The sequence below is a fragment of the Bombina bombina genome, chromosome 8 (assembly GCF_027579735.1).
Source record: "Bombina bombina isolate aBomBom1 chromosome 8, aBomBom1.pri, whole genome shotgun sequence".
Lineage (NCBI taxonomy): Eukaryota > Metazoa > Chordata > Amphibia > Anura > Bombinatoridae > Bombina > Bombina bombina.
The window spans coordinates 15,407,823-15,479,911 of NC_069506.1; the positions used below are offsets into that span (position 1 = coordinate 15,407,823).

Here is a 72,089-nt window from a genome sequence, read left to right on the forward strand (position 1 = left end):
CCCCTATTGCGAACTCAGAAGCGTCAACTTCCAGGATGAATTGCTTTTCTAAATCCGGGTATTGGAGAATGGGTGCTGTAGTGAATTTATTTTTTAAAAGATCAAATACCTGTTGAGTATGGCTTGTCCACCTGAAAGGATGATTCAATTTAGTAAGCTCAGTAAGAGGTTTGGTAATAGCAGCAAATCCAGGAATGAATTTCCTATAATAATTTGAGAAGCCAAGGAAACGTTGAACATCTTTCTTACATTGAGGAGTTGGCCAGTTATGAATAGCCTGAACCTTGTCATCTTGCATCTTGATTCCATCAGGAGAGATGTTATAACCCAGGAAAGAGATATTATTTGATTCAAATATACATTTTTCTAGTTTAGCGTATAGGTTATTTTTTCGTAACCTAGTGAGAACCTCTCTAACATGTATTCTATGTTGATCTAGATTTTGTGAGTAAACTAGAATATCGTCCAAATAGACAACAACATATACATCCAAAATATCTCTGAAAAGATCATTGATTAAGGATTGGAATGTTGCTGATGCATTGCACAGACCGAATGGCATCACTGTATATTCGAATAGCCCATATCTAGTCCGAAAAGCAGTGAGCCATTCGTCGCCAGCTCTCATTCGTATAAGATTATAGGCACCTCGAAGATCCAATTTCGTGAAAATTGAGGCCCCCCGTAATCTTTCAATTAATTCAGGGATCAAAGGTAGGGGATACCCGTTTTTTCTGGTACGCCTGTTCAATTCCCTGTAATCGATAATTGGTCTTAACGTGCCATCTTTATTGGTGACAAAAAATATGCCTGCACCTGCAGGAGAGGTACTAGGTCTTATAAAACCTTTTCTGAGGTTCTCATCGATATAATTTTTAAGGTGTTCTAATTCTGGTTTTGAAAGGGGGTAGATATGTCCGTAGGGAATTGAAACTCCTGGGAGTAAATCAATGGGACAATCATAATCCCTATGAGGGGGCAAACATTCAGCTTCTTTTTTATTAAAAACATCTGAGAAGTCTGCATATTGTTTAGGTAAAATATTATCCTCAACCTGTAGCAGAATTATATCTGATGATGTCTTACTATTTTTAGTGAGATGAGGGAAAGATAAACTGAGGTCATTCCAGTTTATAGTTGGTTTGTGTTTACAAAACCAATTTATACCAAGGATTATATTAAACATTGGTGAAGATATGACATCAAAAGTGAGTGTTTCTGTGATGTGTGTGTAAGATGTTACCTGTAATGGTGTAGTCTGGTGTGTGACAGGACCTGATTTTAAAAAAGAGCCATCAATGACCTTCACAGAGACCGGAGTTCTCTTACACACCAGAGGTATTTTATTCTGTTTCACAAAAGAAAAATCAACAAAATTTCTACATGAGCCGGTGTCCAGGATAGCTTCAGTTGTTATCCTGATTTGATCCCACTGTAAAATAATAGGGATAGTTAGATATGAGGGTTTAATGGTTTTCATCAGCAGGGATTCAGAGATGTTAGGCAACCTACCCTTCTTTACTTCTTTACCTGGGCAGTCCTTTACTTCATGTGTGGGGCAGGCACAATACATGCACAGACTATGCAACTTCCTCCTAGTCTTTCCCTGAGAGGAGAGGGGACCCTTCATAAAGCCTATGTCCATAGGTTGCGGCGATTCCTTAGTTTGATAAACGGGAGTGGAGAGAAAGCTTCTTGTACCGCTAGCCTTTTCAGAGCGGCGTTCCCTAAGCCGTCTATCTATGTTAATAGTGAGGGAAAATAAATCTTCCAATGAATCTGGAATACCTGTGCGCGAGAGTTCATCCTTTATATCCTCAGACAACCCTAAACGATATTGAGTTTTAAGTGAGACCTCATTCCATCCGGAATCACGGGCAGAAATTTTAAATTGTGTGATGTAAGACTCCACAGGGTTCTTTCTTTGTTTTAAAGATCTAAGTATGTTTTCAGCTGTGACCTGTTTGAAAGGGTCATCATATAATGCTGACATTTGATCAAAGAACTCATCGAGGGATCCCAGTATTGCATCATCATTTTCAAAAAAAGAGTCAGCCCAAGCCCTAGGCTCCCCCCTCAAATATGATATCACAGTGAGCACTCTTGACCTTTCAGTGGGATAAGTGCGTGGCTTCAATTGAAAAAGCAACATGCAGGAGTTTTTAAATTCTCTGAATCTTGAACGGTCACCAGAGAATTTTTCTGGGGGGGGAGACCATGGGTTCAGGGATAGAATCTGCACTTGCAGGTTTAGGTGCCAGAGTCTCTCTTAAGCAGGCCTTTAAAGCCTGATTTTCCACTTGTAATTCATGGAAAGAACCTGATAGAGCTTCTAATCTGTCTGACAGGACTTGAACTTTATCACTTAAAAGATCTTGTTCCATAATTGCTGTTGAGTAAATATGTTTGGTATAGGATAATTCTGTGTACACAAACACTAAATCCTTTCTTCCTTATGGCTGGTTAATTCTGTAATAGTAGCAATTTGAACAAGCCTTTAATTTTGTGTTGTATCTCAGAAACAGCAATTGCCTCAAAAATAGGTTTGTAACATAAAAGAAGCTTGATGAATTAGTTGTTAATGCTTCATATAATGTTTTAATATTTGCCCAATAAGTGTCAGTTTATTGACTTCATAAACTGTACAATACTATCAGGGCAATTGTAAACGCAAACAGCTCAAATTAAGCAATAACGTAAATTATTGTATTCCTTGATTAGGCAGGTATAGTTCATCAAGTTATGTGAAAATAACGAATAATATTGGATTAAATAGTTCTGACCTGAGAACCCAGGAGTTAGATACTTGTGTCCGTTTGTTATGAACAGCAGCGTGGTACACTCAGGGAGAGCGGTTGTTGGCTGCAGCTGATGACGTCACCGCTACTCACTGTGCTGTGTCTGAAGCGGCTTGCAAATCCTGTTACCTTGTACCAGCTTCAGGATGAGATGTCGAGTCAGTTTGATTTCCTTGCAATAGGTGAAATCTTCCAGTAATGGATTAAAGTAGTAGAGCTGCTAAATGTAGGGATGAAAATAAGAGATGTTATCAGTAACTTTTAGGAACTCTTTAAATAGAAATTAGAGAGGCTGTTGGAGAGTGTGGAAAACTCTCAGAGACACGCTTGAACTGTGAATCCTTTCTCAATTAACCAGCAATGAGTGCTGGGGGAAGTGCTTGATATAGGAAGCACTTAAAGGGACAGACCATTAGTAAGCAGTAACCCTGACACTTATCTTTGAGAAGGGGCTCGGTTGCCTTCTCCTTGTTTCTCTGGGGGGCATTGTCTGCGTTTTGCGTTTGTTGGGTCTCAACTGTTGTATTGTGGGATTGGTTATAGATGTTTTTGTAGTGCTATAGTTGATCCTAAAAAAGATGGCGAACCGGATGAGGTAGATGGTATAGCATTAATACTGGAATCTAACGCTTGTGTTTGAGATCTTGTATATGTCCTTGGTTGAGTAGTATTGTCAGAGGGGATACTCTCTATGGAGATATCTGACTCTGATATTTCAATATCACTGTCATTGAATTGAATTAGGTTCTGGGGTTTATTGGTATTGTGTCGCCTTGTGTTGTACTTTTTTTGCCACTTATATACATTCTTATTCAGGTAATCCCCCAGATCCCTTTGATCCCTTTTTGCTTTTTGTTTTGTATTACTTCATTCTCCAACGTATCTAATTCCGCTTGATACTGTTTGTAAAGGCTATTACATTTTTCTAGATTCTCAAATGCTTTTAAATTATCATTATGATTTTGTATGGATACCGCCAATAAGGCTATCTCATCTTGATCTGACTCTATTAGTATCTGTATTAGAGTCAGTGAGCATGTAGTTAATGCTTTTTCCCATCTATCAATGTGTTCCTGTTTTTTAAGATCATATGGAGGGAACATCTTAATACGCAACCCCCTGGGTATCATACAATCTTTTTGATATCTCAGCCATTTCCTGCCACCCGGCGTACCCCCTCTGAGGAAGCGTTAGAGAAACGCAGCATCAGGGGTCCTCTTATTTTAATTTGCTCTCCTTGTGCAACTTATCTAATCTAGAACTGGCACAGTATAATATCATCAGAGTACTTGTAGAAATTTTCTGTGCCATTTTACCGCCCGATCACGGGAGTTCAAGCCTCTCTATGGGGATCCAGCAGTAGTAGTATATCTGTATGTTTGTCTTGTTGCTAAGGCACTATACAGTATATATATATATATATATATATATATATATATATATATATATATATATATATTGTGTCTCTTTTACTGTGTTATATGGTACTTCTCTTTGTAATTAATGTTGGTTGCGATATGCAACAAATAGCATAATATATTTCTATGTACCATTTAAATTTGTTCTAAACTGGAGACTCATCTGTTTACGACGACGCAGCACTGTTGGTTATTGGTGAAGCTGTGAGCTGACTGTTGGTTGCGTTAAGCAACATAGAACTGCTGTAAGCGTTGCTACAAATAGGCATTATAAATACTGAGTATTGGGCTGAGACAAGATGAATAATATCATCGTGGTAGTATCGTAACAGCTTAGTCTAAACTTGAGATTTGCCCTGTACCTGACACACTTAATCTGGTTAACTCTTAGAAGGAAAGTAACAACTTTGATTTTTACATTAGTTACGGTGATACAGCCAAAACCCCACTAGCAAGACATCTCCTCTTACTCTTATTACATGTTTCAACTTAGTAGTGTTACATGCACTAGAGTAGAGGGATACTAGAGTAGAGGTATACTATTTGTATACTAGTAATGATATCACCAATGGCTATATACACACTTACTTAATAAATGCCTGCTTTTTGAGACAACGTTTTAAGTGATATGTTAGACTAATATATATATATTACAGTTTCAGTACAAAAAAATTTGTTTCATAATTCACTGACTCCTGTCTCACCGTATTATTTGTATTACTACTAGCAGCACAGCTGTTATTCCCCATTATAGAACCTACTATTGATCTGTATACATACCCACATTTACGTCCTGGGGATTTTCAACCTGCTAAATCAAAATCCTTATTGTGGAATCTCGGGTCGCACCACAGTACTCTCTGTCTTTACAGGACCTCAGTATCAGTCTTATACATTTGAATAAAAATATACTGACCCCTCATATATTGTCAAAATAGATCCAGGGTGACTATCATACCAAGCCCTTTAGGCCAATCCTTATAAATCAGCCAATCCTGAACGTATATATGCTTATGTCATAGAGGGATAAGTCAGTTATCACGATCACCACTGATATTTGAATAGCCTCCAAGTGTCGCTCTTTACACACGCAGTATTATTCTGCACATAGGAGAAGTGTTTTTAATTCATTTTTTTGTGAGTCGGCAGCAAGATACTTATTCACACCTGCTGTCTTTTAAATTAATAGAGAATAAAAGTTACTTTTTATTATTATTTTCCTTACTATGATATCCATAATGTAATTAGTGCATAGAAGCATTCTTTTTTGGACATTTCCACCTCTTGTAGGTTATGTCCTTATAACTGTTCCTGTAAACTGTAAACCTTCTGCTTGTCCCGACAAAACAAATGCTGCAAATCAAATAGCCAGTTTAGGTAGTTTGCAGCGTTTTGAAACACTGGCTCTGCCCTCAGAGTCTGGTCTGGGGCTGCAGCTCATTTTTACTAAGAAGGGAGGAACCCTAAGAGCATCGGTTTATAAAGTTGTGCAGCAAAAAAAACAAAGAATTAAACTAAAAGATGAGGACGATGAGATGTTTATTTGCCTATTAAATGACGTTTAATTCTGAGACCTAAGTGTTACCGCTTTACTCTGCTCCGTTACAGCTAGCAGAAGGGAAGAGTATACAGTGAGATCAGCCCACATTTATCCATTCCTGCCCCTTTAAACAAAGGCTTCTTTTTTCTGCAAGTTTTATTTTAAAGGGACATTAAACACGTCCTGAAGTTGTATAAACATTGTGCTCAGTCCTAAGCTTCCTGGAGATCCCAAAAAGTAAAATCTGTATCCTACGGTTTCAAAACGCTGCAAACTGCCTAAACTGGCTATTTGATTTGCAGCATTTGTTTTTTAACTCCCACGGGTGTGGGATAAGCAGAAGATTTACACAAATGTAAGCGGCACTTAAAGGGCAGTCTACTTGAAAATGTTTATTGTTAAAAAGATAGATAATCCCTTTATTACCCATTCCCCAGTTTTGCACAACCAACACTGCTATATTAATACACTTTTTACCTCTGTGATTACCTTGTATCTAAGCCTCTGCAGACTGCTCCTTATCTCAGTTATATTAATATATTTACCTCTGTGATTACCTTGTATCTAAGCCTCTGCAGACTGCCCCCTTATCTCACTTTTTACCTCTGTGATTACCTTGTATCTAACCCTCTGCAGACTGCCCCCTTATCTCACTTTTTACCTCTGTGATTACCTTGTATCTAAAACCATACCATAATGAGGAAGCAAAAGCGGACGGCTGAAATTCAGTGAAATAAAAGTCCTTTATTTGAAGAAATCTTTAAAAACAAGTGGTCAAAAAGCAGAAAGTGCATGTTCAGAGCGCACACATAAGCACCAAGGGATAGGCTTGCTTACGCGTTTCGGCTGTAAGCCGTAATCATAGCATAGGTGAGCCTACTCCAGGTGCAATTTATACACATATTAATTACAGTGACGTCAGTAAAACCAAAGGGAGTTTAAAACAAAGTCACTCCTCTTAAAGTGCTAACTAGATTTAGAAGTGCTTGTTACTGGCCACAGTCCTGTACAAGATATATACTACTACATGTCAATAATATAAATCAGGTTTAAAGAATAGTACAAGGGCAGACCATAGCAAATAGGGGTATATATATATACATAGTACATACGTGATGATAAAGAATCGTGAGCCGCTAAGTTATACTACTACATGTGTTCCCATGGATATCTTAATATCCTACATGTATTCCAATGGATCAAACATCATGATACCTTAATAACGAAAAGTGTATGCTCATATATAAAACACCAAATGTAGTTAGTAATGTAGTATTATAGTTAAATGGAATATCAATGTACATGTATGTATGCTCATACATACAACACCAAATGTTGTTAGTAATGTGGTATTATAGTTAAATGGAATATCAATGTACATGTATGTATGAGCATATTACAGTGTAAACACAGACATCATGGCACATGTTAATATTCGTGGTAATATCAATCTTATGTTGTGATTTTAGGGTTTAAGGTGCTGTGGGTCCCCTCATCTTGGACAGTGTAAACCCTACTCCCAATAATTGATAAGATCAAATTCGGAGTTAAGTCCATAGGGGACTCTAGTCCCTAATTTGAAGATCCACAGCATCTCCCTTTTCCCCAACATCACATCCCTATCTCCTCCTCTCTTGGGGTATGGGATCATGTCAATGGGTTGCCAGGAGAAGCAGGTAAGGTCTTGATTGTGTACTACTGCAAAATGGTTCACCAAAGGGGTAGTAGCCTTGCCAACACGTATAGTGGAAAGATGTTCCCTCATTCGTGATCTAACATCCCTGGTTGTGAGTCCTACATATTGCTTACCGCATCGAGTGCAAGTGATGCAGTACACAATATATGTAGATGTACAATTGAGACAGAAATTGATGTCATATACCTTCCCTGTAACAGAGGACCTAAAGGTATCCGATATAGTCAAATAGTCACATGCACCACATCTGGAGCTGCCACATCTGTAGGAGCCTTTGCTTGTGAGCCATGAGCTAGCCTGGGATGGTGATTTCTTAAGGACTGTGGGTGACAATATATTGCCTAATGTGCGGTTCCTCCGATAGGAGCATCTCACACCTTCCTGTACACATCCTAATAATCTCTCATCTGCTATAAGCATTTTAAAATGATGTTTCACAATTTTACATACATCTGCATACTGTGAACTGTAATCAGTTACAAAAGTGACACCTTTGTGTGTCTCTACAGTTTTGGATCTATTTTGTAATAGGTCCGATCTATGTATTTTGGAAACATCATTAAAGGCCCTGTTCACAGTTTTACGTTGGTAACCTCTCTGCAAGAGGCGCTTGTGAACTTCCTTCATTTGAGCTCGGCCCTCCAAATCATCAGTGCAGTTTCTTTTTGCCCTGATGAGCTGACCTTTGGCAATAGCGTATGGAACATGTTTGGGGTGGCAACTACTTGCATGTAACAAGGAGTTGCCGGAGATTGGTTTCCTATACAGGCTAGCATGAGATATCGATCCGTGACGTACAGACGTTAGCGTGCAGACAACACGCCTCCCGACCTGGTTTAGGAGCCAATCGAAGTCACCGCTGCTACACAGCCTGGTCCTGTGGATTTCTATAAGACAGAGGTACGGAGTGTCCGGAACTTGTAGTAAGTTTATGCGGACTCTTGCTAGGTGGTGAGACACCTTTTCTGCTGTCAAGAGTTACTACTGTTTACCTTTCTGAGAAATGGGATATTACATATGTATGGTCGGTCCCTATTAATATCCTATCCACTGTAAGGGAAGCAACCCCTCTCTCCAGTGCGCACTATAGGGTATACATATACCCATAGTCCGAGAGCCAGGACTTTACTTACTCATTCATCTTTAGTGTGGAATCCACCCACTCTCTCTTTGCTGTTTTTTTTTACCTTGTATCTAACCCTCTGCAGACTGCCCCTTATCTCAGTTATATTAATATACTTTTTACCTCTGTGATTACCCTGTATCTAAGCCTCTGCAGACTGCCCCTTATCTCAGTTATATTAATATACTTTTTACCTCTGTGATTACCTTGTATCTAACCCTCTGCAGACTGCCCCTTATCTCAGTTATATTAATATACTTTTTACCTCTGATTACCTTGTATCTAAGCCTCTGCAGACTGCCCCTTATCTCAGTTATATTAATATACTTTTTACCTCTGATTACCTTGTATCTAAGCCTCTGCAGACTGCTCCTTATCTCAGTTATATTAATATACTTGTTACCTCTGTGATTACCTTGTATCTAACTCTCTGCAGACTGCCCCTTATCTCAGTTATATTAATATACGTTTTACCTCTGTGATTACCTTGTATCTAAGCCTCTGCAGACTGCCCCCTTCTCACTTTTTACCTATGTGATTACCTTGTATCTAACCCTCTGCAGACTGCCCCTTATCTCAGTTATATTAATATACTTTTTACCTCTGTGATTACCCTGTATCTAAGACTCTGCAGACTGCTCCCTTATCTCAGTTATATTAATATACTTTTACCTCTGTGATTACCTTGTATCTAAGCCTCTGCAGACTGCCCCCTTATCTCACTTTTTACCTCTGTGATTACCTTGTATCTAACCCTCTGCAGACTGCCCCTTATCTCAGTTATATTAATATACTTTTTACCTCTGTGATTACCTTGTATCTAAGCCTCTGCAGACTGCTCCTTATCTCAGTTATATTAATATACTTTTTACCTCTGATTACCTTGTATCTAACCCTCTGCAGACTGCCCCCTTAGCTCACTTTTTACCTCTGTGATTACCTTGTATCTAACCCTCTGCAGACTGCCCCTTATCTCAGTTATATTAATATACTTTTTACCTCTGTGATTACCTTGTATCTAAGCCTCTGCAGATTGCTCCTTATCTCAGTTATATTAATATACTTTTTACCTCTGTGATTACCTTGTATCTAAGCCTCTGCAGACTGCCCCCTTAGCTCACTTTTTACCTCTGTGATTACCTTGTATCTAACCCTCTGCAGACTGCCCCTTATCTCAGTTATATTAATATACTTTTTACCTCTGTGATTACCTTATATCTAAGCCTCTGCAGATTGCTCTTTATCTCAGTTATATTAATATATTTTTTACCTCTGTGATTACCTTGTATCTAAGCCTCTGCAGACTGCCCCCTCATCTCACTTTTTACCTCTGTGATTACCTTGTATCTAACCCTCTGCAGACTGCCCCTTATCTCAGTTATATTAATATACTTTTTACCTCTGTGATTACCTTGTATCTAAGCCTCTGCAGACTGCTCCTTATCTCAGTTATATTAATATACTTTTTACCTCTGATTACCTTGTATCTAACCCTCTGCAGACTGCTCCTTATCTCAGTTATATTAATATACTTTTTACCTCTGTGATTACCTTGTATCTAAGCCTCTGCAGACTGCTCCTTATCTCAGTTATATTAATATACTTTTTACCTCTGATTACCTTGTATCTAACCCTCTGCAGACTGCCCCTTATCTCAGTTATATTAATATACTGTTTACCTCTGTGATTACCTTGTATCTAAGCCTCTGCAGATTGCTCTTTATCTCAGTTATATTAATATATTTTTTACCTCTGTGATTACCTTGTATCTAAGCCTCTGCAGACTGCCCCCCTATCCCAGTTCTTTGAAAGGCTTGCATTTTAGCCAATCAGTGCCAACTCGTAAATAACTCCACAGGAGTAAGCACAGTGTTATCTTCATGACACACTTGAACTAGCGCTGTCTTACTGTGAAAAAAACCTGTCAAAATGCACTGAGGTTAGAGGCGGCCTTCAAGGGCTTAGACATGAGCATATGAGCCTACCTAGATTTATCTTTCAATAAATAATACCAAGAAAACAAAACAAACCTGATAATAAAAGTAAATTGGAATGGTATTTAAAATTGCATGCCCTATCTGAATCATGAAAGTTTAATTTTGAATAGACTGTCCCTTTAAGGCTCCAGTCATCAAGCTACGGATGCAGCCCTGGAGTGCCTTTGGTGCAGACTCGCTTAAGTGAGCTTGCAGTTTAAAACACACCAGACTAGTCCAAATGAGGTATTTGAGAGCCATGCAAGATCAGTGAGGGGGGGGGGGGTCTTAGAAACCTATCCATTCACACATTAATAAATGGAACCCTTAGTGTCCTTTTAAGTCTAACCAGTTTGTCTTACTGCTTCATGAACAGCAAATCCAGTATGTGATCTGTAAAATACGCTTTTAATGTCTCCTCTTTGTATTCAATTCTAGTCCTTAGGGCACACTAACAGGACAGATTTTCAGGATTACCTTAAGTGAGGGCAGGTTTGTAACCATGGCTACTGATCAGATACCCTAAAAATCTGTTAATAAGATGGAGGTGCAGTCTTTCACAAGTTGCTTCCCAAACCTTGTTCTCCCACCTCAGGTCAGAAAAAGCCCAACAGTAGTGCAATATAGCTTAGCAAACAGCCTGCACTAAAAAGGACCATAACTCACAGGGATACTTTAATTCAAGAAATTAACATTTTATTCAGAAAACACCGGAATCATTGATGAAAGTAATTTCCAGCTTTAGTAAAATCCAATAAAAAGCTGAAAGCATGAATAAATGAAGTAAGCCTGTGAGTATGCCAAGCTATATTGCACTATTATTGTGCTTTTATTCTGAGGTTTTCTGCTATGACCTGAGGTGGGAGAAAGAGGTTAAGTAAGTTCCTGATTGTGCAGATGATGGAGGAGTAACCAGGGCTGGCAGCATCTTTAAATATAACGGAAGTCATTGTGATTGTTATTTTTCTCTATTTTCACTAATAATTTGGCTTATCCTAAAAATGTGGTCTGTTAGTGTGCCCAAAGGACTGGAATTGAGAAACACGGCTTTATAACAGCGTTTCTCTTATTCGCTTAGAAATAGCTGTCAAAAGTAAATGTGTAGGATCCAGATGCAGCACACCATTAAAAAACAAATCCAGTTGCTTACAAATTTACCCATTTCTCTTTGTATCATTTGTGGACACTTGCCCCTTTTCTTTGAGAGCATACAGAGGTAGGCTTATAGGTGTCTTGAACACTGTATGACAGCAATGTTTATAACTATGTTATACAAATAGTGCTTGAGTCACACGCACGCTAAAACTGGTGCCGTTATACAGTGAAACACAAACCAATGGCGTGACCGTGGTGCAACATTAGCCCCATAGGATCAGGTCACTAACTGCTCAATATGTGATGCACCAAGATGATTCTAGTTTATTTTGTTACTGCAAAATTATAAAGAAATGTCACTAAAAGACAAATTCAAATCTGTAAAGTAGTGAACAAAATGTTATCCAGACGACAAAGCTTTGTTGTGAAAATAAACAAGATGGAGTTGAAAAAATAATTAATGTGTTCTCATTTATCTATTGTATAAACATGTAGTGTACAATAAAGAGAACACTGGCATTCAATCAGTACAAAAAGTATTTTATTTCAGTAGAGCGTCATAGTCTATGTACCACACTAGTTTTCCAGAAGTAGGATTCACACCTGTGACTGGCCACTTCGTTGGATTCTTTTTTGCTCTGCTAATGAGCGTTATGATGTCATGTTTTCCTTTCCCTAGTACCAGAACAGAAACGCGTTTCGCCTTGTTAATGAGTGCGAGACTGAAGCTCATTCTCTGTCGCAGCTCTGAGGGGCTCTCTGTTAGGACTATAAGTTTATCTCCTGTAATCCCCTCTTTACTGCCAGGGAATACAGAAGCTGTATGACCATCTGTGCCCAAACCAAGAAGAATCAGATCAAAGCTGGCATTAAGTACATGAGCAGATATATCTTGGGCATACGTTTCTGAACCCAGATCTTCCTCTGCGCAGAGTCTCTGGTTCTTGCTAACTGGCATAGGATGAATATTTATGTATGGTAGTCTCACATGTTGCAGGAGATGTTTCTCTAAGCTCCCAAAGTTGGAGTCTGGGTCTGAAAATGGCACACATCGCTCATCTACCAGCCACAAATGGGTATGTTTCCAGGGGAATCCATGGTGGTACCTGGATAGCCTCTGGAACAAAGCCACAGGGCTTGAACCACCTGACAGTGCCAGGTGGAAAGTACCAGAGCGCTTCACTGCTTCCTTAGCTGCCTCCTGTATATCATTAGCAAGTTTCTGTATTAGTTGATCAGCCCAATCAGACACCATAGTGCTATTAAGGAACTTTGAACTAAGAGTAGCAAAATTATCCACCTTCTGCCCCACATTTACCATCTCTAGGTGCTGATCTGAAACAAAGTGTAAACCACCATCCTGTATGACAAAATCCAGCAACTGACCATTCTCTGAACCTCCTGGGTACAATCTAGGTGACTGGCCTTCCAAAATATCCAGAAGTGGAGTCCAGAAACTCCAGGAAGCCAAAAGGTTCTTGGTTGTGACAAAAGATTCCTTCCTTCCCCAGTAGATGTTGGATATAAGAACGGCGTAAGCATCTCTCTCGTGAATAGGACTGTATACATAGAAATCAGAAAGAGGTTGCCCAAATATATGTATTGGTGGCAGCTCGGAAACTTCCTTCCATTTACTGCTTGCTGGCATGCTGGGCTTGAAAAGGCCCCTACTGACTAGGATAGCTGGAAACCCCAGCTCGCCATGACCAATGTGGAAAATAATCTGTTTTGGCGCACACAGGCTTTTCTCAGGCTCTCTGTTCAACTCTTTCTGCACACAGAAGGTGCGGTCTTTAAAGACAACACGCACATATCCCGTCCTCTCATCCAGAGCTTTGCCTGATGCTAAGATGAACGGGATCCCATCCCATCTCACGTTTTCCACATGAACCAGCACACCTGGAACAGATGCAAACATAGCTTTAATATGTATGTATGTATGTATATATATATATATATATATATATATATATATATATATTATCAACATCATGTTTACAAGAAACAAACAGATATTTGTCTGTACTTTACATAAATATATTTTTTTATTTACATTTTAGTTCCTAAGCATCGTGTCTGTGGCCCACTGCAACCCATAACCCATGTGCCTGTGCAAAGCTTCTATGCCCAGTTGTAAGAGCATTAAACAACAATGCGCGAGACCCCAGTCATGAACACTTGAGTTGTGTGTATGTGTATGTGTGTGTGTAACAAGTGCAGCTGACTGTCATATGCAGTATGAAGACACATACACGCTCCTAAGCCTAACTCCTGAAGACAAGTGCACCCACTTGAGCTTAAACTCAGTATGGAGACACATGCATGCTCCTAGGCCTAATGCAGAATGAAGATACGTGCACACTCCTGACCCTAATTCAGTATGCTTTCAAGAAAAGTCGCACACATACGTCTAAGAACAGACTGCAGCTGCTACTGAACAAATTACCTGCAAAGGTGTGAGTGTTTGTGAAGAAATGTGCCGGCTTTTCCAGCTCCTCCCTCACTTGCGTCAAGTAATCCTGATATTGGCCAACAACGGCGCTGCCGTGCTCGAGGCTGTCCAGAGAGCCCAAGAGCTCCAGCTTCTCTCGCACAACTTCATCTGAGTTACTGAGGTTTAGGGGCACCTCCATAGCAACACAAGTCAGGATCTCTGTCAGGTGGTTCTGGATGACATCACGAATGACGCCATATTCCTCATAGAAACTAGTGCGGCCTGAGAAATAAAAGGGCGAGGATTTAATACTAAAGGTACGTGAAAAGTATTTTACCTTCCCTATTTAAGGATATAAAAGCAGCAATTCTAGGTTAAATTAGTTTACGCAGAACATATACATCAGTGCACAGCTGATACTGCAGTTTACACATTGATTGGCTAACACGGACAGTTCCCACCGCAGGATTGATGGAGAGGAACACATTTTCACAAATTTAAAATGGATAGTAAAGTCCAAATTAAACTTTCATGATTCAGATAGGGAATGTAATTTTAAACAACTTTTTAAATTTACTTTTATCATCAAACTTGCTTTGTTCTTTTGGTATTCTTAGTTGAAAGCTAAACTTAAGTAGGCTCATATGCTAATTTCTAAGCCTTTGAAGGCTGCCTATTATCTGAACGTATTTGACAGTTTTTCACAGCTAGAGGGCGTTAGTTCATGTGTGCCATATAAATAACACTGTGCTCCTGCACGTGGAGTTATTTAAGAGTCAGCACTAATTGCCTGAAATGCAAGTCTGAAAAAATATCTGAGCTAAGGGGCAGTCAGCAGAGGTTTAGATACAAGATAATCACAGAGGTAAAAAGTATATTAATATAACTGAGATAAGGAGCAGTCTGCAGAGGCTTAGATACAGGGTAATCACAGAGGTAAAAAGTATATTAATATAAATGAGATAAGGGGCAGTCTGCAGAGGCTTAGATACAAGATAATCACAGAGGTAAAAAGTATATTAATATAACTGAGATAAGGAGCAGTCTGCAGAGGCTTAGATACAAGGTAATCACAGAGGTAAAAAGTATATTAATATAACTGAGATAAGGGGCAGTCTACAGAGGCTTAGATACAAGGTAATCACAGAGGTAAAAAGTATATTAATATAACTGAGATAAGGAGCAGTCTGCAGAGGCTTAGATACAAGGTAATCACAGAGGTAAAAAGTATATTAATATAACTGAGATAAGGAGCAGTCTGCAGAGGCTTAGATACAAGGTAATCACAGAGGTAAAAAGTATATTAATATAACTGTTGGTTATGCAAAACTGGGGGATGGGTAATAAAGGGATTACCTATCTTTTAAACAATAACATTTTTGGTGTTTACTGTCCCTTTATTTAAAGCAGAAACAGCCATTTTTAAAACAAATTAATTTTCCTTTTGTGACACAAAACAACATTACATAATGATTTATTTCTCCTGTTAAAGACCTTGATTTTGTTGTACAATTGACTGGAACATAGATTGTGTACTTAAATCTGCCTGACTCCGCTTCATATACTACGCAGTGACTGCTTACAGCAGTGCGCACCACCTAAACTGACCACAACCAGGAGAGAGAAGACATCAGACATGGAGCTGGCTCAGGCAGTTTGCAACACTTTGCAGCAGACATTACTTTGCTTTCTGGCTTCTCTATAAAGCACAAAACAAAGTATTTTATAGTGAAAGGAAGGAAACTGCAATACAGTCGCACACTGGTTATTTGCTTAGGTTTCATTTTAAATAAGAAACAGTAAAATGGGTTAGAGACAACTTCCCAATTTACTTTTATTAGCAATTTTGCTTAAAGGGACATTCCGCTCAAAATTTAAATGCACATAGATGAATCACATATTTTAATATAAATGTATTGGCAAAAATGCTTCTAGTGAAATGTATCACTGTTTTAGTGTTAACAATTTTCTTTGCAGGTGCACGTGAATCATAGCTAGATATTCTCAGTGCACCAGCATTTTAAATAGTGCAGCTGCTAAGAGCGCCAGTGGGGCTTGTATCATGTCAGCTAATAACAAATTGAGTCATTACCAGATGGTACAAGCACCGTAAGCTCTCTAAACAAGTGCTGTGTTTAAAATGCTGGTGCACGGTGCATACTTAAATACACTTCTAAAACAGCTATAGCTTTTATTAGAAGCATTTTTGCTAATAAATGTAAATTACGAAACTGCTTCTATGCAAAACTGAAATGCAACCATGGGGATTCCATTTTTGGCTAGAATGTCCTTTTAATTCTCTGGGTTTCCTTTGTTAAAGAATAAACCTAGGTGAGTGTGCACGTGTCTAGCAATTTAGCAGCACTGTTTGCAACAATGTAATTAAATAGTTACAAACACTACTGCCACAGACTGCTAAAGACGCGTGCACACTCCTGAGCTTATATCAACCTACGTGAGTTTACTCTTCAACAAAGGATACAAAAAGAACAAAACAAAATTGATAATAGAAAAATATTTTGAAAGCTGTTTACAACTGAATGATCTGTCTGAATCATGAACATTTCATCTCGACTTAACCGTCCCTGACATGAAACCCAATTTGTTTTTCTTTCATGATTCAGACAGAGCATACCCAGCGCTACGGAATTTGGCGGCGCTATACAAATAAATAATAATAATAATAATAATAATAATAATATCATTTGATATAACTTTCCAGTTTACTCCTATAATCTAATTAGTTTTGTCTTTTTGAATCTTTTGTCGAAAAGTATACCTAGGTAGGCTCAGAAGTTGCTGACCTTTTCCATGACAGAACATTGTCCATTGGTGCTAACACTGTTGCCATATCGTGCTCAAGTTGTGCACGCTCCTGAGCCTACCTTATGGAAAGGAGCTAAGTTTCAACAACGAAAAAGGGTCATTGGATTGTGGAAATAAAACTGTGCACTCAATAAGAAACGTTTCATTTTCACTGCTGTCCCTTAGAGGCAGAGAATTTGAATCTGAAAATCTGAGCATTGCAAATGTCTCATAAATAGCAACAATTTAGGGCCTGATTACAAGTGGAGCTCTAAAATATTGCTTTAGAGGAAGCAATATTAGCGCTCCGCTGAGTAATACCAGCCCCGCTAATGTGCGCTGGCATTACAAGTTACGTGACCTTGCATTCGCATTACTAGGAAGCTTAGTGCTCATGAGAGCTTGCTTTCATAGGCTCCCTGCCTTGTTCTGATGCCATCGTACAATGCACAGAGCCAAAGTGCAGCACAGGGGGGTAAGTAGCGCAGCAATGGGCAGCAAATAGAAATATATATGTATAAGCTAATGTGTATATACACAATAAATATATATGTACAGTATATAAGGAGAATAGTGAGATCCGCATTGACCACTGAGCATATCTCAGTATATTGTCATAGAAAGTCCGGTGCGGCACCTAGGATACCACCCTCTAGGCCTCAGGACACAAGGTGGCGCACGGTGTAAAGGCTATAGCCTTTACACCGTGTGCTGTACAGTATATAAGCATACACAAATAGATTTACTGGGAACACACAGTTCCTATAGACCAAAATGTGAAAGAACTTTTTTCTAACACTTCACTAACATCAACTTTAGCTCACAAAATACTGCTTTTTACAGTTATTTTATTAAAAACGGAGATGCTACTATCTTTATTTTTTATAAAATATATCACATTGTATTTTGGGGGCAATCGATGGACATTTTTAAAATGAACCAGAGATCTGACGTCATAATAAGTCTGACAAAGCCACATCTGCAGCTCTTTATTACATGATTGTGATAAACCTAACTCCACGTATTATACATCGGAAACGCAACCAGCACAAATGGCCCCTACATCGGCCCTCTGGACAGGAAGTGCTGTGTGTGTTACTGAACACTCTGCCTGATCTGACTTGAGACAAGTGACATTAGTTCAATTTACCTTTTGCATCCAATGTTTCTTTCATGACAATCTCTATCCTATCCACGTGCTGGCGGTTCCATATGGGATCCAGATGCTTTTGGTTTCTGCGTCGGAAAGGCAGAATTTGCTGAACAGTCTGTAACACAACACAAAGTTATATAAATAGATGAATGTGAGTAAGTCTGTAAATTGTGCATTTTACAGTCCTGAGAACTGAAAGAGCACAAGGCGACTTCACAAGCCTAACCATGCCACATATCTGTTCCAAATGTAAGGTATGTTATCTTATCTTTTCTCATGAAACCAAATCAAGAGATTTTGTTAACACAATGACAGTGGCAACTCCTGTGATCTCCAGACTTAAGTCCAGTTTGGCTCCTACTAATAAGGAAAGGGGTGGGTGGAGTTTGACCATTGAAAAACAGCTGCAGCAAACAAGGTGTTAATCTGCTCTAATATAATTCAGACACGGCGGAGGTTTACCGTCCCTTTAAATTTTGTGCCATTTTAAAAAGAGACATTGTACTCAACTTTATTTTTATTAATATTTTTTAACCCTGAGTGCACCTGGTTATAGTACTGAACACTCAACTTGCTTTCTTTGTTTTATCTAAAAACCCAGCATTTATTTTAATTATAACAGAATAAACAACTCATTTGTGTCCTGATTAATATCTACTTGCCGCATTTGCAGAGGCGCGTCCCTCTCCACCAATAATGCAGAGGGATTTGTCCTTATTAGCCAGTGAGGATAAGTAGTTGGTACAAAACAAATACTGCAGAATTAGTTTTCATTGTAACTGAATATTTGTTCAGGAGAAGCTATAGCCAACAACACAAATAACATTTACAGCTGAAAGCAATGTCAGTGATCAGACTGTATAGAGGGCAAACTAGGAAACTATTTCTTGTGCATGAATGAGAATAAATGAATTAAAGAGACATACGTTAGAACATGCAATTTTTTTTCATTACTGATCCTAGATACTTATTGTGGTTATTAAATAACCACACTTATGAAAAGGTAAAATCCAAGAGAACAGGTGATTGGCAGGTTGTGTGACTGCTCCAGCTATGTCCTGCTCAAAAGCTGCAATGCTTGTGGCTCCTGAGTGGGACTTTACATATGTGTTTTTAGCTCCTTTGTCAGGGTTAAACAATAATTAACTAGGGTTGCGAAAAAAAAAATAAAAAAAATATTGTAACAGATAGGAGAATGTCATCTTTACATTACGTATTTTTTAGTACTAGTGTAAAATGTGAAACTGGGGTTATATTTTTTTGACTGTATGTGTTATGCTATGCAGGTATAATTTTATATTGTAACATTTGTTAAGATACAGTTTGTGATTTTAAACAACTTTCTACTTTACCAGGGCTCACAATTTAAAGTTATAAAGCTACTAGCCAGGCCAAAATTTTACTTGCCACCTCTGATCCCACCCATCATCTGCACATGCCACGCCCACCGCATTTACACACCACACCCCCTCATTGCATTACATTATTTTGTGCAGTAATTTTAATTTTGCTTTTATTTTGTACCATAATAAATTAAATAATGCTACAAATGGTAATTAACAAAAAAGTGCATAACAGTTAGCAACATCAAATAGAAGGGAAGACTGTTTGGTGTCGTCATAAGGCAAGCAAGCACCCGCATTGTGCATCATCATAAGGCAAGCAAGCACCCGCATTGTGCACCATCATAAGGCAAGCAAGCACCCGCATTGTGCATCATCATAAGGCAAGCAAGCACCAGCATTGTGCACCATCATAAGGCAAGCAAGCACCAGCATTGTGCACCATCATAAGGCAAGCAAGCACCAGCATTGTGCATCATCATAAGGCAAGCAAGCACCAGCATTGTGCATCATCATAAGGCAAGCAAGCACCAGCATTGTGCATCATCATAAGGCAAGCAAGCACCAGCATTGTGCATCATCATAAGGCAAGCAAGCACCAGCATTGTGCATCATCATAAGGCAAGCAAGCACCCGCATTGTGCATCATCATAAGGCAAGCAAGCACCCGCATTGTGCATCATCATAAGGCAAGCAAGCACCCGCATTGTGCATCATCATAAGGCAAGCAAGCACCCGCATTGTGCATCATCATAAGGCAAGCAAGCACCCGCATTGTGCATCATCATAAGGCAAGCAAGCACCCGCATTGTGCATCATCATAAGGCAAGCAAGCACCCGCATTGTGCATCATCATAAGGCAAGCAAGCACCCGCATTGTGCATCATCATAAGGCAAGCAAGCACCCGCATTGTGCATCATCATAAGGCAAGCAAGCACCCGCATTGTGCACCATCATAAGGCAAGCAAGCACCCGCATTGTGCACCATCATAAGGCAAGCAAGCACCAGCATTGTGCACCATCATAAGGCAAGCAAGCACCAGCATTGTGCATCATCATAAGGCAAGCAAGCACCAGCATTGTGCATCATCATAAGGCAAGCAAGCACCAGCATTGTGCATCATCATAAGGCAAGCAAGCACCAGCATTGTGCATCATCATAAGGCAAGCAAGCACCAGTCATAAGGCAAGCAAGCACCAGCATTGTGCATCATCATAAGGCAAGCAAGCACCAGTCATAAGGCAAGCAAGCACCAGTCATAAGGCAAGCAAGCACCAGTCATAAGGCAAGCAAGCACCAGTCATAAGGCATCATCACAAGGCAAGCAAGCACCAGCATAAGGCAAGCAAGCACCAGCAATCTAAGCTATGGGTTTAGAGCATAAAGTGTCAAGGGTGCATGCTAACTACTGAGGGTATTAGTATGGCAAGCTGCATATTGTGGGCATAAGATAGGGCAGGAAGGAAATGTGGTGCATAGCGTGAATGCAGTGTGTATGAGCCAGAATATTATGGGTAGCCTGCTGGGACTTGTCATGGATAAGGTATGTGTAGTGTGCTATAGGCATGTGGCAGGCAGGGGTGTGCTGGTGTTGTAGGCTGGTATGGCTGATGAGCAAACTTGGCAGAGCTGAGGGGTTGGCTGTGCTGAGGAGGCAGACTGCGTGGAGCTGAAGAACAGGCTAGACTGGGGAATGGTGGCACCATGTACAAACAGACAGGGCCTGACTGTAGGAGAGTGGGGTTTTTACTGTCAGGGGGACAAACCTAGGTGGGTTATTCTGTCCCCAGAACCCATAAGTGTAGTAAGTGAAGCTCATGTGGACAGTACCTGGTTATGCTGTATGTGCAGGTCATTTAGTTCAGCATCAGATAATCCTTGTAGAGTCTGTGTGGTATTTCGCCCTCTCTACCGGAGCTCCTGATTGTGAAGCTGGTGCCGGAGTTCTTTTTACTGAGAGATTCCCCTCTTTGCTCACAGAGCATTCTACACTGAGCCTAGGATGATTTAATGCACAGCCTACTTGGATCTCTGTCAGCAAAAGAGGATAATCTCTCAGCAAGAAGAACTCAGGCACAAGCTTTACAATAAGGAGATCTGGTAGAGAGGGGGATAGACCCCACAGACCCCACTAGGATTACTTAACATGCAGCCTATAGAATCTGTCGGCAGAAAGGAATCCCTCAGTGACAGCCCCCCGGATTCATTTTTCTTAGCACTCCCGCCTGTTTAGTATTTGCCATTTGTGCCCTCAACAATAGTATTTGACCTTAACCGCTCCTGTGCTAGATAGCTGATGTAGCACTAAGTGTTGAGGCCCCGAGATAAAAGTAAGGCGAACACGTAGCAAGGTAATGCACAGCTCCTGACTGACGCATTTGTCTTAGTTGTTCTAAGGGATTCTCCTCTTTGCCCAAAGCGCTTTAAATAATCCAAATAAGAGAACTAGGATGCACTGTGGGCAAAGAGGGGAATCCCTTTAGAACAACTAAGACAAACGTTTCCCAGTCTGGTGGTGGAAGTCAGCACTTACCAACACATTGTCGTGCTTCTTCTCAGTGACTCTAGCCCCAGTTTAAATTTTACTCGCCAATGGCGAGCAGGTGAGTGAAAATTGTGAGCCTTGTCTTTACTTCTATTATCCAATTTATTTTATTCTCTTGATATTGTTTGTTGAAAGGGATACCTAGGTACACTCAGAAGCTGCTGATTGGTGGCTGCACATATCTGCCTCATGTTATTGGCTCTCCCATTCTATTCAGCTAGCTCCCAGTAGTGCATTGCTGCTTTAATAAAGGATACCAAGAGAATGAAGCAAATAGAAGTAAATTGGAAAGTTGTTTAAAATTATAAAGTGAAAATTAAAGTCAGTGTAACAGGAAGTTCCAGATTTAGTGTCCCTTTAAAGGGACAATGGAGTAAAAATGTTCATGAATCAGATACAGCGTGTATATATATATATATATATATATATATATATATACACACACACACACTGTATAGTAAACCAGGCACTCTTGCTTAATTCGAATAAATTCTTTATTGTCGGTACAATCCGGTATTCCCAAGGTTTCGGTCCTCACATTGGACCTTTATCAAGGGTACAAATCAGTCAAAACAGTACACAGGTAATCACAAAAAGTTCTACTTACATATTTACAATGTACATTTTCGTGATTACCTCTGTACTGTTTTGACAGATGTGCCTGGTTTACTATACAGTGTGTCTATTTCTATGGACTGAGCACCTGCAGATTTGCACAGCAAGGGAGTGCAGTAGTTTAAAGATAGATATATCTCAGTGTGCTCTCATAGAAAAGAGACCAAGAGAACAAGGTAATTGTGACTAAGTAAATTTGACAGGTTTCTTTTTGTTTTAAACTGTACGGTTTTGCTGAATGATGATGTTTTGGCATCTACTGGAGAGCTCTGATGCTATTTGGTGCATATTCACTGACAAAAAGTGAGCATGCTCCATGTTACCTAGACCAACCACAAAGAGACTACTTCATTTATTCTGGCACAAAGTGAGTTAGGGTGGGATTCACTATTTGAATTAGAGCAACTGACACAATGACCTTAAAGGGTCACTAAGCACTTTAAGATGGCAATATAAAATGATACATTATGTATATAATTTATTTTGTCCCCTTTTCCTGTAATTCCATTCTGAAATTGTGAGCTTTTTCAGTTCTTGTTAGAAATGGAAGTGCAGAATATTGCTATATACCCCATAGCTATTGGCTGCACACTCTAGTGACCTATTTATAAATGTCCTTAATTGGCCACAGCAGAGAAGGTAACCTAAGTTACAATATGGCAGCTCCCATTGTGTTAGACACTAAAACTTTACACTTATTTTGTTAGTATTTAAACAACTAATGTAATTTTAAAAAATTCATCTATATGTTATACTTGGACTGTTTTCTTTGAATGAATCATTCTGTCTAGCATTTATTTAGTGTTTAATTTCCCTTTCAGTTAGTGGGGAAACAAATAAAAAGATTTGTTACAAATTATACCTGTTTCCCTAAATAGTGATCGATTCTATAGATCTCCTCTTCTCGGAAGAACGTCTGGAGAACTCCCGCCAGTTCCTTTGCCGTCTCGTAGTCATGGCCAAATGGCTTCTCCAGGACCACGCGCAACCAGGCTCCAGGTGTGGGCCGGCAGCTGGCATTGATGTTCCGAGCAATATCTGCGTAGGCAAATGGTGGCACAGATAGGTAGAAGAGCCTCCCAGCCTCACGGAGACCTTCTTCAGACAGGGAATTAGTAATGTCCTGATGTAGAGCCGTGTAATTCTCTCCCGTCTTCAGCTGCCTGTAGCTACTGAGCTTTAGAAACTGGTCCTTCAGCAAAGCGCATCTGTCTGCCAAGACATCCGCAGGACACGACAGAGACTTCAGAATATCAAACATCAGACCTTGGCCTTTCTCCAGTGGCGTTAAAGCGGCTCCATGAAAGCTGAAGGTGTGCTCTTCTGATGCCTGGTCCAGATAAAGCTGGAAGAGCCCTTGCCACAGGTACTTTCTGGCCAAGTCTCCAGTAGCCCCCAAAAGCACAACAGATATATGTCCTTTATCTTCCTTACCGGTAACCAAAATGGTTCCTAAGAACAGGCAGCAGCAGAGCGCTCTTAGCAGCATTTTGAGAGGCGACTAAAGGCTGTAAAAAAAACACAAAAAATAAAAATAAACATGGACTGTTACATTCACAGCAACTGAGCCTCCTGCAACGGCTTCCAAGGTGCACAGTCAAACATAGGACATGCGCTACACACCCTGTTGCCGTGTGATGTACTAAGTTTTTACCCACAGTTATTGCATTTCTTTTACTTTAGAGGGACATGAAACTCACATTGTTTCTTTGGTGATTCAGACAGAACAGAACATTTTTAAACAAGTTTCCAATTTACTTCTATTATCAAATTTGCTTTGTTACAATGTTATTCTTTGTTGAAGAGATATCTAGGTAGGTATCTAAAGCACTACATGGCAGAAATAGTGCCCCAGTCACATGCACACTCCTGAATTCATGCTCCTGCTTTTTAACAAAAGATACCAAGAGAAAGAAGAAAATGTGATAATAGAAGTAAATTAGAAAGTTGTTTAAAGGGCCATACTACCCAAATGTTTAAACACTTGAAAGTGATGCAGTATAGCTGTAAAAAGCTGACTAGAAAATATCACCTGAACATCTCTATGTAAAAAAGAAAGATATTTTACCTCAAAAGTTCCTCAGTAGCCACCTCCCATTGTAAAGGATTTCTAAGCAGCAAATCAGTCTGTCCCGGGACAGCTAAGGGAGTGAGCCTCATGCACACTCATGTTATTTCCCTATTCAGTTTAAGGAAGTTTACAATGAAATCTCATGAGAGTTAAGTAAAATCTCATGAGATCACAGTAAAAGATCATGACCTCAGCACTGCTGATGCTGATTGGCTGCTGTTCATTTCTTCATTATTTTTTTATTTTTTTACCTGCAGCTGAGTAGTAACTGTTTATACAGCACTTACTCTGCTGAGCTGAGGAGATTGTGAGGTAAAATATCTTCCTTTTTTACATAGAGATGCTCAGGTGATATTTTCCAATCAGTTTTTTACAGTTATACTGCATCAGTTTCAAGTGATTTAGCATATGGGTATTATGTCCCTTTAACATCAAGTGATTTAGCATATGGGTAATTATGTCCCTTTAACATCAAGTGATTTAGCATATGAGTATTATGTCCCTTTAAATTGTATGTTCTACCTGAATCATGACATCTGCTTGTTAAAAGGCTCTAGTGATAAAATGACATCTGTCAGAGCAGGTGCTTATAGCACTAGCTACACTGCAATGCTATGTGTTTAAGCCCTGCAAAAGGTGTTAAATGCATAGTTAAAGTAACACTTGGGAGCCCCAGAGCACATTTGGTCCTGAGTGTAAACTGCTATTAAACCAATCAGCAGCGCTAGTCGCACGACCCAGCTGTGCAATAAGAACCGCTGACAAGATCATCAGCAGTTTCCACTCTGGACCAGCAGTGTTATGCAGCTGCTGAATGGTACTTTAACTATGTGTTTAACCCCATTTGCCTGTCATTTTATCATTAGGAACAAGGCAAACTAGACAATGCAAAAAAGCTTTCCTTAAAGACACATATAAGTGTAAAAAACATTATTGTGCAATTGTTTACAGATAACTGTGATTAACTCCTGCAAAGAAATTAAGTTAAACACATAAATAACATCACCTTCAGAGCAGCGATTCACTACAGGGAGCTATCTGAGCACATCTGGTGAGCACATGACAAGAGGCATATGTGTATAACCACCAATCACCAGCTAGCTCCCAGCAGTGTGTTGCTGTTCCTGAGCATACCTAGGTATGTTTATCAGCAAAAGGATACCAAGAGAACAAAGAAAATTTAATAACATAAGTAAAATGTAAACTCTTAAAAATCGGATGCTCTATATGATCCATGACGTTCATGTCCTTTTAAACACATAGCTAAAGTCCTGCACAGAACATCTGCAGCACCTGAGCAGGGAACAGCTGGTAATTAGCAGCTACATGTGTATGCTGCTTCTAATTTCAAGGAGTGTAAATCTGAGCTGCAAAACAATGCAAACTATGCTAACAAAATGACAGAGTTTTAAAAACATTTATTTTTTATGCAGATCTTTTGCCATGAAATGCTTAAGCTGTAATTATAAAGACAGCGATAGACAGATAACTCCATTTAATTTCTCATTTAAAAGCTTTCAGATAGATGATGCAATTTTATAAAAACTTTCTATTTTTTTTTTATTTATTTTATTTATTTTTTACAAAAAATAGCTTCATTCTCTTGGTATCCTATGGTTAACTAAACACAGGTAGGCTGATGAAAGCTCATTGTTTGTAGTAATGTTATACATAGTTACAAGCACTGCTACCATAGAGTGCTAAAAACACGTGCACGCTCCTGACCTCCTATGCCTACTTAGGTTTACTCTTCAATGAAGGATACTGAAAGAATAAAGCAGAAGTCAAGTTGAAAGTTTGTTCTCTCTGTTTAATTACCTGCTCTAGCTGAATCATGAAAGTTACATTTTGACTTTACTGCCTAAAACAACCACTCACAATCACACTGAATAGGAAAGTACAAAGCCACATTCAGGTTACCTGTTTTACAGAGCTCGCTCTTCTCTCAGCTGCATGTACACGGCTGGCACACCAAGATACGGCCTGGGTGTCACAGATCCTCACCATTAATCATTACACAAATACCAGAGAATCTGTTCCCGGCAGAAGGATTTCAGATACTCCCCACAAGGACGCGGAATGCAAATTATATTCTGAAGAACTCACTTTATCAGACAAATGTAAAGAAAAAAAAAAAAAGGAGGATTAAGCAATCTTTGGTTTCAGGTTATCGCCAAACAAAACAAGCTTTATTTTTACAAATTCTTCAAACAAAGCATAAACAAATGTTTGCTTTCACCTTAGTGCTGGCTTTTATCAGTACAAAAGGAATGTAAGTCCTTCTGAAAATAAAATGTATAAAATAATAAACCCTGTATATGCCAGATTACTCTTTATTAAAAATGTCATTCATCAAGACTTCTGCTATTGTAAAAAATAAATTGTACTGAGAAAATCATTTTCTCTTTCATTTGCGAGATCGCCATTTAAATATGAAGACCCCCCCCCCCCCACAAAAAATAATATTGAGCAAAACAGTTTTACCAGTTGTATAAAGAGTTGCCAGCTGAGCTACGTACAAATAGGGGCATGGTTGGTAGCTGGGTCCTACAAGTTTTTTCCTAATGATCAACCTTAGCTCAAAGTTTGATCCCACCATGTATATTTTTCACAACTGAGCAGTCATTTTATCCCCTTGGCTGCCAGTAACACATGTGCAGTAGTGATTTGATCCCTTGACTGCCAGCAGCACACACACAGCGCAATGTTTTAACACCCCACATGGCTGCCTTTAAACACACAACTGAAAATGCAGTGTGTTACATTTTTTTGGACTGCATTTGTAGTGCATTAGCTGACACTTAGGGTCGTTTAAAAATACTGGACATTTAAAGTGTCCATAATTTTTTTTTTTATAGATTTTACTGGACAGGCCGCTAAAATTATGTCTGATTTAATACAGGACACCTGTGTGTAATTATAACTACTGTTCATTGGCTGCCAAGTTTTTCCTGCAAATGATCATTGGTTAAAAAGTAGTCAGTGTGAATGCTTATTGGCCAACGGGTACTTACCGCTAATGCATATTGGGTAATAGGTACTTCCTGCAAATACTCTGACAAGTAGTTCTCGCTAAAGCTTATTGGCTGGCAGTTATGAAGCACATTGGCCAATAGATAGTTCTCACTAATGCTATTTCCTATTAATGTACAATATGGTCTTCATTCTGAAATCTGAATATTCTTTATGGATTGCTGCAGAACTGTAGGAAAAGCCGGCAACACCAAGCTTGGCCCAGGCATATTTAAGCTCCAGCAAAAAAAAAAAATAATTTAAAAAAAAATTAGTTTGAAAAAAGTTAAGCGCTTTGTTATTTTCATCTTGCCCTGATTGGAAACAGCAAACAGACCAGAAACACAAAATTGCATCAGGGTTTTAAAGGGACATGAAACCCAAATTTTTCCTTTCATGATTCCGATGGAACATACAATTTTTAACAACTTTCCAATTTACTTCTATTATCAGATGTGCTTCATTCTCTTGGTATCCTTTTTTGAAGGAACAGCAATGCACTACTGGGAGCTAGCTGAGCACATATGATGAGACAAAGACAAGAGACATAAGTGTGTATCCACCAATCAGCAGCTACCTCCCAGTAGTGTGTTGCTGCTTCAAGCTTACCTAGGTATGCTTTTTAACAAAGGATGCCAAGAGAACAAAGTACATTTAAGTAAATTGGAAAGTTATTTGAAACTACATGGTCTATCTGAATCATGAAATACATGTTTTGGGTTTCATTTCCGTTTAAGGGGTTTAACCCTGGACTATTCTGGTTTGCAAAGTCCTGCTTATTTGCTGACAATTTTTAAATGCTTAAAATATATTTATTTTGAAGGCAGATATTCATTCCTTTTGTATATACATAGCACAAGACTTGACAAATTCCTAAAGGAGAGTCTTGACTAGCAAAATTCTAGTTGTGGCTCCAACCATTTTAGGTTCCCCTATATACAGTCCTGTGTTAAATTATACCATGGCTCATAGTTGCCAACATTTCAAAAAAAATTCCAGGGACACTTTGCAGCAGAGCAAACAAGCGGGTTACTGGAGTATTGACGACCTACTGTTCAACTGCTCCGCCCACTCAGTTCTGCAATCAAAACACACCCAATTGAAAGTAATAGTATAACTTAGACTTATCCATAGTTTATTATACAGATTACAGCACCAAGCTCTTACACCTACCCAGTCTCTGGAACACATTCTGGGCATATGGTTATTTTTACAACACAGCATCAAAATTAGAAAGACAAATAATATGTGAACCCATTCAATAATAATAACAATATTCCATTAGGAATGATTTATATTTAAATAATACACTATATATATTTATAATCTATCTATCTGTATATGTTATATATATATATATATATGCAAACAACAAATGTTGTGCAAAGGAGATTTTCAGGGACATTTCCAGGGACAAAGTAAATCCAGGGACATGCAATAAAATCCAGGGACTGTCCCTGGAAATCAGGGACTGTTGGCAACTATGATGGCTCATAAGGTACTGCGTGACTGACTCAGTATTCTGTCTGGATCTGAGGTTTTAAATAAATCTGTCAAACCACAACAAATACTGTATCAGCTATTACTTCATAGCTAGTTCTGCTGTCAGGAAGATGTCAGATTAAAAATGCTGATACTGATGTTATTTCTCTAACATTGTAAGAAACATAGAACAGGAAAACAGTGCAACAAGATATAAGCAAGATGCCCAGACCGAAACCGACAAAACAGTCTATACATTGTATGCACAGACACCAGCACAATGAGATCTAAACAAGGTGTCAGTCCCAAACTGACAAAACAGTCTATACATTGTATGCACAGACACCAGCACAATGAGATCTAAACAAGATGCCCAGTCCCAAACCGACAAAACAGTCTATACCTTGTATGCACAGACACCAGCACAATGAGATCTAAACAAGGTGTCAGTCCCAAACCGACAAAACAGTCTATACATTGTATGCACAGACACCAGCACAATGAGATCTAAACAAGGTGTCAGTCCCAAACCGACAAAACAGTCTATACATTGTATGCACAGACACCAGCACAATGAGATCTAAACAAGGTGTCAGTCCCAAACTGACAAAACAGTCTATACATTGTATGCACAGACACCAGCACAATGAGATCTAAACAAGGTGTCAGTCCCAAACTGACAAAACAGTCTATACATTGTATGCACAGACACCAGCACAATGAGATCTAAACAAGATGCCCAGTCCCAAACCGACAAAACAGTCTATACATTGTATGCACAGACACCAGCACAATGAGATCTAAACAAGATGCCCAGTCCCAAACCAACAAAACAAACAGTCTATACATTGTATGCACAGACACCAGCACAATGAGATAAACAAGGTGTCAGTCCCAAACCGACAAAACAGTCTATACATTGTATGCACAGACACCAGCACAATGAGATCTAAACAAGGTGTCAGTCCCAAACTGACAAAACAGTCTATACATTGTATGCACAGACACCAGCACAATGAGATCTAAACAAGATGTCAGTCCCAAACTGACAAAACAGTCTATACATTGTATGCACAGACACCAGCACAATGAGATCTAAACAAGGTGCCCAGTCCCAAACCGACAAAACAGTCTATACATTGTATGCACAGACACCAGCACAATGAGATCTAAACAAGGTGTCAGTCCCAAACCGACAAAACAGTCTATACATTGTATGCACAGACACCAGCACAATGAGATCTAAACAAGGTGTCAGTCCCAAACTGACAAAACAGTCTATACATTGTATGCACAGACACCAGCACAATGAGATAAACAAGGTGCCCAGTCCCAAACCGACAAAACAAACAGTCTATACATTGTATGCACAGACACCAGCACAATGAGATAAACAAGGTGTCAGTCCCAAACCGACAAAACAGTCTATACATTGTATGCACAGACACCAGCACAATGAGATCTAAACAAGGTGTCAGTCCCAAACCGACAAAACAGTCTATACATTGTATGCACAGACACCAGCACAATGAGATCTAAACAAGATGTCAGTCCCAAACTGACAAAACAGTCTATACATTGTATGCACAGACACCAGCACAATGAGATCTAAACAAGGTGCCCAGTCCCAAACTGACAAAACAGTCTATACATTGTATGCACAGACACCAGCACAATGAGATCTAAACAAGGTGTCAGTCCCAAACCGACAAAACAGTCTATACATTGTATGCACAGACACCAGCACAATGAGATCTAAACAAGGTGTCAGTCCCAAACTGACAAAACAGTCTATACATTGTATGCACAGACACCAGCACAATGAGATCTAAACAAGGTGTCAGTCCCAAACCGACAAAACAGTCTATACATTGTATGCACAGACACCAGCACAATGAGATCTAAACAAGGTGTCAGTCCCAAACCGACAAAACAGTCTATACATTGTATGCACAGACACCAGCACAATGAGATCTAAACAAGGTGCCCAGTCCCAAACCGACAAAACAGTCTATACATTGTATGCACAGACACCAGCACAATGAGTTCTAAACAAGGTGCCACTCCCAAACCGACAAAACAGTCTATACCTTGTATGCACAGACACCAGCACAATGAGATCTAAACAAGATGCCCAGACCCAAACCGACAAAACAGTCTATACATTGTATGCACAGACACCAGCACAATGAGATCTAAACAAGATGCCAGTCCCAAACCGACAAAACAGTCTATACATTGTATGCACAGACACCAGCACAATGAGATCTAAACAAGATGCCCAGTCCCAAACCGACAAAACAGTCTATACATTGTATGCACAGACACCAACACAATGAGATAAACAAGGTGCCCAGTCCCAAACCGACAAAACAAACAGTCTATACATTGTATGCACAGACACCAGCACAATGAGATAAACAAGGTGCCCAGTCCCAAACCGACAAAACAGTCTATACATTGTATGCACAGACACCAGCACAATGAGATCTAAACAAGGTGTCAGTCCCAAACCGACAAAACAGTTTATACATTGTATGCACAGACACCAGCACAATGAGATCTAAACAAGATGCCAGTCCCAAACCGACAAAACAGTCTATACATTGTATGCACAGACACCAGCACAATGAGATCTAAACAAGGTGCCCAGCCCCAAACCGACAAAACAGTCTATACATTGTATGCACAGACACCAGCACAATGAGATCTAAACAAGATGCCCAGACCCAAACTGACAAAACAGTCTATACATTGTATGCACAGACACCAGCACAATGAGATCTAAACAAGATGCCAGTCCCAAACCGACAAAACAGTCTATACATTGTATGCACAGACACCAGCACAATGAGATATAAATAAGGTGCAATCGATACATTGTATGCACAGACACCAGCACAACGAGATATAAATAATGTGCAATCGATACATTCTATGCACAGACACCAGCGCAAGCTGATTCAACATAAACCAATAAATATAAATATTAGGTAAACATACAACACATTTTATGTACACACCATGTGCAGTGTTGTGTTTGATGATATTTGTGCATACACCATTGTATGAGATCTGCACCCACAGCCAAAAAGGAGATTTTAAAATATAAAACACTACACACAGTTTAACTACCAAAGAACAAAAGCCTTTGACTAAACTATAAACTGTTTTTGTAAATATTTTCTAAAGATAAGCTAGGATGGCAAAGGTCACAAAGAAGCTGTTGAGTAACTTAGGTGACAATCTCCAGCATGTGTGTGCCGACTTTATACAGGTCATTGCACCGAGCCCATATGCCTGGTATATAACTTACCTTTACATTTAGTAAAAGATTTAACCCTTCCTTCACAACAAAGCAATTCATACATTGCTCTGCCTAAATGCGGAGAGCGTATTGCTCTCTGCATTTAGCGAGGTCTTGCAGACCTGATCCGCAGTGTCGGATCAGGTCCGCAACACCTTTGATAAATTGGGGCCAGTGTGTTCACCAAAAATGAGCCGGCATCTAAACTTACATTCTTGCATTTCAAATAAAGATACCAAGAGAATGAAAAGAATTTGATAACAGGAGTAAATTAGAAAGTTGCTTAAAATTGCATGCTCTGTCTGACTCACGATAGAAAAAAAATTGGGCACAGTGTCCCTTTAAGACTAGGCATACAAGTATTTGCCATGTAGAGGCCATGATCAACCTTTCTTTTTTAAAAAAACAAAACAAAAACATACTTACATATAATTCAAAAAAAAAAAAAAAAAATTTAGAATCACTTACATAGAGTGCCCCCAGATCACCCCCACAGACCGACAACTGTACAAAAAAAAAGGCAAAAATGGAAAGGGGCGAGGGGGGGGGGGGGGCGAGCCCGCTCAGCAAAATGCGCACATGCCTCTGAAATATAGTTAGGATTGATCATCAGAGATAGACCATTTACCTTTCAGGTTTTCATTTAAAACATATAGACTATTTCTAAATGAGTAAATGACACTGTTTCTAACAGTAATTAGTAGGTTCATAAGATAAGCCTCCCATTTATGAAGAAAGCGTTTAATTCGCTTTTCTTGGTCTTCTTTCGTGTCTGCTTGTTCAACCAGCATCTGGGTATGTATGTTTCTAAGTAACTGTTGAAAAGGGGGTGTTTTGTTATTTGCCCATCCTGCCAAGATGAATTGTTTTGCTAACATAATAACTAAAGATATAAAGATATAAGCAAGATTCTTGTCATATGGTATAAAAATATTATATGTTGAGCCGAGAGACGAAGCTCAGCTTTGGTCTCTTGTCAACCAGTGAGAAATTTCCCCCCAAAAAACTTTTCGATTTGGGACAGTCCCATAACAAGTGGATCCAGTCTGGAGAAGCATGACTGCATTTATTACAAATATTTTGAGCACCAGGTACCCATTTAGAACGGAGACCTGGAGTTATGTAAGCTTGTCGCAACGTTTTCATATGAGATTCTCTTAGGTTTGCCGAGTCACAGAAAGCGCTTTGTGAAAACTAGCACTGATGATATCCTCATCAACAGTCCGATTTACACAATTATTCCATTTTGAAAAAATCCTCTGCATAGCACAGTCTTCAAAATGCTGAAGAATAAGGTTATACGTGTTTGTGATTTTGTAAGAGCCTTGTTTTGCCAGCATACAAAGTTTGTCACTATTAGTAGGTTCGCCAGACAACAAACCGTCCGTTTTCAGCATAGTTATATAAAGTGAGATGCTGTGATTGCCATAATTTGAATGTCTCCGTAGTATAACCTGGAAGGAATTGTAAGTTGCCTTGGATCGGTAAGTACTTACTTGCCGATTTGTTTTACTCCCCATAGTCTGCATAATTTGGCCCAAGCTCTCAGAGGATCTTTGTATAAAATGTGGTTTTGTATAGACGGTGGTAGAGATGTAATGTCGGCATGGGGGGAGGAAAGCTATATGTATTGGTTTAATGAAGCTTGCTTCTATCTCAAGGGAAGTGAAACGACCATTTCCAACTAGCCAGTCTAGTATTAATTTTGTTAGCGTGGCCCAATTGTACAACGAGATTTTAGGGAGGTGAAGCCCCCCTTTACATAGCGGCATTGTTACATTTTTTTTTGTTTTCCCTATCCTGTGTTTTTTCCCTCTCCATATGAGCCTCCCTAGAGCAGATTGTAAAGAGTTATTATCCCGTTGGGTGAGGTGGCGCGGCAACATCTGCAGAGGGTTGAGGAGTTTGGGCAGCGCAACCATCTTAAACAGATGAATTCTGCCAGAGAGGGAAAGGGGTAGTGTATCCCAGCCTGATAGTTTTATGTTTTTAACAGTACCTCTAAGATTAAGGTGGTAGAGTTTGTTGGGGTTTACATGTATATGAATACCTAAATATTTAAATGAGCCATCCATAATTTTAAGTCCCGTGTCTACAAGTATGGTGTTTTGTAACCACGTAACCTCAGATTTATCAATATTAATTTTATAGCCTGAAAAGGTACCGAAATTATTAATTATGTTTAGAAGATTCTTAAAATTAGTATTGGGATTGCCTACGAATAGTAGTAAGTCATCTGCATACAGTGACAAGTGTTGAGGATTGTCAAACAGATCCAAACCTTCACAATTCTGTTGAATGTGGCATGCCAAAGGCTCTATGGCTAAGTCAAACAACAAAGGGGAAAGAGGATAACCCCTGCCTTGTACCCCTCTGCAGCCCGAATGAAGGGGAAAAGCCCACCATTAATTATCAAAGACGCCCTAGGAGCACTGTATAATCTCTAAAAGGGACTTGAAACCCCCAAAAATTCTCTCATGACTCAGATAGAGAATACAATTTTAAACAACTTTCCAATTTACTTCTATTTAATTTGCTTCCTTCTCTTATACTTTGCTGAAAGGTTTAGCTAGGCAAGCTCAAGAGCAGCAGAGAACCTACACTCTAGCTGTTGATTGGTGGCTATACATATATATATATATATATATATATATATATATATATATATATATCGATTGTGATTGGCTCACCCATGTGTTCTGTTAGAAACCATAAGTGCATTGCTGCTCATTCAACAAATGATACCAAGAGAATGAAACAAATTAGGTAATAGAAGTAAATTAGAAAGTTGTTTAAAATTGTATTCTCTATCTGAATCATGAAAGAAAAAAAAAATTGGGTTTCATGTCCCTTTAAGGGAGTCCGTAAAGTATCCTGTTAAGCCAAATTTTGCTAAAGACATCCAAGAGCAGCAATTTTAAACGACTTTCCAATTTACTTTTATAATCAAATTTGCTTTGTTCGCTAGGTATTGTTTGTTGAAAGCTAAACCTAGGTAGGTTCATATGCTAATTTCTACGCCCTTGAAGGCCGCCTCTTATCTCAGTGCATTTTGACAGGTTTTTACAGCTAGACAGAGCTAGTTCATGTGTACCATATGATATAAATAATATTGTGTTGACTTCTGTGTGGTTATTAGGAGTCTGCCTAGGTTTACGGGGGTCAGCAAACTTGGGCCCCCAGATGTTTTCGAACTACATTTCCCATGATGCTGAGATACTCTTTAGTCTGTCTGAGCATCATGGGAAATGTAGTTCCAAAACATCTGCGGCCCAAGATTCCTGGCCCCAGAGTCTAAGGCCAGTTTTGTGCACGGACCAGCAGTGAAACAGTTAGAGAATATAGCAAACACTACACAATGCAGAGGTGTGGTTCCCTTATTAACTGTTTCACTGCTGGGCCGCTCACAAAACTGCCCTTAGATGGAACACTAGTTTACACGTCAAAGGATACAAAAAGAACAAAGCAAATTTAATAACAGAAGTAAATATGAAGGTTGTTTAAAATAACACTGTGTGTGAAAATAGTTTAAATTTTACTTTACCATCCCTTTAAGCCAAGACCCAAACTGCTATTTGCCACGGCTGCCGCCTAATAAAAGGTAATAACAGCTGGTACAAGTCACAAAGGAGCAAGTCTTCTGATTAACTTGTGTGACAGCTAATAGTGTCCCCACCCATCGTAACCGGGTCACGGCACAGAAGTCAATGAACCAGCTGATATATGTTAAGCAAATTGTTACCATAGAAACGTAACAAGACATCTTACTGGGTTTAAACATCAGTAGGAATAATGGCAAGAAAATAAAACAAGAATGCACAGTAGTGAACCTGCCAACATATGTCAGTAGGCCACGTGCACGTCAGATGGTGACATATACAGTAGTGAACCTGCCAACATATGTCAGTAGGCCACGTGCACGTCAGATGGTGACATATACAGTAGTGAACCTGCCAACATATGTCAGTAGGCCACGTGCACGTCAGATGGTGACATATACAGTAGTGAACCTGCCAACATATGTCAGTAGGCCACGTGCACGTCAGCTGGTGTGACATATACAGTAGTGAACCTGCCAACATATGTCAGTAGGCCACGTGCACGTCAGATGGTGACATATACAGTAGTGAACCTGCCAACATATGTCAGTAGGCCACGTGCACGTCAGCTGGTGTGACATATACAGTAGTGAACCTGCCAACATATGTCAGTAGGCCACGTGCACGTCAGATGGTGACATATACAGTAGTGAACCTGCCAACATATGTCAGTAGGCCACGTGCACGTCAGATGGTGACATATACAGTAGTGAACCTGCCAACATATGTCAGTAGGCCACGTGCACGTCAGCTGGTGTGACATATACAGTAGTGAACCTGCCAACATATGTCAGTAGGCCACGTGCACGTCAGATGGTGACATATACAGTAGTGAACCTGCCAACATATGTCAGTAGGCCACGTGCACGTCAGCTGGTGTGACATATACAGTAGTGAACCTGCCAACATATGTCAGTAGGCCACGTGCACGTCAGATGGTGACATATACAGTAGTGAACCTGCCAACATATGTCAGTAGGCCACGTGCACGTCAGATGGTGACATATACAGTAGTGAACCTGCCAACATATGTCAGTAGGCCACGTGCACGTCAGATGGTGACATATGCAGTAGTGAACCTGCCAACATATGTCAGTAGGCCACGTGCACATCAGAAGGTGTGACATATACAGTAGTGAACCTGCCAACATATGTCAGTAGGCCACGTGCACGTCAGATGGTGACATATGCAGTAGTGAACCTGCCAACATATGTCAGTAGGCCACGTGCACATCAGAAGGTGTGACATATACAGTAGTGAACCTGCCAACATATGTCAGTAGGCCACGTGCACGTCAGAAGGTGTGACATATACAGTAGTGAACCTGCCAACATATGTCAGTAGGCCACGTGCACATCAGAAGGTGTGACATATACAGTAGTGAACCTGCCAACATATGTCAGTAGGCCACGTGCACATCAGAAGGTGTGACATATACAGTAGTGAACCTGCCAACATATGTCAGTAGGCCACGTGCACATCAGAAGGTGTGACATATACAGTAGTGAACCTGCCAACATATGTCAGTAGGCCACGTGCACATCAGAAGGTGTGACATATAAAAGGTTAAAACAGAAGTGACAGTGAGCAAAAGAGGTTTAGAAAAGTGCAGCAGAATGTGTTAGAGTCAGTATACAGCACTGGTTTACAAACCTGTCCTCAGACCTCCCCATCAGGCCAGGTTTCCACGATTACCTTGGATGAGAGCAAGTAAAATAACCATGATTATTTCACCTGTGCTCCAGTTCAGATATCCTTAAAATGTGCCCTGTTAGGGAGGCCTGGGGACAGGTTTGTAAACCAGTGGGTTAGAGGCTGTGAATGTGAAGCAGTTTCTTACTCCTGGATCATTAGTGACAGCTGCACCCATTACTGTTAACAGGTGTTATATATAAAGGTAAACACCTGTGTGGTGTCAACATGTGGCTCCGCTCTAGGGATAGATGAATGTTGCATTTTGATATTTGAATGGTTAATAAATGAATCATTCTTCTACCGTTCTATAAAACAGCACTCAAGTACTATATATGTCACATTGTATACCAAACATATACACTGTACCTTCTGGTAAGCTCCACATATCCCACTGAATAGGAAACATATACACTAACCTCTGGTAAGCTCTATATATCCCACTGAATACCAAACATATGCACTGTGCCTTCTGGTAAGCTCTATATATCCCACTGAATACCAAACATATGCACAGTGCCTTCTGGTAAGCTCTATATATCCCACTGAATACCAAACATATGCACTGTGCCTTCTGGTAAGCTCTATATATCCCACTGAATACCAAACATATGCACTGTGCCTTCTGGTAAGCTCTATATATCCCACTGAATACCAAACATATGCACTGTGCCTTCTGGTAAGCTCTATATATCCCACTGAATACCAAACATATGCACTGTGCCTTCTGGTAAGCTCTATATATCCCACTGAATACCAAACATATACACTGTGCCTTCTGGTAAGTTCTATATATCGACTGAATACCAAACATATACACTGTGCCTTCTGGTAAGCTCTATATATCCCACTGAATACCAAACATATACACTGTGCCTTCTGGTAAGTTCTATATATCGACTGAATACCAAACATATACACTGTGCCTTCTGGTAAGCTCTATATATCCCACTGAACACCAAACATATACACTGTGTCTTCTGGTAAGCTCTATATATCCCACTGAATACCAAACATATGCATTGTGCCTTCTGGTAAGCTCTATATATCCCACTGAATACCAAACATATGCACTGTGCCTTCTGGTAAGCTCTATATATCCCACTGAATACCAAACATATGCACTGTGCCTTCTGGTAAGCTCTATATATCCCACTGAATACCAAACATATACACTGCCTTCTGGTAAGTTCTATATATCCCACTGAAAACCAAACATATGCACTGTGCACCAAACATATGCACTGTGCCTTCTGGTAAGTTCTATATATCCCACTGAACACCAAACATATACACTGTGCCTTCTGGTAAGTTCTATATATCCCACTGAACACCAAACATATACACTGTGCCTTCTGGTAAGTTCTATATATCCCACTGAACACCAAACATATACACTGTGCCTTCTGGTAAGTTCTATATATCCCACTGAATACCAAACATATACACTGTGCCTTCTGGTAAGCTCTATATATCCCACTGAATACCAAACATATGCACAGTGCCTTCTGGTAAGCTCTATATATCCCACTGAATACCAAACATATGCACTGTGCCTTCTGGTAAGCTCTATATATCCCACTGAACACCAAACATATGCACTGTGCCTTCTGGTAAGCTCTATATATCCCACTGAACACCAAACATATGCACTGTACCTTCTGGTAAGTTCTATATATCCCACTGAATACCAAACATATACACTGTGCCTTCTGGTAAGTTCTATATATCGACTGAATACCAAACATATACACTGTGCCTTCTGGTAAGTTCTATATATCCCACTGAATACCAAACATATACACTGTGTCTTCTGGTAAGCTCTATATATCCCACTGAATACCAAACATATGCATTGTGCCTTCTGGTAAGCTCTATATATCCCACTGAATACCAAACATATGCACTGTGCCTTCTGGTAAGCTCTATATATCCCACTGAATACCAAACATATGCACTGTGCCTTCTGGTAAGCTCTATATATCCCACTGAACACCAAACATATGCACTGTGCCTTCTGGTAAGCTCTATATATCCCACTGAACACCAAACATATGCACGGTGCCTTCTGGTAAGCTCTATATATCCCACTGAACACCAAACATATGCACGGTGCCTTCTGGTAAGCTCTATATATCCCACTGAATACAAAACATATACACTGTGCCTTCTGGTAAGCTCTATATATCCCACTGAATACCAAACATATGCACTGTGCCTTCTGGTAAGCTCTATATATCCCACTGAACACCAAACATATGCACTGTGCCTTCTGGTAAACTCTATATATCCCACTGAATACCAAACATATGCACTGTGCCTTCTAGTAAACTCTATATATCCCACTGAATACCAAACATATGCACTGTGCCTTCTGGTAAGCTCTATATATCCCACTGAATACCAAACATATGCACTGTGCCTTCTGGTAAGCTCTATATATCCCACTGAACACCAAACATATGCACTGTGCCTTCTGGTAAGCTCTATATATCCCACTGAACACCAAACATATGCACTGTGCCTTCTGGCAAGCTCTATATATCCCACTGAATACCAAACATATACACTGTGCCTTCTGGTAAGCTCTATATATCCCACTGAATACCAAACATATGCACTGTGCCTTCTGGTAAGCTCTATATATCCCACTGAATACCAAACATATGCACTGTGCCTTCTGGTAAGCTCTATATATCCCACTGAACACCAAACATATGCACTGTGCCTTCTGGTAAGCTCTATATATCCCACTGAATACCAAACATATGCACTGTGCCTTCTAGTAAACTCTATATATCCCACTGAATACCAAACATATGCACTGTGCCTTCTAGTAAACTCTATATATCCCACTGAATACCAAACATATGCACTGTGCCTTCTGGTAAGCTCTATATATCCCACTGAATACCAAACATATGCACTGTGCCTTCTAGTAAACTCTATATATCCCACTGAATACCAAATATATGCACTGTGCCTTCTGGTAAGTTCTATATATCCCACTGAATACCAAACATATACACTGTGTCTTCTGGTAAGCTCTAAATATCCCACTGAATACCAAACATATACACTGTGTCTTCTGGTAAGCTCTATATATCCCACTGAATACCATACATATACACTGTGTCTTCTGGTAAGCTCTATATATCCCACTGAATACCATACATATACACTGTGCCTTCTGGTAAGCTCTATATATCCCACTGAATACCAAACATATACACTGTGTCTTCTGGTAAGCTCTAAATATCCCACTGAATACCAAACATATGCACTGTGCCCTCTGGTAAGTTCTATATATCCCACTGAATACCAAACATATGCACTGTGCCTTCTGGTAAGCTCTATATATCCCACTGAATACCAAACATATGCACTGTGCCTTCTGGTAAGCTCTAAATATCCCACTGAATACCAAACATATGCACTGTGCCCTCTGGTAAGTTCTATATATCCCACTGAATACCAAACATATGCACTGTGCCTTCTGGTAAGCTCTATATATCCCACTGAATACCAAACATATGCACTGTGCCTTCTGGTAAGCTCTATATATCCCACTGAATACCAAACATATGCACTGTGCCTTCTGGTAAGCTCTATATATCCCACTGAATACCAAACATATGCACTGTGCCCTCTGATAAGTTCTATATATCCCACTGAATACCAAACATATGCACTGTGCCTTCTGGTAAACTCCACATATCCCACTGAATACCAAACATATACACTGTGCCCTCTGGTAAGTTCTATATATCCCACTGAATACCAAACATATGCACTGTGCCTTCTGGTAAGCTCTATATATCCCACTGAATACCAAACATATGCACTGTGCCTTCTGGTAAGCTCTATATATCCCACTGAATACCAAACATATACACTGTGCCCTCGGGTAAGTTCTATATATCCCACTGAATACCAAACATATACACTGTGCCCTCTGGTAAGTTCTATATATCCCACTGAATACCAAACATATACACTGTGCCCTCTGGTAAGTTCTAAATATCCCACTGAATACCAAACATATACACTGTGCCCTCTGGTAAGCTCTATATATCCCACTGAATACCAAACATATGCACTGTGCCTTCTGGTAAGCTCTATATATCCCACTGAATACCAAACATATGCACTGTGCCTTCTGGTAAGCTCTATATATCCCACTGAATACCAAACATATACACTGTGCCCTCTGGTAAGTTCTATATATCCCACTGAATACCAAACATATACACTGTGCCCTCTGGTAAGTTCTATATACCCCACTGAATACCAAACATATACACTGTGTCTTCTGGTAAGTTCTATATATTCCACTGAATACCAAACATATGCACTGTGCCTTCTGGTAAACTCCACATATCCCACCAAAAACACACACTGTACCCTCTGCTAAGCTGCACTCACCACCACTTGTTTACCACCCCTAGGCTTTGTATTGTTGCTTACTCAGCAGAATGTGCAGCTGTATTACTTCTGCATTTATGTGATGAGCAATAAAGTATAGAGAACAAATCTCACTATTTCCCTTTAGCACATTAGTTATAGAATTAAATAACATTATCACTTCTGTGCCTGGGAAGGAGTTTACTGTGAAAGGGGAGGGGCTTACAGCTGAGATGGCATGTGAGACCCTCCTGCAGCACTCATACACACCTCCTGCTCTGCACCTACCAATCACATAGCAGTTCATCCGTGTGACAGACCAGTTCCACCAATCACAGTAACTTAATTCTACCTAGCGTGCGGCAGGAAAACTCACCCAATCACTGCTCGGCTACTAGAGCTATTCCCCCCAATCACAGCTCTGTAAAGAAATGCAATGCCAACTCTGTATAAAAAGACAATTCATCCAATCACAAACCATCACTTACAAACAGCTAAACCAATCAGAACCTTTTTACGGTAAAGACTTTCCAGCAGCAGCTTTTGTACACCTGGGCTAGTAATAGGCAGCTCGTACAGTGGGCGGAGCTATTGTTACTGTAGCAGCGTATTAAAAACCATACTAATATATTAATATAAATGTCACCTGACTTGCAGCCTTTCTACCTCACAGGGCTCTTCCGGCTAAACCGAAAGCACCATGGAAACTGCTCCTGATTGGCTGCTTCTACTTCACTCGGTTCTTCCTTGTCATGTGACTCGCATTAACCCCTTGTTTGCAGTATCAGCTGTGAGCTGTAGGGAGCAGACATCATCTAATGTTCTTTATGTTTGTAAAACCCCATAAATATGTGCAGGGAATAATGACCGTGTAATAAGCACCTACTTGTTCCTCTTGTAACTAATTTATTTTATTATAGGTTTATTTTATTATTGCACCAATAGGTTTATTTTATTAGTGCTCTAATAGGTTTATTTTATTAGTGCTCTAATAGGTTTATTTTATTAGTGCTCTAATAGGTTTATTTTATTAGTGCTCTAATAGGTTTATTTTATTATTACTCTAATAGGTTTATTTTATTAGTGCACTAATAGGTTTATTTTATTATAGGTTTATTTTATTATTGCACCAATAGGTTTATTTTATTAGTGCTCTAATAGGTTTATTTTATTAGTGCACTAATAGGTTTATTTTATTAGTGCACTAATAGGTTTATTTTATTAGTGCACTAATAGGTTTATTTTATTAGTGCTCTAATAGGTTTATTTTATTAGTGCACTAATAGGTTTATTTTATTAGTGCTCTAATAGGTTTATTTTATTAGTGCACTAATAGGTTTATTTTATTAGTGCACTAATAGGTTTATTTTATTAGTGCTCTAATAGGTTTATTTTATTAGTGCACTAATAGGTTTATTTTATTATTGCTCTAATAGGTTTATTTTATTATTGCTCTAATAGGTTTATTTTATTATTGCTCTAATAGGTTTATTTTATTATTGCTCTAATAGGTTTATTTTATTAGTGCTCTAATAGGTTTATTTTATTAGTGCACTAATAGGTTTATTTTATTATTGCTCTAATAGGTTTATTTTATTAGTGCTCTAATAGGTTTATTTTATTAGTGCACTAATAGGTTTATTTTATTAGTGCACTAATAGGTTTATTTTATTAGTGCACTAATAGGTTTATTTTATTAGTGCTCTAATAGGTTTATTTTATTATTACTCTAATAGGTTTATTTTATTATTGCTCTAATAGGTTTATTTTATTAGTGCTCTAATAGGTTTATTTTATTATTGCTCTAATAGGTTTATTTTATTATTGCACCAATAGGTTTATTTTATTATTGCACTAATAGGTTTATTTTATTATTGCACTAATAGTTTATTTTATTAGTGCTCTAATAGGTTTATTTTATTAGTGCACTAATAGGTTTATTTTATTAGTGCACTAATAGGTTTATTTTATTAGTGCACTAATAGGTTTATTTTATTAGTGCTCTAATAGGTTTATTTTATTATTACTCTAATAGGTTTATTTTATTATTACTCTAATAGGTTTATTTTATTATTGCTCTAATAGGTTTATTTTATTATTGCTCTAATAGGTTTATTTTATTATTGCACTAATAGTTTATTTTATTAGTGCTCTAATAGGTTTATTTTATTAGTGCTCTAATAGGTTTATTTTATTATTGCTCTAATAGGTTTATTTTATTATTGTACTAATAGGTTTATTTTATTATTGCTCGAATAGGTTTATTTTATTAGTGCACTAATAGGTTTATTTTATTAGTGCTCTAATAGGTTTATTTTATTAGTGCACTAATAGGTTTATTTTATTAGTGCTCTAATAGGTTTATTTTATTAGTGCTCTAATAGGTTTATTTTATTAGTGCACTAATAGGTTTATTTTATTAGTGCATTAATATGTTTATTTTATTAGTGCACTAATAGGTTTATTTTATTAGTGCTCTAATAGGTTTATTTTATTAGTGCTCTAATAGGTTTATTTTATTAGTGCACTAATAGGTTTATTTTATTAGTGCACTAATATGTTTATTTTATTAGTGCTCTAATAGGTTTATTTTATTAGTGCACTAATAGGTTTATTTTATTAGTGCACTAATAGGTTTATTTTATTAGTGCACTAATAGGTTTATTTTATTATTGCACTATTGCATAATCTATAGACTTAACCCCTGTAAACACATAGATAAAGGAGGGTTAGAAAATGATTCATAGTGTACACTAATAGCTGCAGGGAAAAAAGAGAATGTCAAATTATATATATTCAAGCTCTTTAAATATTAAACTAAGCTGTTCTTTCCATATCTCACTTTATATTGTAAAATAAAGCAATATTTTAAAATTGAAATCCCTAAATCATCAGCCTCTCCTAAGACAGATACGATTAGAAGTGAATAGTTGGGGACATTTATCTTAATTAGGCAGAATTGATGCCACTAAGATGTCGTCTATTCTATTAAATGTACTTTATATCTTTCAAGTCTTCCCTATTCCAGTTCCAACCTCTTAAATCACCAAGTTATAAAAACTAACCAACTCCTTTATTTTGTAGAAAAGGATTCGTCGTGTTTCCAAGGCTACAATGTACAGAGCGAAAGATAGCGGAGATCTAGGAGTCCCTAACCCCAACTATTGTAGAAAAGCCTCCTTTTTAGTTAGAATAACAGACTGGTGCAGGAATTGGAATAGCAAGGAATATACTGAATTGTGTCTATCTAGGGGGATTCTGTTGGTTACCCAGGGCTTGTAGGAACCTATCTACAGGAGTACCCTCTATAACAAACATTCAGGTGGGATGCTCTGGTAAATACAATGATTTCTTCATTACCTTCCCCTTTGACATCTATTCTGTTCTATTAACCCCAACTCACTGATTTCACATCAGTATAAATAAGGAGACATAATGACACTTCAGGGGTTGGTGCCTTGTTATATGATTATAGCAAACAGCAGATGGAAACAAAAAACTGAAATGACTGATCTCAATATTCCCACGTGTAATACCTGGCTCTCGTATTTTTATTATCAGTTATCTGTAAAGCGCCAACAGATTACGCAGCGTTCCACTGCTCTCACACTTTGTACCACATCATCTAGACCAGTGTTTCTCAACCACGGTTGGTCCTCAAGTACCCCCAACCGTTTCTCAACCACAGTCCTCAAGTACCCCCAACAGTCCAGGTTTTCATTATAACTAAATTAGTGCACAGGTTGTCAAAGATACCAGGCTGCCAAGGTTAAACCTCCCCCCCCCTCCTACTACATAGCCCCTCTTCTTTTTCACCAGATTTGGACTTTTGAGAGCTTTTGCGATCTCCCAGACGATTGGTTTTGTTTATTTTGTGTACTTTACATCCTCCTGGAAAAGCTGATCTCTGACCGCCTAACCCCTTTCCGTCTGGCCGGGCTCCTGAAACTACCGGCCGTCCACGCCTCCCTGCATAGCCACTGACATTCTCACCAGGTCGCTCCAGTGGCCCTTCACCCCAGAGCTCCACTCTTTTGGGGATTGGTACTCCCTAGGGAGGGCAAGAGGTGGGGTGATTACCGGAGGGGAGCTCCCTTGGGAACTGGAGGTTCCGGACCCCCCCATAACTCCTATTTCCCTTTAGCCTTCCCGGTGTATGTTTGATCACCCGTAGCTCCGGTCCCCAGCCATGGATCAGGTTGCTTTTTGGACTGTAGCACCTGGGGACTGAGGGCTTTCCAACAACACCCTGTAAGTGCCGCCGCTCCCCAAGGATCACCCCGGAATAGCCACCACTGTACCGCTGGGACTCTATAAGACAAAGGACACTATATAGGACAAAGGACACTATGACTAAACAGACTAGTATTAAGGTGAAACAAATCAACAACGTTTCGGACAGATGTCCTTAGTCATGTATAGTTAGACAGGCACTGTGCCTGTCTAACTATACATAACTAAGGATATCTGTCCGAAACGTTGTTGATTTGTGCAGTCTGGCTCAATAAACTCCTGATTATTTTTGCAGATTTGTGGTGCGACTATCCTTTGTATTGAGGATGCGGTATAGTGGCACACTGTCACACATATGGTGGCAATGCCCTATCAAACAAGAGTGTTGGTAAAACATTAATAAAGAGATCGGAGCAGTTATTTCCAGTAGTGTTCCCCTAGATCCGTAGACCTTCTTATTAATAAGCCACCTAACATGAAATGCCTCCTTAGGTTAAAACTCTTCTACGTTATGTTTGCAGTGCACGGCAGTTAATACCACGTCTGTGGAAAACCCACAATATACCTAAAATAATGGAATGGGGACACCAGGTATCCCTTTACCTAAGGAAGTAGTATGGTTTCCAGTTTACTAAATGTATCAATACCACTCCATCAAATTTATATGGGAAGAATATAATTTAGAATAATATAGAAGAAACTTAATATAATGATACCTCTCTCAGCTAATTAGATTATGCCTTGTATGTACCTTGAAATGTTGTCGTATGTTTACTTCAGTAAACAATTGTTTAATTTAATTTGTTATTTTTCTTTATGTCATATCATTTATGTTATATCTTGTCTTTTATATGCTCTTCTATAAAACTCAATAACATTTATAAAAGACAAAAAAAAAAGAAACTAAAACATTTTATATAAAATTCACAAAGTGGTTACTGTCCCTTTAAAAGCACACCCCTCAGCCTAGCTACCTGCGTTTCAACAAGGAATACTAAGAAAACAAAGTGAATCTGATAACAAAAGTAAATCAGAAAGTTTTTTTAATTGCACACTCTGAATCATGAAAAAAACATTTTGGGTTTTTATGCACTGTTAAAGCTGCTTAAACTAAAATTGAATCTAATAATGTTTTTAGCAATGTTATACATTGTTGCAAACACTGCTGCAATAGAGTGTTAAAGATACGTGCACATTCCTGGAGAATTGAAATATATCAAAATATCCAAATGTTTATAGTCTGTGGTCAGTAGGTGTAAAGTGATTTAATTACTATATGACCCATAAATGTGAGGTATGTTCCCAATAAAAACAAAAAGAACCTGACCCAGTGTATTAGGTGCAAAGGCCACAGTCTGTAGTTTTAGTAAATTTTAACTCTCTACAAATCTTCCATATAAAGTGTTTGCCCCAAATTGGATGGGTCCCCTATTTTAGTCACATGTGAACCCTAGTACAGATCTTGTACCCCCTAACAGTTCTGAGAGAGTGTTTAGGAGGTGGGGCTGGTGATCTCAGGGGGATCTGGGTGGGGACCAGTGTTTCCTCTAAGAACAGTTTTGTGTGCAGCCCAGCAGTCAAACAGTTAACAAGAGAACCATACCTTGCCATCTGCATTGTGCAGTGTTTGCTAATTGCAGGGTGTGGTTACCTTATTAACTGTTTCATTGCTGGGCCGCACACAAAACTGGCCTTAGAGGGAACACTGGTGGGGACTCACAGGAAATCAGCACATCACACCATGTGGGGTGCATAGTTGTTTGAGGAAGTGGGTGGAGGTGAGCAGGAAGTGGATCTGTTGGGAAGGGTGGCTTATTGGTCCTATGCAACCCAAGATTTTTATGTGTAACTCATATGTGTCCAGGAAAACATGGCTGATGTGGCAACCCTAGTGTGTGCATGTATGAGTGAGTATATGTGTATGTATGTTTGATTGTGTGTATGAGTGAGTATATGTATGAGGGAGAATATGTCGTTGTGTATGTATGATTGTGTGTGTGTATGAGTGAGTATATGCATGTATGTGTGAGTATATGCATGTATGTGTGAGTATATGCATGTTTGTGTGATTGTGTGTGTGTTAGTATATGTAGTTCTGTGTGTGTTTGTATGTATGATTGCATGATTGTATAAGTGAGTATATGCGTGTTTATGTGCAAGTGTATGTGTGTGTAAATGTGTGACTGTGTATGTATATGTGAGTGTGTGTGTATGTATGGTTGTATGTATGAGTGAGTATATGTGTGTGTGTGTGAGTGAGTGTGTATGTATGTATGTATGAGTGAGTATATGTGTGTGTGTGTGTGAGTGTGTATGTATGAGTGAGTATGTATGTGTTTGTATGTGTATATGAGTGAGTATTTGTGTGTGTGAGTATGTATGTATGTGTTTGTATGTGTATATGAGTGAGTATATGTGTGTGTGTGTGTGAGTGAGTATGTATGTATGAGTGAGTATGTATGTGTTTGTGTGAGTATGTATGTATGAGTGAGTATGTATGTGTTTGTATGTGTATATGAGTGAGTATATGTGTGTGTGTGTGAGTATGTATGTATGTATGAGTGAGTATGTATGTGTTTGTATGTGTATATGAGTGAGTATATGTGTGTGTGTGAGCGTGTATGTATGTATAAGTGAGTATGTATGTGTGTGAGTGAGTATGTATGAATGAGTGAGTAAGTATGTGTATGTATGAATGAGTGAGTAAGTATGTGTTTGTATGTATGAGTGAGTAAGTATGTGTTTGTATGTATGAGTGAGTATATGTGTGTACGTGAGTGAGTATGTATGTGTTTGTATGTATGAGTGTGTATATGTGTGTGTATGTATAAGTGAGTATATGTGTGTGTTATTTATGAGTGACTACATTTGTGTATGAGTGAGTTATTTTTTCTGTATTTTGCTTAATGTGAGGTAGGCACATAGCTAATTTTATACTGCTTCAAATACGCGCACACATTTTAGTAAAAAGCTACTAAGACCATTTGTTTTTGTGCACGCTGGTGAAAACATTGCGTGAAGGGTACACACAGTGAGTGGGCGTTGCTCATTGAGACCTAAATGGAGGGTACATGGAGTTAGACAATAAGTTTTACGTTAGTGATTAGCAATGGCTACAAAAGCTGATTGAATACCCGTCTGACCAGGGGTTTGTTTTGGACTATATTATAATAATGGGGGTCATGAAATAGGTGACCTCCATAGAAATACTGAACAATCTGTGACTGGCACAATGGTCTGTGGGTCACACAGGACCCCTCACTAAAGCTTTTCTTTAGACCCCACTCGTGATCAAGTATATTTTTCACAATAAAGCAGTTATTTTACCCCTTGGCTGCCAGTAACATAGACATCAATAATTGTACCTCTTTGATTGCCAGCAACACATTTAAACAGTAGAGATTTAATGCCTTTGACTATCCCTCACTTTCTGCTCCATATTTGTAATACCTTGAGGCATAGGAGACCTCTTATATTTAGCACTCAGGGACTTTATAAAAACTGAACACCTGGCAACCGGACAGCTGAAAAAAGGGCCATGAAACCAAAAATGTTCTTTCGTGATTCAGATAGAGAATACAATTTTATAAAGTTTCCTTTTTACTTTGCTCCTTTCCACTACGTCTAATACTGTCTCAAACACTGCTGCCATATAGTGGTCCGCAGCCTACCTCAGTATGCTCTAATGCAAATGAACTAAGTTTCAGTATTTGAAAACAGAGGTAAATTGAATATTTTATTTTTAAATTGCACGTTCTATCTGAGTCACAAAATGTCATTTTGATAGAATCTTGTGTTTTTCAGATCATCTGTACCTCGGTGGAATGAAATGGATTAAAGAGCTGCAAGTCTGTGAATATCTCCTGTCCTATTGATCTATATAGGTAAAGGTCTATCCAGCTCCCTGGTGATATGGACGGACCTTATGGAACTTGATGGATTTTGAGTTAATATTATCTGAAGGTTCTCTTGTAAGTGCTGCTGTTGTTAGGATGACGTTGTTGTGTTTTGTATTAAAAGACATCAAAATGAATCAGCATCACAGACTTACTAATGACAAACGTTTCTTTTATTTTGTTTTATGCAACATATTTTTTATGACTTAGCTTAATCTATTTTATGGTTCAGTGCAGGTCAGATTTAGAGCTCAGATGGAGATGAAACACCCTGAGAATGTAGTATAGAGTTGTAATATAACATATTTACTACAACATTATAATTGTTTATTTTGCCCCCTTTTTCTGTAATTTAAAGGGACACTGAACCCAAATTTTTTTCTTTCATGATTCAGATAGAGCAAGCAATTTTAAGCAACTTTCTAATTTACTCCTATTATCACTTTTTCTTCGTTCTCTTGCTATCTTTATTTGAAAAAGAATGCATCTAAGCTTTTTTTTTTTTGGTTCAGCACTCTGGATAGCACTTTTTTATTGGTGGATGAATTTATCCACTAATCAGCAAGGACAACCCAGGTTGTTCACCATAAATGGGCCGGCATCTAAACTTACATTTTTGCATTTCAAATAAAGATACCAAGAGAATGAAGAAAATTTGATAATAGGAGTAAATTAGAAAGTTGCTTAAAATGTCATGCTCTATCTGAATCATGAAAGAAAACATTTGGGTTCAGTGTCCCTTTAAAGGGACAGTGCACACCAATTTTCATATAACTGCATGTTATAGACACTACTATAAAGAAGAATATGCACAGGTACTGATCTAACAATCCAGTATAAAACCTTTTAGTAGCTCCCAGTTTAGCATTGTTGATGAGGTTAGGCTGGGACACTCAATGAAAGGGGTGGGAAAGCAGGAAGAGCAGACCCCCCCCCCCCCCCCCAAGGCATATAAAAAAAACAGATTATACAAACAGGAGCAGCAGGAATCTGTAGACTTCAGTCTTCATCTGATACTTTGGGGCTTGGTTAGGAGTCTGGAAACCATCAATATTATAAGAAAAATAAGCAAAACTGTACATTGTTACAAAACACTCCCAGATGGATCATCTACAAAACATCTATGCAAAGAAAAATCTAGTGTACAATGTCCCTTTAACTCTGAATACTGGGTTTCCAATTTCTGAGAACTAGAAGTGCACAATGCAATCTTCACAGGGTTAATTCTGCTACAAGTCTGCCTGTAATTGGCCTCAGCAAAGGTGATAAAATATCATGCTGCACAGCAATGCAAGTGTCACTACTAAAATGACAGTGACAAGCTTTGTGTATGCCAGTAAAAAGTCTCCTCCAAATAAGGCAAGCGATGAGGTGAGTTTGACTGTGGACAATCAGTGTTAATGTTTTCAAAAAGTCTTCATTCAGCTGGTATGTTAATTTATTGCAGCACTTTAGAAAACCTGTTTTGTCCCTTTACTCATGACATTTTATTTTGCTGAAGGATGGCATTTTATAATACAAAAGAATCCTTCTGTTATCAGAGTTGAAGTTGTTCAGTTCTATGTACAGAATATGATCTGGTAAACAGTGTGGAACACACAAGGATGCTGGGCAGTGACTATTAATTCTTCACTTCAGACTGTTGAAAGAAAGAAAAACAGTGTTACAAAATGTCAGACACAACTACATAATGTATTTATAAGGATAGATGACATTATATTCAGTAATACTTTATGAATAACTGGAAAGATAGCTTTCTGACTTTATCAGCTGATTAAAGCACCTTATTTGTTGTAGGAATCAGGGACGTGGGCATGAATATTGTGCCCCCCCCACACACTTTAAAGGACCACTACACACAGTAAAATAGCAAAAATCAATAAATGCATAATAAATAGACAATGCAAGATCACTTAGTTTAAACTTCAAATGAGTAGTAGAATTGTTCCTAACAAGTGTCAGTTAGTTGCATCATGAGACAGCTGTCGGCCAATTACAAAATACATATACGTATATTCTGTGAGACTTGCACATGCTCAGTAGGATCTGGTGCCTCAGAAAGTGTAAATATAAAAAAAATTTGCACATTTATATTTATTTATTTATAAAATATTTTACCAGGAAGGATACATTGAGATTTCTCTCGTTTTCAAGTATATCCTGGGATCACAAAACATTGCAATTGATACAATAGGGTACAATTAAATACAAAAACAATAATAATACACAATATATGCAAAATGTAACATAAAACAGGTAGGAAATATATAATCAACCATGACAGGTGCATTCTGTTTTGAGATATATAGAGAGGGATCTCTTAAAGGATATTAGGCTTGGGGAAGGTTTGAAAGTGTGCGGGAGGTCATTCCATAGTAGGAAAAGGAGGATCGAGCTGCTTTCTTTTTGTATTGAGGCAAACTAAATAATGTGCTGGTACTGGATCGGAGGTTATAGGAGGTGGGAATAACCGGTGAGAGCATTCTGCTCAGGTAGGGTGGGAGCTTCCCAGAAAGGCTCTTAAACACAAGGCAGGAAAGATGGAGGGTGCGTCTGGATTCCAGCGACAGCCAGTTTAGTTCCTTTAGCATGTCACAATGGTGGGTCCTGTAATTACATTGTAGCACAAAGCGGCAGAACAAGTTATACAGTGTATTAAATTTATTAAGGTGAGTTTGCGGTGCAGGTGCGTATACTACGTCCCCATAATCCATGATAGGCATCAGCATTTGCTGCGGTCAGCGTGCAATTGGATTTTGTTTTGATGCGTGGATGGGAATTTTGTAATTTGTTTAATTTAGGTCTCGTTCCAAAGATCATTGTGACAGTTTTGTCAGTGTTTAGAAAGAGTTTGTTTTTTGAGATCCACTTTTCTACCTTTGTGAACTGGTCTTGGAGCACTGTTTCAAGCTGCAGCAGATCAGATTTGTTTGCATAGATTACCGTGTCGTCTGCGTACATGTGTACAGTTGAGGATTTGCAGACATTAGGCAGATCATTTATAAATACTGTGAATAGTAGGGGGCCGAGAATGGAACCTTGGGGAACACCACACGTGTCTGGGAGAGGGAGGGAGTCACTGTTAGAAATGGAGACATATTGTGATCGATCCGATACATATGATCGAAACCAGGTTAACGAACGATCAGCAATACCAGAGTTATTTAGTTTGAGCAGTAGTATGTCATGGTCTACTGTGTCAAAGGCCTTTGCAAAATCAAGGAAAATAGCTCCAGTTAGTTCTCCTTGTTCCATGCCAGTTTGGATGTCGTTGCAAACTTTTAAGAGGGCAGTTGTAGTGGAGTGATTCAGGCGAAAACCTGATTGATCAGGGGTCAGATAGTTAGAAAGTTGGTAATACTTGCATAATTGCGTATGGACGCATTTTTCTAAAAATTTTTACAACACTGGGAGTAATGATATAGGACGATAGTTAGAAACCAAGGTTAACTCCCCACTTTTATGAATAGGCACTACTCTTGCAGTTTTCCAGAGTTTGGGTATGTATCCAGACATCAAGGATTCGTTAATTAGGGTTGCAACAGGCTTAGCAATTGCTGGCGCACTGAGCTTCAACAGCATTGCTGGGATTTGATCAGTTCCAGACTAGTTTTTCATTTTTAGATTATCGAGGTGTTTCTTAATGACATTGATGGGTACAGGTCTAAAATTGAACTTCTCTATATTGGGTCTTTGTTGTTTTAGTGGGGCCTGATCCACATTTCTAGTTTCAAGATGCATGCCATTTATTAGTTTGTCAATCAGGGTGGTGGAGCATCTGACAAAATAATTGTTAAAGGCATTTGCTACTTCTAAGGGGAGTTGCAGGGTTTAGTTGTCCACATTGACAGTGGAGGGTTGGGAGTGGATTGGTGGATTTTGTAAGTTATTTATGAGTTTCTAAAACTTTCTAGGGTTAGATATGTTATTGTTCAGAGTTTCACAGAAATATTGGGCCTTGGCCAATTTGTTTAGTGCATATATTTCGCCATTCTCTATATACACAGTGATCGTTCATAGAGCCAGTATGCTTGAACTTTGACCACAATATATAATGGAAGATAATTTGAAAGTCGTTTAACATTGTGTGCTCTCTCTGAATCATGAGACTTGGCTATCCCTTTAAGAGCTGCAGGTGCTACTGGTGTTGGAATCTCATCTTTAACAATCTATTCCTGACTTTATTTTTTAAATACCCCCAACTCTTGTCTTAAGATCTCTCCATGCCTTGATTAGAACACTGGCATCAGGCATAGCCTTGCAAATCCAGGGCAGCTGGGGGTGGTATAGTAATGACCTAGGGGCAAATCCAGGGCAGCTGGGGGTGGTATAGTAATGACCTAGGGGCAAATCCAGGGCAGCTGGGGGTGGTATAGTAATGACCTAGGGGCAAATCCAGGGCAGCTGGGGGTGGTATAGTAATGACCTAGGGGCAAATCCAGGGGGGTGGTATAGTAATGACCTAGGGGCCCCCTGCAGAACCTTAAAGACTTGTATGCTCTTGTAAAGTTAGAAATGTTACTTAAAGGGACATGAAACACACATTTTTTTTTTCATGATTCAGATATTGAATACAATTATAAAAAAGTTTCCAATTTACTTCTATTATCAAATTTGTTTCATTCTCTTGTTACTCGTTGTTGAAGGTAACTCTAGATAGGTAGCGGCAATTGGCTGCAGCGCTAAATGACAGGAAATAGTGCTGCCATCTAGTGCTCTCTTGCAAAACTGCTGCCATCTAGGGCTCTCTTGCAAAACTGCTGCCATCTAGTGCTCTCTTGCAAAACTGCTGCCATATAGTGCATCAGACACGTGCACACTTCTGAGCTTACATCCCTGCTTTTTTAACAAAGGATAACAAGAAAAAGACATTTTAATATTAGAAGTACATTGAACAGTTGTTTAAAATTGTATGTTCTATCAGAATCATGAGTTTTATGTCCCTTTAAATGATGCTTTTAAGGAGGGGTTTCTCATTCTATTTTTGTTAAGATTTTACGGTTGTGCTCCTTGTACCACATGTGAACTCTTGAGCAGAACAGAACAGCACGTGCAATTTATCCATCAGTCTTTTGTCTTTATAGAGTTTTACAACGGGATGACAGGGTTAATCATTGACCTTGCACAGCACATGACTTTTTAATTTGGTTAGATGGTTACTGGAAACAATTCATTAAAAAGACAATAAACCTTAACCCCTTAATGACCAGCGACATATTAAATCATGATCTGTGGGCGGAGTCAGCATTATGAGGGCGGGGCAGCAGGTGGTCTGTGGGCAGAACTGTGTGTTTCAGTGATGGTTATTAGGTGCTTAGGGTCAATACTGGGCTGTTACAAGAGGAGCGTTTTTTTCCTCCCCGTCAGCAAAACAAGGGATAACCTGGAAGATTGTTGTCCACCTCACAATACACTGTAGTACCACCACTGGTTCTGTTTTAGCTGCTCATGAGATGCACAAACATTTAGTACAACCTGTTCCTCCAGCCTATATCTTTATTTAATCTCCTTCCGCCTGCTTTACCTCTCTCCTTGCCCGGAGTAGAGTTACTGTATTGCAAAGTCAGGACACCAGCCCCTCTGAGGTTTGGGGGTTGCTATAGTAACAAATAAGGGATGCTTTAAACCATCACTGGTGCTTTTAAACAGCCACATCTCATGTTTATGTCCCTGTAGTTTCTGTCCTTGTAATAGAAAATAGACATGTGCAGCCAGGAGAATTTTGTTTCACGAGAAATTTTCATTCTTAATATTCAATATTTAGTGGCTGCACTATTTGGTATTCGTTTCATTTGTTAAACATTTACATTTTTTTTCAGATGAAACAATGTAAATGTTTCAAAGCTACAGGTGAAAAGGGATATGAAACCCACATTTTTTTCTTTCATGATTCAGACAAAGGGGCATATTTAAGAAAGTGCGAGCGGACATGATCTGATATTGCGGATCATGTCCGTTGCACATTTATCATTGCACCAGCAGTTCTTGTGGACTGCTGGTGCAATGTCGTCCCCTGCAGATTCGCGGCCATGTATTGGATCGGGTTGATTTCCGGCGATGTCTGTCCGCCGCCTCAGAGCAGGCAGACAGGTTATGGAGCAGCATTTAGAGCTTGATAAATATGCCCCAAAGCAGAAATTTTAAGCAACTTTCTAATTTACTCCTTTTACCAATTTTCTTTGTTCTCTTGGTATCTTTATTTGAAAAAAGCAGAAATGCAAGTTTAGGAGCTGGTCCATTTTTGGTGTTGTAGCCACCAATCAGCAATAAGCAACTGTGGTGTACCGCAAGGCTCTTCGCTGAGCCCCACTCTCTTCAACATGTACATGGCCCCTCTCGCAGCCATCGTCCGACGCCATGACCTCAACCTCGTCTCCTACGCCGACGACAGCCAGTTAATCATCTCACTCACCCGAGATCCCACCACCACCAAAAAGAACGTCCACAAAGGCCTGACAGCAGTCGCCACCTGGATGAATGACAACTGGCTCAAACTGAACACAGACAAAACCGAAGTCCTCCTCGGACCCAATAAATCCGCATGGGATGACTCCTGGTGGGCCACAGCCCTCGGTCACCCTCCAACCCCAACCGACCACGCACAAAATCTAGGCTTCATCCTGTACTCATCACTCTCCATGAACCGACAAATCAATGCCATCACCTCAACATGCTTCCACATCCTCCACCTGCTATAAAAAATCTTCAAGTGGATCCGTACCGAAACCAGGAAAATAGTCACCCACGCCCTTGTCAGCAGCCGGTTGGACTACGGCAATGCACTCTATGCCGGCTCCACCATCAAACTCCAAAAGAGACTCCAACGTATCCAGAACGCCTCAGCCAGACTCATCCTCGACATCCCTCTCCAATGCCACACCACCGAACACCTAAGGAACCTTCACTGGCTCCCCATCAACAAGAGAATCACCTTCAAGCTCCTTACCCACGCGTTCAAGGCCCATCACAACATCGGACCCGAATACATAAACCACCGCGTAAATTTCTACACCCCCGCAAGACAACTACGATCAGCTGACCAAGCACTCGCAGTCATCCCCCGCATCAGCAAATCCACGGTGGGAAGATCCTTCTCCCACATAGCAGCAAAGACATTAAACACCCTCCCCGCTGCACCTCAGACAATCCACCTCCCTTACAAAGTTCAGAAAGGACCTCAAAACCTGGCTCTTCGACTGAACGCCCATCCCCTCCACCCCCTCCGCCTATCTTGTTTCCCTTAGCGCCTTGAGACCCTCACGGGTGATTAGTTCGCACTCTATAAGTACCCAATAGATAGATAGATAGACCCAGGTGCTGAACCAAAATGGGCCAGCTTTCTTTCTTTAAACTGAATTGAAAATCTGTATTAGTCCGAAAACAAATGCACATCTCTAGTAGAAAATAGATTTTAAAGGGCTATGGAGAAATGTTTAATTACGATGTAATAATGGTTATAAACATTGCACATAACTTAAATCTAATGAATAAACTTCATCTGAGGTTTGCTATGACAAGAATAAAACAGAAATTACCAATTGTTGAGATAATCTTGCTGCCCAGGAATGGGTGACGCTACTTGCAGGGTTGCCATTCTTCAGCAGTGCGTTATTGCAGGCTTCTCTGGTGAAATTCCCGCATTTACCACATGTGTGGCTGGATATTTTTTCATTAGCGATTAACTTCACATCACCTTGTACAGTTTTCACAACTGTGATTTGGTCAACAATCTCAATAACCACCTCTGATGTAGTCTTTTTAACTTTTATAAAATGATTTCCAAGGTCACTTGACATGTTTATTTCCTGGCCGTTAAACTGCATGAAGAAAAAATAAAGTGTAAATCCAGTGTTATATTACGTCATACAAATATCATGTTCATATGTTACTATACACATGTTTAATATGTTGATCCAATAATTTAATTGGGTGATTTATTACAATTACCAGAAGAGAAATACCTCATATCTAAACAAAAATGTGTTTATATAATTTACTACTGAACTAGTGCTGAGGAAGTGCTGAAGTCAAAACGTTGCCTGAGTTAAAGAAACAGAACCTACAGAAACAACTCTGCTTTACTAAAAAAAAAATCTTCTACCATCAGAAAATATACATTTAAAGCTTCTACAATTATAGAAAATGAATCAAAGTTCTACATTTTTAAGAGTAAAGCGCATCATAATACATCAAAAAGGTGCATATTAATAGGGGGTTACATAACCCTATTTAGCCTATAAGTAATTAGCTCAGTGCTGCAAAAGATGTGCATGAGGATGTAAAATGAGTCAGCTTTTTACAATTTGTTTAGATTCAGATAGGAAACAGTTTCATATGTGTTGTATTGATGTTTATATTGGCATTGCACATCATTCTGTACTGTTAGAATTAGTCACATTGTTTAAAGTAAAGACGATGATATCGAGATCCCAAACGGTCACAATAAGGCAAAACGAAAGTCGGTTGGGAGCGTCACATGCTAATAAAATACTGTTGTGTGCTTGTGTATATTTCACCTCAACTTTTTTTTTCTCTTTATATTTTCTGGTCCATGGGATGTGCACCAAGAAATGTTGACTTGAACACTATCTTCAAGTTGTTCTGTAGTGATAATTTAATTACAACACTATTTGTTTTTTATGTATTTATGCTACTGTACAGATTGTATATTAGGATTAAATTTTACCCATATTTCCTGTTCTTCATTCACAGTGATGAGACCTTGAGAAGTGAAAATGTGTAGGGACCTCTGCCTTCCTTCTTCACAGAACTGACCAACATGGACGGCTACCAGGAATGGCGAGTCTGATCTTGTATTATATGATGACGCCATCACATATGTCCCCCGTGAAGGGAAAACTTCAGAGACGCCATCAAACCTAGTAAAGTGATTGTCAGCGCTGATAAAGCACAAATCATTTTTTGGGTAGCATCCTCGTTGTCCATCTTCCAGCTGGCAGTTCTCATTGGCTTTACAACCATAAGCTTCACAGAAGACTGAGCCAGATTGGCAGGTGCATCGCTGGTTGCAACCTTCTGATACAACAGACTCATTTACCTGGAATAATGACAAACAAGGGTACAACAGGAACCTCATATATTATACAGAAACTTGTCAGTATATTCTCTGTTGTAAAATACTATTTATTTCACACAGCTGTAAAATACAAAGTCAAATGACCAAAACACCTTTGAGGTTTTTCATCCTAAGAATCCTTTGGTGTAAACACATAACTTTCCTTATAAACACCAATATCTCTGTATTCAGGTCCACCCTCTAGTCTATGGCCTAACCTAGAATGCTCTTCCAGCAATGTATATTAATACGTTATTATATAGTTATTACAAATCTACTAAAATTGTTATATGACCTTCCTCAGTAATATTACTTGTAGTGCATTAAAGAGATATGAAACCCAAAAATGTCTTTTGTGATTCCGACAGAGGGCCTAGTTTCCATTGAGTTGGTAAAGTCTGGAATCTGGTGGTAAAATGAAAAATTCCCATAGACTTTAATGGAGATAAATGTTTTTACCACCAGTTTCCAAACTTTACCACCTCAATGGAAACTAGGCCCGAGTGTACAATTTAAAAAAAGTTTCCAATTTATTTCTAAATATCAAATTTGCTTTGTTCCAATGATATTCTGTGTTGTAGAGACACCTAGGTAGGCGTTTGTAGTACTACATAGCAGGGAATAGTGCTGCCATATAGTGCTCAGGCAAATGGATAGCATTCTTGCAAAACTGCTGCCATATAGTGATCCAGAAATGTGCAGGCTCCTAAGCTTACAGCCCTGCTTTTCCACTGAAAATACAAAGAGAATGAAGAAAATTTGATAATAGAAGTAAATTAGAAAATTGTTTTAAATCCAATGCTCTATCTGAATCATGAATCTCCGATTTGTTAGAGCATGTTCATTTATCACTAGCGATGCAGCAAAGCTATGTGTTTAATAGCTGGGTCGTTTGACTAGCGCTGGATCAGCGTCAGTTTCCGCTAGGGACCAACGGGGCTAAATGTAGCCACCAATTAGCAAGCGCTACCCAGGTGCTGAACTAAAAATAGGACGGCTCCTAAGCTTACATTACTGTGATTTCAAATAAAGATACCAAGAGAACAAAGAAAAATTGATAATAGGAGTTAATTAAAAAGTTGCTTAAAATGGCTGCTCTATCTGAATTCTGAAAAAAAAATTAGGTTTCATATCCCTTTAAGTGATCTAAAAGAACATAACTGGAAAAAGACAATGCTCTTATGTGTTAGAGCATTTTTATTATTGGTCTGTTGGTTGCATGTAACTATGTGTTTAACCACTGATCACATTAGATGAGCCAATGACAAGTGGCGTATGCGCGCAGCAACCAATCACCAGTTAGCTCCCAGTAGTGTATTGCTGCTGATGAGCCTACCTAAGTATGCTTTAAAAAAAAAGGCTACAAAGAGAATAAAGTAAATTTGAAACTAGAAGTACATTTAAAAGTCTCTTAAAATCACATGATCAGTCTGACGTATGGCGTTTAATGTTCACTTTCATGTCCCTTTAAGTTTATGAAACAACCTTTTTTTTTATTTGATTTTTATGCATTTTGTACAAAGCACAGGGCTTCTTTATAATGAGATTTTCTGACTTGTATGCACTTAAAGGGACAGTATCCATAGGAAGCAATGTTACACACTTCTTCACTAGGTGCATAATTATGTAACATAAGGTTAGCTGCACTTGTGAAAAAATAAAGATAATTAAAGATTTAATCCCCTAAAAGTTTCCTTGCCGTACCCTCATCGCTGTTTCTGCTTCACAGGTTCGCTGTCTAATCGCAACGCTCCTGATTGCGCCATTGAACTAAATGTAGCTCACTCCGGTGCTGGCAAAGCTGTCAGCTGGGATTAAACCGCGAGCCCCTGACATGGTTTTGAAAAAACAGCAGAGCAGAAGCGGATAGCGGTCAAGGTACGTAAGCTTTTAGAAGGGTTACATTTTTATATTTCTTTATTTCTTACAGGTACAGCTAGCCTAATGTTACATAATTATGCACTTAGCGTGGAATTAAAGGGACATTCCGGTCTAATTTAAATGCACATGGATAAATTACATCTTTGAATAGAAACATATTTGTAATATAAATGTATTGGCAAAAATGCTTCTAGTAAACATTATCACTGTTTTATTGTTAAAATTTTCTCTGCACGTGTATGTAATGCATAGCTAGATATTTTCTGTGCACCAGCATTTTAAATACTGCAGCTGCTCAGAGCACCAGCGGGGCCTGTATCATGTCAGCTATTAACAAAGTAAATCATTACCAGGTGGTACAAGAACCCTAGGTTCTCTAAGCACATGTTGTGTTTTAAAGGCTGGTGCACGGTGCATACTTAAATACACTTTTGAAACAGCTATAGCTTTTTTAGAAGCATTTTTGCTAATACATGTATATTACAAAAATGTTTTTATTCAAATCTGAAATACATCCATGTGGATTCCAATTTTGGCTGGAATATCCCTTTAAGTAACATTAGTTCATCATATGTTTACTTTTCAAATAAAAAACAGACTTATTTTTCAGTTTCTGGTTTTTATATAAATCAGATTCTTACCTTTAAATACCTTCCATCATAGTTACAGCCACATAGGTCAGGTCTCACACATTTACCGTCATCTAACAAATATCCTGAGTCGCACTCACATCCCTCAAAGCAGCTGTCTGTGCAAGTGCTTGTCATGAACATACCGGCGCAGCTTATATCACAGGTTCGGGTGCAGGGCTCATAGTGACTCTTAGGGGGACAATCTAATGCTGTTGGGGACAGAGGGGAGATACCGCATTATTATCATGACTGATACCATATTTCTACTAATTTGGGTTACTTTCTTTAGTTGCAGATAAGGATTCAAGGTAAAATGTGGCAATTTTTTAGCACAAACCATATTCCAACAATTTAGCTCCATTAATAATTGTGAGATTTAAAGGCTCCTTATCTTATATTTTAGGGACATTAAACTGTAAATACATTTTTTAAGCATAGTATTGAGGTTATCCCCGCCTCCCTGGGTGCCGCCATGTTGATATCTAGTTTTCAGTACATTCTATTGCTGACCTGTTTGCACAAGTGCAGCAAACTCTCATTCAGATATCTGCAGTGTAAATGGTGGCACCCATAATTTGAAAGAGGTGCATGTAATGTAATTAGGGCTAGATTACTAGTAGAGCACTAAATTATTGCGCTCCCGCAAACTGGCAAATTTGCCCATTTGCGTGAGCGTAATAATTAAGAAGCCATTACAAGTGACTGGTTATTGCTACCACAAGCTCGCACTAGCAATTAGCGTTGTAAAATTAACCAGAGATCGGATCTCTGGTTCATTTTATAAATCTGCCCTAAATGCCCCCAAAATACTGTCTAGTGTAGTTTATTAAAAAATAAAGGTGGCAGCATCTTTATTTTAATAAAATAACTGCACTAGGAAGTATTTTGGGGGTAAAGTTGCTGGGAGTGGGTTGTTAGGAAAAAAAGGCACTGAAAAGTTACTTTACATTGCGGTCTATGGGGAACTCTTCCCAGTAAATATATATGTATATGCTTATATGCATATTTATTTATATGTTAATATGGGTATATATTTAAACATGCTGTGTGACTTACCTCCTACGCTGGCACTGAAGTTCTGATGCCTATGGAAGCGTGCTCTCGTTCGCATTGCGATTAACTTGTATTACCAGCACACATTATCATGCGCTGGTAATACAAAGCGGTGCACTAATCGCCGTTATGAAAGCTATATTCCACTTGTTATCTAGCCCTTAGTGTTTAATGTTCCTTTAATGTAAATATTCTGATTATAGGTTATAAATAGTGGCCCCAGCCATTAGAAGTTCTGTGCAAGAACATTGTATGCACAATCCCCCAACTGACCCTGTTCTTGCAGAATTGTTATGAATTGGTTGGTTAATGTGATGTCCCTCCCTCACCAACACCTGTAAGGACAAATGCCTCAATTTCAAATTACCTTTTTTTTTTATTTCTATCTTGAAATGCAAACAATATATGTTAGATATCATCAGATTTGTAGGTCGGTGTAAGGATGAATACTTACGGCAGTTGCTTACAGTCCTCCAGTTTTCTATATTGGCTCCTGCATTCTGACACATCACAGCATAAGCTTGTAGGCTCATGCATAGGGCTCCTTGTCCACCTACGCACATGTCATACACACAGTTTGTTACATACACCTCTGGGGCCACCAAGGCATGACAGTCTCTAAATGGACCCTGCGGGGCTGCTATCATCCCGCAGCTCTTGGGAGACTTGGCCTCTGCTTCTTGGCGTGGATCACAAACAGGGCAGGTACCCCCAGTACATCCTTTACAATCTGTTCCATCACTACTTACTGCCCAGAAGGCACCAAAGGTAGCCGGATCTGTAGTAATGGAACCATCTGGAAGCTTGAAATCATCTGTCTTGTCTTTGTTAGAGTTAGCACAGAGTCCTTGGGTCATTCCAGAAAATGAGCTGGCGACCCAGACTGAAACAAAGTACATTTGGCCAAACAGGACTTTTAGGCCAATATTACTCTGAAGAATCACATTATTTCCTTCTTGGTTGACCCAAACTTGACTATCAGTTGTTTTGTACGGCAAGTTATATCTTTCATTGTTTACCTGTGAGCAAAATACAGTAATAATATCAAAACCTATTTCAGTAAGCACTGTAGGTAATATTTCTGTATAGGCTCATTTGTTATGACAATGAGATTAAAGGGACACTAAACCCAAAAATGTTTCATAATGATTCAGATAGAGCAGTGATTTTTAACCTTTTTTTTGCCGTGGCACACTTTTTTACATATAAAAATCCTGTGGCACACCACCATCCCAAAATTTTTAAAAAAATCACACATTGTAGCCTAATACAGCATATATATATACACATACACACAAACACACACATACTGTATGTAGTAGCCTAATACAGCACATATATATATACACATACACACAAACACACACCTACTGTATGTATTGTGCTGTTATGCCATGCCTCCTACAAACTACCCCTGCACTGGGAGTAAAAAACAAGCAAAGTTTAAAAAATATGTCACACCGTTGTCAGTCTGCCGTGGCACACCTGAGGATCTCTCACGGCACACTGGTTGAAAAACACTGAGATAGAGCATGCAATTTTAAGCAACTTTCTGATTTACTCCTATTATCATTTTTTCTTTGTTCTCTTGCAAACTTTATTTAAAAAGCAGGAATGTAAAGCTTAAGAGCCAGCCCATTTTTGGTTGAGAACCTGGGTTATGCTTGCTTATTGGTTTGCTAAATGTATTAACCAATAAGCAAGCACTATCCAGGGTTCTGAACCTAAAATGGGCTTTCTCCTAAGCTTTAAATTCCTACTTTTTAAATAAAGATAGCAAGAGAACGAAGAAAAATTGATAGTAGAAGTAAATTAGAAAGTTGATTAAAATTGCATGCTCTATCTGAATCATTAAAGAAAAAAATTGGGTTTAGTATCCCTTTAATGAGAAGATGGAAGGAGTATGCATGCCCCATACTACCAAAAGGTGGAAAGAGAATTTTAAATTAAAGTATTATGACACAATATAACACTAATCAATGTCCATCAAATATATACTGGGGTCTATTCTAGTCCATGATAATTCCCCTGCAACGTCCTCCAAACACCATCTTCAATATTTATTTAATTAGCTGCCATCTTTTAGTTATGCTTTAATGTATTTTTTCTTTCAGGAAGATCTGAGAAAATCCTTGCAAACATTAATTTTCAAAGCCTGAGATATCCCTGGTGTTTCATTTTTTTTTTCTAGGTAACTATTTCTTAGAGTGACCTTACTAATTTAAGATTAGACTGGCTTAGAAGACCATACAAAACAATAAAACACCTAATATCACTTTTAATGTTTTCACATGGAATTCTGATGAATTGGAATAGGGCAGATAATAACCCCACATGGCAACTGATCCCTGTCTTCTCACAACCATCAGATGACCAACAGCTCTGTTCTCTTGTAAACTCAGAAAAGGTCAACTCACCAAAATGCTCCAACTGCTGTCTCTGTCCATGTGGAAGATGTTATCATCCATCTGCACGGTGAGCGATTTTGCAACTGCCACATTTTTATTTCCATTTGGTTCCTGTTCCACCTCTACAGAGAATTTGGCTGTGTCACTATCAACTTTAACCAGGGTGTATTTACAGGTACCATGGAAGTCATAAATGAGACCATCAAAGGTGGTGTAATGGGGGTCTCCACAAGCTGTGCAATATTTAAACTCTTTTGCATAGCATCCTAATACACCCTGCACTACCTTACACTCATGGTCAGCCCCACAAGAGCTATACCGGCAAGTGATTTCACCATTATTGGTGCACTTGCACTTCTGTTGGCATTGATCATCTGTGTAGAATTCCTCCCCTTCTTTGTAATATTTATGTTTGTGCACACAGCCACACTGACCAATCGGAACACAGTTCTTGCCACTCAGCAGGAAGCCTTTATCACAAAAGCAGCCTTCAGTGCAGGGCTCTAAGCAGGTTTGTGGTGCAGACACATTATAACAGGTGGTCGGACAACCGCTACCACACAGCTCATAATGACTGTTCTCAGGGCAGGAGAGGGCTGTGAAAATAACAAAGGAAGTTTTACAAAGCTGTCAGTTTAAAGGGATATTTTCAATGTGCATAATGAAATGATTAAAATGCCATAAATCTATTTAGAATTCATGTTATGTGGTACTTTTATCTACATTACTGTTCATACATATACACTTTTATCTTCCAGCACCCTCCTTTGTTGAGAATATAATATGTTACTAGATAATACTGAAGCTGTAAACTGTACTTTTACTCACTAGAACAAACCATACACCTTCAACTAAGGGTGTTTAAGATAGATTTCTGCTTCTGCAAATCTTATTGCTTTTACAACACTTTAGAAATAAACAAATATACAGTAAAAGGAAATAATTAAATTGTTTTACTAAATAAGTAATAATTAGTAATAATGATATTGTCTATTTCATGAAACAATTGAAGAAAATGGAAGGTTAAATGATTCAGAGAACATTTTTAAAAGCTTGAATTTACCCTCAAAAAAGGATCTTTTCATGAAAGAATATAGCGGCAGCGGTAGGTTAAGGAGCGTGCACATGTCTTGAACTCTGCATTTATACTCTTGTTACAAGCCATGTTGGAAACACTGCTACAATCTAGAGGACATGTATGCCTACCTCAGTATGCTCTCATGAAAAGCAGCTCAGTTTTAACTTAGGAGACCAAGAGAAAGAAGTCAGTTTGAGAAGATGAATTAAACTGTTTTATATTTGTAACTCCTGTCTGAATCATGAAAGTTTCATTTTGATTTCCCTTTAATACTTGTAGCAACACTCAGGAACCAAAGCACTAGGCTGCTCTATATACTGAAGTGTAAAAGGGAACTTACGGCAGAATGTTGGTTTTCTCCATCCTGTCATCTCAACACCTTCTGTCTGGCAAGATGAAACATATGCTGCAATGCTGTTGCACACCGTAGACTGGTGACCAAAGTATTGGCAGGCATCAAAGACACAATCCTCAAAATATGGGGTTGCATCAACAAATGAGTGACACAAACTGAAGGGCCCATCTGGCTTGGAAAGAAGTCCACAGAACTCTTCGCTTTTGTACTGATTCTTTTGGTCTTGGGAGCATGTTGGACAATCCACACATTCTTTTGTGCATCCTTGTACCTCCCCCACCTTCCAGTGATCACCAAACTCTACTTCACTTTGAGCTTTTGTTCCATCTCCCATGATGAAGTCATCAGATGGATCCTTGTTATTATTTCCACACAACCCATTAACGGCCCCTCTGTACTTGCTGGGCAATATCACACGAGCGTAGCTGTATCCATCAAAGGTTACAGTCACATCAAAATCTGTCTTAATGAACACATGGACTCCTGTGATGTAGGCAGTTATCTTTGATGTCTCATAATAATACGGCAATTCAGTGAGAATTCCATTTACCTATAAAAATATATAATAATATACAAGTATTAAATTGACAAATTATTAATCATAAACAGCAATGTATAAAAACAGACTTCATTTGTAATCAAGAACTTGCACTGCTTTTTCCCAATAATAATAAAGTACATTTAATATACAATTATAAGATCTAATTGATGTTTGTAATTAGAGGGCATTAAACTCAGAATTTAATGTTCCCATAAAATGTAGCATTGAAAGATACATTATTTTTTTGCCTGCTTTTGCTGTAAACTTCCTTTAAAAAGCTTGTTCCACTCTCTCCAGAAAGGTTGCAGTGCAGTTCTTGGCTTTATAATAATAATAATAATAATAAAATTATGTAGCGTTTGCAAGCACTGTATTGTAGATGTGTGAAAAAAGGCACTGTATTTACTTCCGAGGGTAATTAAAATGATTTTATTATCAATAATTATATCAATTTTGTAACATATTTTGTACTTTATTTCAAAGATCACATTTTGTATCACTAAAATCTGTGAGTCTGATGCTTATATGTGCTAAATTCTTGTGTCCCTGGTAATTAAATTTCTCTTATTTCAAGACAATGCGCATGATACAAAATGACCACAAGATGGCGATAGAGATTATGTTTTACATCAAAATGTGTTTATTATTATTGTTATTATTTTTAATTTGTAGTGCGCTAACAGATTCCGCATCATTTTTGATACCCTGCAACCTAAAGGGTTAAACTGATTGAGATTGAAATGTGAGTTTATATTTTAAGAAAGTTGTGCTTTGTGCATTAATGTATCATTAAAATTTATATTCGTCGTCACTTAGTGATTTTTATATGTTGCACAAAGGGTTAAATATGCAGCTTATTATGTGCAGTTTTTAATAATTAGTTTCCGCTTTAAATATTATAAATTGGAAGAAGTATTTTTCTATTTTCGTCACAGCACAAGTGCCACTAAGCACCATTCGTGCATCACTTTTTCTGCTTTTTCTCAAGTTTTTAGTATTTCATATTTTTTATTATTTTTTTGAAAACATAAAACCAGATGGGCAGTGAACATATGTGGATATTTAGTGCATTCCTTAAAAATAAAAAGGCTAGATTACAAGTGGAGCGCTAAATTATTGCACGCCCTCAAACGGGCAAATTTGCGTGCAATAATTAACCAGCCATTACAAATGGCTGGTTAGGGTTCAGAAAATTAACCAGAGATTAGAGGTCATTCATTTATACTAACAAAGGCCAAATGAACTAAATACACATGACTCATTTTCATGTAATCAATATTTACAGATCTCATTCTCTTTAGTTGGTCTAAGTTTATGTCACTTATTGACCACGTGAAAGCTGCCATGTTGCAAGACATTGGCAATGTTTCAGAAATCTCGTACCTTTATTTTCTGTGGGAAGTCCTTGCTCATGGTTATGGTCTGGCCGTAGACATTTAAGGTGACATCTTTGGTGTAGGACACAGCTTTGTTGCCACGGTTGTCATTTTGAACATGGACTGTAAAAGGCTTCAAAGTTATGTAATTGGATGTAACTCCAACCAGTTTGTAAATACAGGTTCCCATAAAGTCAAATCTCTTCCCATCAAATGTGGTATAATGAGGGTCACCAGTGGCTATGCAGGTGGAATATTTATTGGGATAACATCCAAGCTTTCCTTTGACCACTGAGCATTTCTCACTTGATTTGCAGCTAGCTTTCTGACATACAACCTTCCCCAGACTTGGGTTGCACTTACAGCGCTCTTTACACTTTTTATCTGACCAGAACTCTTGGTTAGGCAGATAATATTGCCCATTATGTTGGCACCTGCAGCTTGAGATGGGAACACATTTATCATCATTGAGGACAAAATTCTCATCACATTGACAAGTCTCCACACAGGGTTTGGTGCAACGGCTCGGAGCGTTTCTGTCTGAGCAAGTCACTGGGCAGGCACTTCCGCAATTCTCGTAGTGACTGTTTTCCCCACACATTATTGCTGAAATTACATAGAAATAATATTAATCTGCTTTTAAAAGGGACACTCAAGTCAAAATGAAACTTTAATGATTCAGATAGAGTGTACAATTTTAAACAACTTTCCAATGTACTTCCATTAACAAAATACACACATTATTTTTATATTTACACTTTTTGAGTCACCAGCTCCCACTAAGCATGTGCAAGAATTCATAGAGTATACATATATGTATTTGTGATTGGCTGATGGCTGTCACATGATACTGCAGGATTGGAAATATATATAACTTTAACATTTGTCAGAAGAAAATCTACTACTCATTTGAAGTTCAGTCTAAGTGCTATAGCATTGCCCTGTCATAATACATTACTATATTTACTGGCCCTATAATACTGTGGATGTTTATGCATCTCTTAAATTTGACCTTATATATTTGCACATCTTGTCTGGGAAATTTTTTCCCCTTAAGTTTTAGAAATGGAGACCATAGAATAGGATTTTACATACATTTGTTTCCACCCTTTACAAAAAACGGTGATAGAAATAATTCATTAACTGTATACTCTATAGATTTGATTTAGTATCAATATAATCTTATATGATAAATGTAATCATTTTAATGCTTCTATTATGGCTGATAAGAGTTTGCTTGGACCGAAAACAAATACACACCTCCCAACATTTTCTGAATGCTTTCCAGGATGTTGGAGATTAAAGTGCTTGTGGGCAGTGGCCAATGTGCATTTGTGGTTGGGACCTGCATGGGAGGGGCTGAGTTATGTGGGACTGTGGGCGTGTCAGCAAGTATAGACTGCATGGGTGGGTCTTGGGACATGAGGAGCTGAGGGTGGTTCTGTCTAAGCGAGATAAATATGTAAATATATGTAAATATTGAGTCTGTGCCTGCCCTCACTCACCTGGTTTGACACAAGATGTCACTCTATTCATTATCTGACACTTCTTATCTTTAGCACAGTGGTTGGGACGACAGCTGAGCTTGGCATTAGGATTGCATGTGCACTCCTGGCTGCAGTCCTCATTTAACAATGTTTCCTTAAGCTGTAGAGGAATAGGAGCAGGAGAAGAAGCAAATACATTACACAATAAGAAGGTGAATTGCACAATGGCGCTAGTATTGTCATGAAACCAAAATTGATTAAAAAACACAAAATTAAAACCCCCCCATAAATGATTACTTGTGCAGAAAAAATACTTTACAATGTACTTTCAGTCTTTATTTTATTGTGTAATTTACAAGTACATTTTTTTTCCAAAGTAGGGAAACTGTACTCAATTTCTGTAATACAAATGAAACAGCAGCAGCTAAACATATTGAACTTTTTTCTTTTCTTTACATTTTAAGTAGTAACTAATAGAGCTGTATAAGTTGTGTACTTCTTGCTAACTCTTATTGGCTGGTAATAAGCACTTCCTGTTAATGGCCATTGGCTGATTGGTGCTTCATGCTATTGCCCTTTAAAGGGACAGTAAACATATTGTTATTACAGATTTTGTTTCTGCAGTCTTCCAATAGCCTAACATATTAGCAGAGTCTGGATGTTATTAAATACTTTGTATGCTGCAATTGTTTTTTAATTGTCAAACTCCACCCACCATTTTAGTCATTTAAATCCTCTAGAGCAACATGAGCTGGTTTACTATTCAGTGGATGCTACAGAACAAGTCAGTTTCTTGCCCATGCTCAGACGAGGCAGATTGCATATCAACATATTAGTTACTTTATGTCACTATAGACTATGACACTGAGAATTTCTAAGTGCTCGTTTTGAAAGAAAACAAGTAAGCTGTTTGCTCTTTTTTAACAGATTTTTTTTATGTTTACTTATATTTAACACACACATATATATATATATATATATATATATATATATATATATAAAAACAAATTAATTAGAAAAGAGCTCTAACATATCAAAAGAGCTAAAGCGGATAACTGGCCGCACCAACACACCCCTACAGTATACTAAGGAATGACATCCTAAACAGGTATGCTGAACATATGTGTCAGGGTGCAGTAACCCCTAATACAACTTTGAAGGATCTCAACTGCAGACTAGCTCTGTAAAGTGTTGATGACAAAACTTTAGAAGTGATATGTATTTCTTTGTTACAGGAGTAATCTGGAAACTTCCTGTATTACTGAATGAATGTCTGTTTAATTCCCATATGTCAGTGTTGACAAATAATCCTTAATAAGTGGTACAGTCTTTAGGAGTTCTTATCAATGCTTAACCTTGTTATTTATATATATGTTATATCGACCAGTAGTGACAAGCAAACAGTTCAACTTCGTAGTGTGATCGTACCTTGTATGCCTTGTAAATGGGAGAGGTGTCCGTGCTGCAGCTGCAGCGCGAGTCTTGTACCTGTGTGATCTTCCTCCAATCACAGTGCAGGAATAGCTGGCAGGCAGTCAGCGTGGATGTTGCCTCGACCGGGTCTATGTGGTAGCAAGCGTGTACAGACCGGGAGGTGTGTTGCTGAATCCAATCACAGTTCCGGATTTGCTGGCAGGCAGAACGGTGCTAAAGCAAGCACGGTGGTTATCGAGAGCGGGTATCACCCGTGAACAACAATTGTAATCCTACTGTAGTGGGAATATGGTAGCGGTGAGTCTTTTGTATGGAATCTAACCCACAGGTGGAAATGGTTTAAGTTTGCAGTTAGAGTGCGGAGAACTTTGGTTTTAGAGCCGAGTCGGCTTTGCTTTAAACTGTAAACAGATCTTGAAAGGAATAAATCCTTAGGTCATTAGTAGAAGGAAAATAAGTCAGTACTTTAGATATCTTTTGTAGAAATAGCCAGGACGTTCAGAGTATGCTTCCTCTCACATGAGATTC

At 38.7% G+C, this 72,089-nt stretch overlaps 1 protein-coding gene across 2 annotated transcripts; it reads right to left on the reverse strand.

Moving 5' to 3' along the window:
* Window positions 1-12,165: 12,165 nt before the first annotated feature.
* On the reverse strand, window positions 12,166-42,812 carry H6PD (hexose-6-phosphate dehydrogenase/glucose 1-dehydrogenase). 2 transcript variants are annotated; one of them, XM_053690134.1, is made up of 6 exons: window positions 42,758-42,812; window positions 26,535-26,719; window positions 23,406-24,051; window positions 18,036-18,153; window positions 14,093-14,362; window positions 12,166-13,545 (listed from the first exon to the last, which is right to left on the reverse strand). In XM_053690134.1, the coding sequence occupies exons 3-6, from the start codon at window positions 24,030-24,032 to the stop codon at window positions 12,188-12,190; spliced, it is 2,373 nt and encodes a 790-aa protein (XP_053546109.1). In that variant the 5' UTR covers window positions 24,033-24,051; window positions 26,535-26,719; window positions 42,758-42,812; the 3' UTR covers window positions 12,166-12,187. The 2 variants fall into 2 exon arrangements, with proteins under 2 accessions (XP_053546109.1, XP_053546110.1); XM_053690135.1 differs by having other exon boundaries at window positions 42,763-42,779.
* Window positions 42,813-72,089: the final 29,277 nt, after the last annotated feature.

Excerpts from the sequence above, each read along its gene's own strand:
- H6PD (XM_053690134.1), bottom strand. The coding sequence starts at position 24,032 with ATGCTGCTAAGAGCGCTCTGCTGCTGCCTGTTCTTAGGAACCATTTTG. Across the intron at positions 18,154-23,405 it reads ATCACTATTTAGGGAAACAG|ACTGTTCAGCAAATTCTGCC; the intron begins GTATAATTTGTA and ends GTTGTGTTACAG. Across the intron at positions 14,363-18,035 it reads AGAAACATTGGATGCAAAAG|GCCGCACTAGTTTCTATGAG; the intron begins GTAAATTGAACT and ends TTTATTTCTCAG.